Source organism: Lampetra planeri, chromosome 3 (genome assembly GCF_965212315.1).
Source record: "Lampetra planeri chromosome 3, kcLamPlan1.2.h2, whole genome shotgun sequence".
Lineage (NCBI taxonomy): Eukaryota > Metazoa > Chordata > Hyperoartia > Petromyzontiformes > Petromyzontidae > Lampetra > Lampetra planeri.
The window spans coordinates 9,672,389-9,725,276 of record NC_136109.1 but is presented as its reverse complement, the minus strand read 5'-3'; the positions used below and the strand labels follow the sequence as shown (position 1 = coordinate 9,725,276).

At 51.5% G+C, this 52,888-nt stretch overlaps 2 protein-coding genes and 1 long non-coding RNA gene across 6 annotated transcripts; 2 read left to right on the top strand and 1 right to left on the bottom strand.

Annotated features, from left to right (window-relative positions):
- The first annotated feature begins 6,793 nt into the window (after positions 1 to 6,793).
- On the top strand, positions 6,794 to 33,522 carry SPATA1 (spermatogenesis associated 1). Of its 2 annotated transcripts, XM_078592690.1 has the most exons (11): positions 6,794 to 6,878; positions 9,114 to 9,220; positions 10,712 to 10,826; positions 11,587 to 11,640; positions 13,157 to 13,671; positions 14,358 to 14,481; positions 16,394 to 16,856; positions 19,366 to 19,524; positions 26,088 to 26,236; positions 30,550 to 30,648; positions 32,768 to 33,522. In XM_078592690.1, the coding sequence occupies exons 1-11, from the start codon at positions 6,843 to 6,845 to the stop codon at positions 32,873 to 32,875; spliced, it is 1,929 nt and encodes a 642-aa protein (XP_078448816.1). In that variant the 5' UTR covers positions 6,794 to 6,842; the 3' UTR covers positions 32,876 to 33,522. The 2 variants fall into 2 exon arrangements, with proteins under 2 accessions (XP_078448816.1, XP_078448815.1); XM_078592689.1 differs by lacking the exons at positions 30,550 to 30,648; positions 32,768 to 33,522 and having other exon boundaries at positions 26,088 to 26,964.
- Positions 33,523 to 36,875: 3,353 nt separating this feature from the next.
- Positions 36,876 to 50,122, top strand: LOC144717312 (uncharacterized). Of its 2 annotated transcripts, none has more exons than XM_078592790.1 (5): positions 36,876 to 37,066; positions 40,086 to 40,123; positions 45,796 to 46,095; positions 48,051 to 48,233; positions 49,360 to 50,122. In XM_078592790.1, the coding sequence occupies exons 1-5, from the start codon at positions 37,056 to 37,058 to the stop codon at positions 50,118 to 50,120; spliced, it is 1,293 nt and encodes a 430-aa protein (XP_078448916.1). In that variant the 5' UTR covers positions 36,876 to 37,055; the 3' UTR covers positions 50,121 to 50,122. The 2 variants fall into 2 exon arrangements, with proteins under 2 accessions (XP_078448916.1, XP_078448915.1); XM_078592789.1 differs by having other exon boundaries at positions 49,357 to 50,122.
- Positions 42,310 to 46,502, bottom strand: LOC144717345 (uncharacterized). Of its 2 annotated transcripts, XR_013585081.1 has the most exons (3): positions 45,425 to 46,502; positions 42,981 to 43,077; positions 42,310 to 42,538 (listed from the first exon to the last, which is right to left on the bottom strand). It is a non-coding gene; the product is annotated as an uncharacterized LOC144717345 (long non-coding RNA). The 2 variants fall into 2 exon arrangements; XR_013585080.1 differs by lacking the exon at positions 45,425 to 46,502 and having other exon boundaries at positions 42,981 to 44,608.
- Positions 50,123 to 52,888: the final 2,766 nt, after the last annotated feature.

Below are 52,888 nucleotides of genomic sequence, written 5' to 3'. Positions count from 1 at the left end.
CGATGAGCTGTTATGAAGCTCTTTTTCACAGATGTCCAATAGGGGGCACGGGGTCAGAACGTTATAACAACAAACGATACAAGAACACGGTCGGAGTGCAAAGATACAAATGCGCGGGTTGAGGAGACGCAAATCGGGGTAGCGGTATCGATAAAGCAGCGACGTATTTGCGAAATTACTTAAATGGGCGGAGAAACGTAAATCGGGGTATGACTAAATGCAATCGGCTGTCTTTCAACACTGATCTATGAGCTTGTTTTTCAGAAGCGACTTTGCTACCACAAACGAGAGCGCAACGAAGTGGTTTATCTTCTTGCTGCTTTCTGGAAAAGTCACTTAGAAGGGAATTAATGAAAGAATAAAAATAAAACATAATAAAATAATTCTCACGACGTTTCGGCCACAACGCACGCAGGGTTAGGGTTAGGGTTTTTGTTTGTTTGTTATCAGTCAGGTGCCTGCGTTGTGGCCAAAACGTCGTGATAATTATTTTATTATGTTTTATTTTTATTATTTTATTACTTCCCTTCTACGTGACTTTACCGAAAGAACCAAGAAGATGAATCCCTGCAGTCACGAAAGCTTTAAATCGAAATGGTTTATCATCACGTGGGAAGAAATGGCTGTCAATTATTTTAAAACTCGTTGACATGCGTAGAGACCCATAGAGACACATCGAGACCCATAGACGAAACTAATCCATTTCACTCATTGGTTTTTAAAAATCCTTTTTATTAAGTTCACTTGCTTGCTTGCTTGCGCGCTTACGACCGTGCAAATCTTTCGGTCGTTTTTTAACCCACTTCCCGTGATCCAATCGAGCTGACATTTTCCACACAGACTCGTTGTGCGTGACAATTAATGTTCGTGAAATTTTGTTTCCAAAATTTTACACTTTTTTGGACAAAAATGTTATATTTAATTACCAATTGTTTAATGGTGCAATGCAATCATCTGACCCATAGGTGGCAGCCATCTCAAGCCAGAGGACGAGAGGACTCTAGCCGCCCCGCATATAAAGGATTTAGAGTGAAAAACTTTGTTTTTACGGGTTATACTTGTTTTTCGGTCAAGTCACGCATGTAGAAATATGATAAAATTTAAATATATTAAATAAAAATAAATTACGACGTTTCGAACACAACACAAGCGCTCATCATCAGGTGGAAATGGGGTGAAACACAGCAAGGAAACGGGGACATCGCGTACTTCGCACATAGAGAACGGCAAACTGCACGTAAGGAAATGCGACAGGAAGATGGGAGATTAGAAACTCGACAGAACCTTAGAAACGTCACGTGATGCAAACCAGTCGGCCAACAACAGGTTAGACACGAACCTGGTTGACCACGTATTTCAAAAGACTGCTAAATCTCTCGTGTTCATCGTCTGGGCTGAACATGCCGACGTAAAACGGTGGACAAGGAACAGACACGAGGCACATATTTAGCTTCAATCCCAGATTCATCCATTTCATTTACCAGGTCGGGTCCACTGAGCTGTAGAGCTCTTAAATTTGGATTTAAAGCTTTCGTGACTGCAGGGATTCATCTTCTTGGTTCTTTCGGTAAAGTCAAGTAGAAGGGAAAATAATAAAAATAAAACAAGATAAAATTCTCACGACGTTTAGACGACAACGCGAGCAGCCGTCCTCAGGTGAAGAACAGGTCTGTCGGAAAGAGCGTCCTAATGACGCTGTCTTTCCGACAGCCCTGTCGATGGATCGGCTGAATCGACCCCCCTGTGATGCTCGCGTGTGACAAGGCGCGTTGATGAGGTCACGTGACACCCAGGTGTCGTGACGGAGAGGTCACGTGACACCCAGGTGTTGTGACGGTTAGGTCACGTGACACCCAGGTGTTGTGATGAAGAGGTCACGTGACACCCAGGTGTTGTGACGTAGAGGTCACGTGACACGCAGGTGTTGTGATGTAGAGGTCACGTGACACCCAGGTGTTGTGACGGAGAGGTCACGTGACACCCAGGTGTTGTGACGGAGAGGTCACGTGACACCCAGGTGTTGTGACTGAGAGGTCATGTGACACCCAGGTGTTGTGACGGAGAGGTCACGTGACACGCAGATGTCGTGACGTAGAGGTCACGTGACACGCAGGTGTTGTGACTGAGAGGTCACGTGACACCCAGGTGTTGTGACGGAGAGGTCACGTGACACGCAGATGTCGTGACGTAGAGGTCACGTGACACGCAGGTGTTGTGATGTAGAGGTCACGTGACACGCAGGTGTGACGGAGAGGTCACGTGACACGCAGGTGTTGTGACATAGAGGTCACGTGACACGCAGGTGTTGTGACGGAGAGGTCACGTGACACCCAGGTGTTGTGACGTAGAGGTCACGTGACACCCAGGTGTTGTGGCGGAGAGGTCACGTGACACCCAGGTGTTGTGACGGAGAGGTCACGTGACACGCAGGTGTCGTGACGTAGAGGTCACGTGACACCCAGGTGTTGTGACGGAGAGGTCATGTGACACAGGTGTTGTGGTGGAGAGGTCACGTGACACGCAGGTGTTGTGACGGAGAGGTCATGTGACACCCAGGTGTTGTGACGGAGGGGTCACGTGACACGCAGGTGTCGTGGCGGAGAGGTCACGTGACACCCAGGTGTTGTGACGGAGGTCACGTGACACAGGTGTTGTGGTGGAGAGGTCACGTGACACGCAGGTGTTGTGACGGAGAGGTCATGTGACACCCAGGTGTTGTGACGGAGGGGTCACGTGACACGCAGGTGTTGTGACGTAGAGGTCACGTGACACCCAGGTGTTGTGACGGAGGGGTCACGTGACACGCAGGTGTTGTGACGTAGAGGTCACGTGACACGCAGGTGTCGTGGCGGAGGGGTCACGTGACACGCAGGTGTTGTGACGGAGAGGTCACGTGACACCCATGTGTTGTGGCGGAGAGGTCACGTGACACCCATGTGTTGTGACGGAGAGGTCACGTGACACGCAGGTGTCGTGGAGGAGAGGTCACGTGACACGCAGGTGTGACGGAGAGATCACGTGACACGCAGGTGTTGTGGAGGAGAGGTCACGTGACACGCAGGTGTCGTGACGTAGAGGTCACGTGACACGCAGGTGTTGTGGCGGAGAGGTCACGTGACACCCATGTGTTGTGACGGAGAGGTCACGTGACACGCAGGTGTCGTGGAGGAGAGGTCACGTGACACGCAGGTGTCGTGGAGGAGAGGTCACGTGACACGCAGGTGTTGTGGCGGAGAGGTCACGTGACACCCAGGTGTTGTGGAGGAGAGGTCACGTGACACCCAGGTGTTGTGGCAGAGAGGTCACGTGACACCCAGGTGTCGTGACGTAGAGGTCACGTGACACCCAGGTGTTGTGACGGAGAGGTCACGTGACACCCAGGTGTCGTGGCGGAGAGGTCACGTGACACACAGGTGTCGTGGCGGAGAGGTCACGTGACACGCAGGTGTCGTGACGTAGAGGTCACGTGACACGCAGGTGTTGTGATGAAGAGGTCACGTGACACCCAGGTGTAATGATATACAGTATTTCGACATGTCCTAACATGCACATCTATACAACAACAGCCGCCATTCGGCACTTAAGTGGCGGTGACGTCACCACGACGCCTGTGCCAGGCCAGGTGCACTTTGAGGCCACGTGAAGTGTCGAAGGCTCGCTGACAGGAGGTCACGGGGCAGACCCAGCAAGTGCCACGGGTCGACTGATTGAGACGTCTGGCCGATGCACCACCTGTGCCCCCTACTGTGCCAACTTGCTGTGCTTTAGCCACCCGGCGCTCCGCTCGTTGTTGTGAGCGTCGCTCCTCCGCCCTCCGTTGTTGCTGGAGGGTGACTGCCTCCAACTGCCCAGTAGCGTCCTTCACGAGCCTCCTCCTTCACAGAGGCCGATCTTGACACCGCTGGTACCAGTCATTGGCAAGTCCACTCAGCTCCACGTTCTCATGTACCACATCACTCCATCTCTTCTATAGCCCGTGCCGCGAGTGCAACAGACTGTTCCGGCAAGTGCTGTTAGCGAACAGCACCACGCCCGACCGCCTTTGTCTCCCCCAGTGGCGATGTTTACTACACAACGCACCAGGTACTCCTACGAGGCCGAGTCGACCTAGAGGAGGCCCAGGACCGGTTCAGATAATCGTCACCGGTGTTGGCCGTGAGTGGGAATCGAACTCGGGTCGCCGGGTTCGTAGTGCAGCGTATCGCTAACTGCTACACTATGCACCTGTACACACACAGGTAGTCTAACACACATACAGACACACACACCTGTACACACGCACAGACGCACACACACACACCTGTACACACACACAGACGCACACACACACACATGTACATACACAGAGATAGTCTAACACATACATACAGACGCACACACACCTGTACACACAGACAGAGGGAGTCTAACACACATACAGACGCATACACACACACCTGTACACACACAGAGGTAGTCTAACACACACAGACGCACACACACAAACAGGTAGTCTAACACACACAGACGCACACACACCTGTACACACACACACCTGTACACACACAGGTAGTCTAACACACATACAGACACACACACCTGTACACACAAAGATAAAGATCTTTGTCTGTGTGTACAGGTGTGTGTGTGCGTCTGTATGTGTGTTAGACTACACACAGACACACCTGTACACACACACAGGTAGTCTAACACACACACACCTGTACACACACACACACCTGTACACACACACAGGTAGTCTAACACACACACCTGTACACACAGACGCACACACACACACAAACAGGTAGTCTAACACACACACAGACGCACACACACCTGTACACATACAGGTAGTCTAACACACACACAGACGCACACACACCTGTACACATACAGGTAGTCTAACACACATACAGACGCACACACACCTGTACACACACACAGGTAGTCTAACACACACACACCTGTACACACACCACAACCACCCCCACTCACCACTCACCACCCTCACCACTCACTACACTCACCACTCATTCACCCTCACTCACCACTCACTCACCACACACTCACCACTCACCACTCACTCACCACACTCACCACACACTCACCACACTCACCACTCACTCACCACACACCACTCACTCACTACTCACTCACCACACACTCACCACTCACTACTCACTCACCACTCACTCACCACTCACTCACCCCCACTCACCACTCACTCACCACACACTCACCACACAACACACTCACCCCCACTCACCACTCACTCACCCCCACTCACCACTCACTCACCAAACCACTCACCACACACTCACCACTCAACACTCACTCACCCCCACTCACCACTCACTCACCACTCACTCACCCCACACTCACCCCCACTCACCACACACTCACCCACCACTCACCACACACTCACCCACCACTCACTCACCACTCACCCCACACTCACCCCCACTCACCACTCACTCACCCCCACTCACCACACCCCCCACTCACAACACCCCCCACTCACCACCCAACTCACACCCCCCCCCACTCACCACCCCCCACTCACCCCCCACTCACCACCCAACTCACCCCCCCCCACTCACCACACTCACCCCCCACTCACCACACACTCACCACTCACCACACCCCCCACTCACCACCCCCCACTCACCACACACTCACCCCCACTCATCACAACCACCCCCCACTCTCCACACTCTCACCCCCACTCACCACACCCCCCACTCACCACACCCCCCACTCACCCCACTCACCCCACGCCCCCTTCCGACGCCGGCCCCAGAGTCAACACTCTGCGATCCGATGCGCTCCCGGTTCCTCTAGAAACAAAGTCGTCAACAAACACATCGCCTCCTCCTACTCCACCACCATCAGCCTCTCTCTCACTCTCTGTGGCTCTCACTCACTCTCTCTGGCTCTCACTCACTCTCTCTGGCTCTCACTCACTCTCTCTGGCTCTCACTCACTCTCTGGCTCTCACTCTCTCTCTACTCACCACTCAGCCTCTCACTCTCTGGCTCTCAATCTCTCTCTCTACTCACCAGGGGATCTAATACAGCCGTCTTACAGCTACTACACTCGTCTCACTGCTCATCTGTGTCTGTCTCTGCATCTGTGTCTGTTTGTCTGTCTCTCTGCATCTGTGTCAATCTCTCTGCATCTGTCTGTCTCTGTGAATCTGTCTGTCTCTAACTCTCTGCATCTGTGTTTGCGTCTGTCTGTCTCTGTGTCAATCTCTCTGCATCTGTCTCTGTGTCTGTCTGTACATCTCTGCATCTGTATCAATATATCTGCATCTGTATCTGTCTCTGCCTCTCTGCATCTGTATTTGTGTCAATCTCTTTGCATCTGTATCTGTGTCTGTCTGTCTCTCTGCATCTGTATCTGTGTCTGTCTCTGTGTCAATCTCTCTGCATCTGTGTCTGTCTGTACATCTCTGTATCTGTGTCTGTCTCTGTGCATCTGTCTCTGTGTCAATCTCTCTGCATCTGTATCTGTGTCTGTCTGTCTCTCTGCATCTGTGTCTGTGAATCTGTGTCAATCTCTCTGTCTCTGTGTCAATATCTCTGCATCTGTGTCTGTCTCTGCCTCTCTGTGTCTGTGTCTGTCTCTCTGCATCTGCATCTGTGTGTCTCTCTCTCTGCATCTGTATCTGTCTCCGCGCACATGCATCTGCGTTTAAACATCCCCGCGTCTCTCCACGTCCGAGCGTCCCTCCACCGTGGCCTCTCGCCTCTCTGTCCGTTGCGTCGAGGGTCCGGCCTAGAGATCCGTGGAGCCGACAGCGATTGAGGAGACCCCCGAAGCCTCTCGCCTCCAGCCCAAGGGTCACGAGCCAGGGGATGGAGTCCACCAGGTCGCGTCCACCTTCCAGCCAGGTGAGAGGCGCGCCTCGGCTGGAGGTCTCCGCTTGAGCTCCATCGTGTAATCGAGGGCCCCCCCCCCCCCACACCCCGGGGCGCTGAGCGGGTACCGGTACCGGTCCGTGGCCTGCTAGGTTACCGGGCCAGGCAGCAGCAGAAGCAAGAGGGGGAGCTCCGCATGCTGATTTGAGCTACCCGTCGGAGGCCGTCGGACTGCGAGAAGGGCTGCGTGCAGAACGAGAGAGAGCGAGAGAGACAGCGAGAGAGTGAGCGAGAAAGTGAGCGGGAGAGTGAGCGAGAGAGAGAGTGACTGAGAGGGTGAGCGAGAGAGTGAACGAGTGTGTGAGCGAGAGAGTAACCGAGAGAGTGAGCGAGAGAGTGACCGAGAGATTGAGCGGGAAAGTGAGCGAGAGAGTGAGCGAGAGAGTAACCGAGAGAGTGAGCGAGAGAGTGAGTGAGCGAGAGAGTGACCGAGAGAGTGAGCGGGAGAGTGAGCGAGAGAGTGAGTGAGCGAGAGAGTGAGCGAGAGAGTAACCGAGAGAGTGAGCGAGAGAGTGAGTGAGCGAGAGAGTGACCGAGAGAGTGAGCGGGAGAGTGAGCGAGAGAGTGAGTGAGCGAGAGAGTGACCGAGAGAGTGAGCGGGAGAGTGAGCGAGAGGGTGAGCGAGAGGGTGAGCGAGAGAGCGAGCGAGTTGTAGAGTTATTTCATTATATATTACAATGTAATTACAATGTATTAATAATAGAATTTAAAGTGCGCGGTGAATGTAATGCGCATGAATCGTCCCGAAACCATCCACCACCCCCCCCCCACCCCGGGTCCGTGAGAAAATTGTCTTCCACGAAATCGGTCCCTGGTGCCAAAAAGGTTGGGGACCGCTGTTGTGTAAGGGATTGACACAAACCTTAACTCTACACCCGTGTCCAGAGTCTAACCCTAACGCGGCCAGGTGAGTGGCACGGGTTGATTGAAGGTTTCTAGATGAGCGCTGTAGTGTAAGGCATGACGCAGACCTTAACTCTACACCCGTGTTCAGAGTCTAACCCTAACGAGGCCAGGTGAGTGGCACGGGTTGATTGAAGGTTTGTGCACGAACTCCGTCGTGTAAGGGCATGACACAGACCTTGACTCTACACCCGTGTCCAGAGTCTAACCCTAACGAGGCCAGGTGAGTGGCACGGGTTGATTGAAGGTTTGTGCACGAACTCCGTCGTGTAAGGGCATGACACAGACCTTGACTCTACACCCGTGTCCAGAGTCTAACCCTAACGAGGCCAGGTGAGTGGCACGGGTTGATTGAAGGTTTGTGCACGAACTCCGTCGTGTAAGGGCATGACACAGACCTTGACTCTACACCCGTGTCCAGAGTCTAACCCTAACACGGCTGGGTGAGTGGCACGGGTTGATTGACGGTTTCTAGATGAGCGCTGTAGTGTAAGGCATGACACAGACCTTAACTCTACACCCCGTGTTCAGAGTCTAACCCTAATGCAGCATAAATGACGTCACGCACCTAGGGGGGGGGGGGGGTCAGACATTTGTGACGATGTGTGACGAGGGGGGGGGGAGTTTGAGAAATGTGACGTCACATCAAAATGCTGCAACTTTAAATAAATATAGACAACACGTTCTACTTAATTAAATAGACGTTTTAATAAATGTTTTCTCCTACAACATCAGAGTGCAGCGCCACATTAAATACGCACTACAATGACAATAGTTTAAAGCGATTTGAAGCATGTTTTATTTTTTTTTGGGGGGGGGCAGAGTTTTGTGACGTCATATTTGAGAGGGGGGGGGGTCTGACATTTTTGTGACGCCGTGTGACGAGGGGCAGGGGGGGGTCAAAAATCGTCCAAAATCGTCCAAAATTGCGTGACGTCATTTATGGACGGCCCCTTTACTTGGAGGCAGTCGCCCGCCTCCGGCCACGGCAACAACAGGTGAAGGGCGGGGAGGAATCAACGCCGGGCAGATAAAAACACAGCGAGTAGGGGGGGGGGGGGGTACAGGCTGGGGCTGCATCGGGGGGCACAGGTGGTGCATCAGCCAGTCATCTCGGTCATCTCAGTCGGTCGACCCGTGGCACCACCTGGGTCTGCCCCGTGACCATCCAGCCAGCGGGCGTTCGACGCTTCACGTGGCCTTAACGTGCACCTAGCACGTTAAGGAGTCAAAAATCGTCAAAAATCGTCCCAAATCGCGTGACGTCATTTATGGACGGCCCCTTTGTGCGTGCGCGCGTGCAAGTTGGTGTACGTGCACGTGTGGCTCCTGCCGCAGCCGCTGTGGAAGGAGGAGACTAACACGGCGCTGGCACAAGACACGACGCGGGCCGTGTCCGTGGGATTTGTGCGGTAACGGAGGAGCAGGAGGAGGAGGCTGGGGTTCAATCGCACGCACACACTCGACTCCGCACACACACACACCCACACACACCCCACCCCCGGATTCTAAAAGAAAACCCATAACCTCAATGATAAACAAAACAGCATTAACCACGATCGTGAACAAAACTTTATTAACCCCAATCAGAAACAAAACTCCATTAACCCCAATCAGACACAAAACTCCATTAACCCCAATCAGACACAAAACACCATAAACCCCAATCAGAAACAAAACTCCATTAACCTCAATCAGAAACTAAACTCCATTAACCCTAATCATTCACAAAACACCATTAACCCCAATCATAAACAAAACACCATTAACCCCAATCATAGACAAAACTCCATTAACCCCAATCAGACACAAAACCCCATTAACCCAATCATAAACAAAACCCCATTAATCCCAATCATAGACAAAACTCCATTAACCCCAATCAGACACAAAACCCCATTAACCCAATCACAAACAAAACACCATTAACCCCAATCATAGACAAAACTCCATTAACCCCAATCAGACACAAAACCCCATTAACCCAATCATAAACAAAACCCCATTAATCCCAATCATAGACAAAACTCCATTAACCCCAATCAGACACAAAACCCCATTAACCCAATCACAAACAAAACACCATTAACCCCAATCATAGACAAAACTCCATTAACCCCAATCAGACACAAAACCCCATTAACCCAATCATAAACAAAACACCATTAACCTCAATCAGACACAAAGCTCCATTAACCAGAATCAGACACAAAACCCCATTAACCCCAATCAGACACAAAACCCCATTAACCCAATCATAAACAAAACACCATTAACCTCAATCAGACACAAAACTCCATTAACCCCAATCAGACACAAAACCCCATTAACCCAATCAGACACAAAACACCATTAACCTCAATCAGACACAAAACCCCATTAACCCAATCAGACACAAAACTCCATTAACCCCAATCATAGACAAAACTCCATTAACCCCAATCAGACACAAAACCCCATTAACCCAATCATAAACAAAACACCATTAACCTCAATCAGACACAAAACTCCATTAACCAGAATCAGACACAAAACCCCATTAACCCAATCATAAACAAAACACCATTAACCTCAATCAGACACAAAACTCCATTAACCCCAATCAGACACAAAACCCCATTAACCCAATCAGACACAAAACACCATTAACCTCAATCAGACACAAAACTCCATTAACCCCAATCATAGACAAAACTCCATTAACCCCAATCAGACACAAAACCCCATTAACCCAATCATAAACAAAACCCCATTAACCCCAATCAAACACAAAAAAACCATCACGCGTATCGTCCAAACAAAAACCCTAAACACGCAGCCTTCATAGCGGGCTGCTCGCTGACAGCACTTGCCCCTACAGCCCGTGGAAGGCTACACGGGGGATCTTTGCCTTTGTGTCGCAGGACTTTGCCGGACTGGCCTCTGCTGGTGGTCCGCAGGCAGGTGGAGCGCGAACTGGACCGGGACGTGACTCAACAATTCATCTTTCTCAAGGGCATGGGACCGCATCTCGTTCACGTGCGTGCGTGCAAGCTCCCTTTGGGGCCGTCCATAAATGACGTCACGCACCTAGGGGGGAGGGAGGGGGGGGGTCAGACATTTGTGACGATGTGTGACGAGGCGGGAGGGAGGGGGGGTTTGAGAAATGTGACCTCACATCAAAATGCGCAAGTTTAAATAAATATAGACAACACGTTCTACTTAATGAAATAGACTTTTTTAAAGATATTTCTGCGGAGGGAGCTGGTAGGAACGTTGGGTTGCTCGGTCAATGGCCAGGGTCAACGGCCAGGGCGTGGTGTATTCCGCAAATATGGCCGACTGTGAAGGCGGGCACAAGCCGGCGTGAGTAGGTTAAACGTTGAGTTTTATAAGGGCACCACGGGGTGACCAGCCCCTCCCCACCCAGCCCCACCCTCCCTCCCCACCCAGCCCCTCCCCACCCTCCCCACCCAGCCCCTCCCCACCCAGCCCCTCCCTGCACGACGGACGGACACAATAATCCCCTGTGGGCTGGTAGAACCAGTGGGTTCCTATTTAATTAAGTAGAACGTGTTGTCTATATTTATTTAAAGTTGCGAATTTTGATGTGACATCACTTTTCTCAACCCCTCCCCCCTCGTCACAAATGTCTGACCCCCCCCCCCCCCAGGTGCGTGACGTCATTTATGGACGGCCCCTTACGTTGGGCCAACGTTCGTCTTGTTTACTGGGGAAGGTGTTCCTTGGAACTGGCGCGTGTTCCCGATTAATGTCGAGCTTGATTCCTCTGCCGCAGGTGAATGTGAAACAGGAGCAACACGTGAAGGTGAAATCCATCTTTTATTCCCTGGTGAGTGTGGAGGCATCCCCCCCACCCGTCCACTCCCATGTTCAAAGTGACACGCTACACGACCATGGGGAGAGAGAGAGAGAGACACCGCTAACTCCAAATATACAGCAGGCGTCATCAGGGTCGGGATCCAACCCACGACCTCCTGTACACCAGGCTAGGTAGTTAACATCTCCTAGCCACCGTGATGATGAGAGAGAGAGATACGCAAACTCCAAATATACAGGAAAGACAGTGTCAGACGCTGTCTTTCCGACAGACCTGTTCTTCACCTGAGGACGGCTGCTTGCGTTGTGGCCGAAACGTCGTGAGAATTGTATTTTATTATGTTTTATTTTTATTATTTTATTATTTCCCTTCTACGTGACTTTACCGAAAGAACCAAGAAGATGGATCCCTGCAGTCACGAAAGCTTTAAATCAAAATCTATAATCTAGTTTTTTTTTTAATTAGGTAACCTACATTACAGATGATATTGGTCGCGAAAGCCTGCGTGTTGAACCGTACGCGCACCGTGCCATTAGCCCCACCGCCCCGGCAGCGTCCCAAAGCTCCCGTAAACAACAATGACAACAACAACAACGGATCTACGTTGCTGTTCACTATGAGACCTCCTTTACCAGTGGCAAAATATAGTAATAGGTTTTTACGCCTTTTGGCGTCATCTGGTCCAACACCAATGGAGACTAGGCTCTAAGAAAAGCTGTCTCGGGTGTGGATCAATCAACTTCAAGGACAGTGCATATCATTATCATCATCAGAGTTGTTTCTTTTTGTTTGCATTTTGACTGCTTGTGTTGTGCTTATTGAAAACATGATGCCTTGTATAAAGGTGTCAGTTTTTGTACCAGTTGAAAGGGTAAAAACCTATTACTATATTTTGCCACTAGTAAAGGAGATGTCTCATAGTGTAAATGCTTACTCCGAGCTCTCAATACTCTGATAGTGCATTGTCTTTGAGTTGTACGCCTTTTGGCGTCATCTGGTCCAACACCATGCGAGACTGGGCTCTAAGAAAAGCTGTCTCGGGTGTGGACCAATCAACTTCAAGGACAGTGCATATCATTATCATCATCAGAGTTGTTTCTTCTTGTTTGCATTTTGACTGCTTGTGTTGTGCTTATTGCAAACGTGACGCCTTGTATAAAGGTGTCAGTTTTTGTACTAGTTGAAAGGGTAAAAACCTACTACTATACGTTGCTGTTTCAATTTAAAGCTTTCGTGACTGCAGGGATTCATCTTCTTGGTTCGTTCGGTAAAGTCACGTAGAAGGGAAATAATAATATAATAAAAATAAAACATAATAAAATATATTTTATAAAAATAAAACATAATAATATATTTTATAAAATATTTTTTATTATGTTTAGTTTTTATTATTTTATTACTTCCCTTCCACGTGACTTTACCGAAAGAACCAAGAAGATACGTTGCTGTTGTTTATATTTTTCCCCGAAGGTAAGATTCGCATTGCCGCTAATGGAGAGTTCCGCATGTGCGTAAATTCTTTCGGAAGGTCCCGGACGAGCCCCCGCCGCGCCCAGAGGTCATCTTCATCCTCCCCGGCTCTGCCCTGCGCTCGCCGAGCCGCCCGCTCTCTCTCCCGTGGGGCAGCCGCCAGACGGGGCGGTGGGACGTGTCCACGCCCCCGAGCCGGGAGCCAGACAACCTCGTCAGCGGCGTCGGCGGTGGCGGTGCTGGAGCTGCCGTCCCGAACAATCGTACGCCTCCTCCTCCTCCCCTAACGCCACCATCGCCAGCAATGCCGCCGCCGCTTCTGACCCCGAGGTTGGAGCTCCCAGCGCCGTCCCGCCACCAGGAGGCTGCCCGAGGGGGCGGGAAGACGGCCCCCGGGAACGGGGCCGACGGGAGAACGGCCGCCGGACGGCGGGGGGGCGGCGGCAACTTGGCCCCCGCCGCGGTGGGGGTTCCCACGACGCCGGCAACGAGCGCGACGCTGGACTCCGGGATCGGCGGCGGCAGTGGCGGCCTGGCGTTGTCGGTGTCGTCGCGGTCGGGTGACGCCCAGACGTACGTAAGCTCGCGGGGCGATCCGCGTTTCCGAAGTCCTGTCCTGCCCTTCTGTGGCTAGGAGATGTTAACTACCTCGCCTGGTATGCAGGAGGTCGTGGGTTCGATTCCGACCCTGACGCCTGCTGCTGTATATTTGTAGTTAGCGGTGTCTCCCTCAAGCGTTTTAGAGTATTTGTCTACCGCTATAAATTTCCACGGGACGATGATAAGCCACCGAGATGAGCGATCGTTTGTGAAAGCCAGGTCGCTTGTGATAAAGAGCTACATAGCTCAGTGGGGGCCTTACCTGATGTAAAAAAAATAGTTTAGTTCTATCTTCTTGGTTCTTTCGGTAAAGTCACGTAGAAGGGAAATAATAAAATAATAAGAATAAAACATCATAAAATAATTCTCACGACGTTTCGGCCACAACGCAAGCAGCCATCCTCAGGTGAAGAACAGGTCTGTCGGAACGGCAGAGAATTGTATTTTATTATGTTTTATTTTTATTATTTTATTACTGTATTTCCCTTCTACGTGACTTTACCGAAAGAACCAAGAAGATGAATCCCTGCGGTCACGAAAGCTTTAAATCGAAGTTTAGTTCTAGAAATGGCGTTGCCTCCGGCTCACCGTGTGTCCTCGTAGAGCTTCCCGGAAAACCCGGTGGCTTTAGCTGAGCCGCTACGTCGGGCCGTGAACAGGTCTGGCAAGCGGGCGGTGGAAGACGCCGTGACCTTTGCCCCAACCGCCCCCACTGCCGCCACCACCGCTGCCGCCACCGCCGCCACCAGCCATCGCGTTCGGGGAAGGACGAGCGGCGACGAGGTGAGGCTGCCTTTATCATCGCGGCAACGGTGAAGCTTTCCGCACGCACTTTGCGTGAGCATCCGTCCGTGTCAGGCGGGGTGGAGGTACGGGCACTCCCCTCTACTTACGAACGAGTTAGGTTCCAGAGGTGTTTGTTTGTAAGTCGATTTGTTCGTAAGTACAACTTTACTCCTGTCGATTTCAAACACGTTGTACGCATTGTACACGAAACACGGAGAATGGCTTTAAAAGTTGTATAATCTCCTGCAGATGCCACTGGTTCTTGACGTTCTTCAGATGTAGGTGCCACTGGTTCTTCACGTTTTGCAGATGTAGATGCCACTGGTTCTTCACGTTCTGCAGATGTAGATGTCACTGGTTCTTCACGTTCTGCAGATGTAGATGCCACTGGTTCTTCACGTTCTGCAGATGTAGATGCCACTGGTTCTTCACGTTCTGTAGATGTAGATGCCACTGGTTCTTCATGTTCTGTAGATGTAGATGCCACTGGTTCTTCATGTTCTGTAGATGTAGATGCCACTAGTTCTTCATGTTCTGTAGATGCCACTGGTTCTGCACGTTCTGCAGATGTAGGTGCCACTGGTTCTTCACGTTCTGTAGATGTAGATGCCACTGGTTCTTCACGTTCTGCAGATGTAGATGCCACCGCTGCCATCTATTGCGTGGTGGTTGAACTTACGACTCTCGGTCCGAACGGGCAACTGGACATACGGACCAGGTTTGTTCGTATCTCTGAAAGTTCGAAAGTCGAATGTTTATAAGTAAAGGAGTCCCATGCGTATATCTACGTTGCGTGGTCTGTTCCGACCGTGCAGCGTATAACGACGCCAATGCCCATCCACGAATACGAAGAAGACATCGCAGCGGTGCGGTTGTCTGGCTTGACCGCCCGAATGTGATATTGTAAACTCCCCAGAGGTCGCAAACGGGTTTTGATTCCTTACCCGTACCCGTACCCTGCCGCACCAGGGTCGCAAACGGGTACCCGTACCCGGCCGTACCCGTACCCTACCCGTACCCGGCCGGGTACGGGTAGGGTACGGGTATCGGGTACTCGATTTCGACCTCTGGGATTAAGCCATGTTGCAGGCACGGGTGGGTTGATTCTAGGAACTTGAATTGTGAGAAGAGACAAGACGTCGGGAAATGAGTGACAAACGGTGACTCACCAGTGACTCACGGTCTACCCGTACCCGGCCGCACCAGGGTCGCAAACGGGTACCCGTACCCGTACCCGGCCGGGTACGGGTAGCCGGGTATTGGATACCTGGTTGCGACCTCTGAAACTCCCCGACTCCACACGGCGGCCCCCCCCTGCATCCGGGAAGGATGTTATTAAGAAGATTCCGATATTAGGAAGCCACCGGAGCCAGGCCACTTTTAAATCGTCGACGTTGAAAAAAACTATTTCTTTAGAGCCGCTTGTTGTTTTCTTAGGTGTTTTCAGTAAAGTCACGTAGGTAAAAAATTTAAATTAATAAAAGTAAAATTTAAATAAAATAAAATATGTATTTCATTTTTATTTTACTTTTATTAATTTCAATTTTTTACCTACGTGACTTTACGTAGGTAATTTAACTTTCATTAATTTAAATATTATTATTTTTACTTTACTTTTATTAATTTAATTTTTTTTACCTACGTGACTTTACCGAAAAAACCTAAGAATATGAATCCTTGCAGTCACGAAAGCTTCAAATCTAGAACTGCTTGTTGTTGTCGCGCTTAGTTTGTCGTCCTTCCCCCGCCGCACCTCCGATTAGCGCGGTTGGCCACGTGCGGCGCGAAAGAAGTTCGCTATTTGCGTATTGGTCGGGGTGGGACGCACCAAAATCCACGAGGGGCCGCCGGTGCCGGGCCGCACAGGGCAGCAATCGCCAAAATGCCTCGCGTTGTCCGTGTCGCGCAGGACTCTGACTCGGACGATGTCACCTCGTCCGACAGCATGGTGCTGCCACCTCCCCCCGCGCTGAGAATCACCATCGCAGCTCCCGCCGCCACCGCCGAACCGCCACCGTCCGTGACCCCGCGGCGACCCGAGGTCACCGCCCCGGCAGGGACGCGGGCGAAGGTCGCGACCCCTCCGTCACCGAGGAGAGCGAACGGCGGCGGTGGCGGCGGCGGCGGCGAGGAATCGGCTCCGGATGACGGTTTCCCCGTCGCGCCTCCTCCTCCTCCTGCATTTGTGGCGGGCGGCGGGCGAGACGCTGGGGAGAACGGAGGGAAGGACGCGGGGCGGTACAGCAACAAGGACGGCGGGAAGGACGGAGGGGCTCAGGGAGGGGGCGGCTGTCATGCGGATTTTACCCAAGGGGCCGAGCGGCGGGGCCTTGCCGGCGAGCACGGAGCCGCGGGAGAGGGGGCCGATGAGGGTGAGTTTCAGAATGTGGATTTGTGCAAATAAAATGAAAATAATCCTAGATTTGAAACTTTTGTGACTGCAAGGATTCATACTCTTAGTTCTTTCGGTAAAGTCACCATGTAGGTAAAAAAAATGAAATTAAAATTAATAAAACAATAAAATAATAAAAATCACGACGTTTCGGAGGCAAGTGATGCAGCAAATCTGGCTGTGACGGTCCCCACCCGATGACGGAGACTTGTGTTGCCTCCGAAACGTCGTGATTTTTATTATTTAATTATTTTATTAATTTTAATTTCATTTTTATCTACGTGGTGACTTTACCGAAAGAACTAAGAGTTTGAAAATAATCCCCCGCGCGAACGACGATGGCACGTGGAGGAGACGGGAGGTCGACAACTTGAATCCGGTGGCAACAACGACGACGCAGCTCTCAAGCATTTGTGCGCGTCAAAACAAATGCTCGCAGTTGAACCACGTGGCGGGACCCCCCCCCCCCACCCCCCGGGGTCCCACGTAAGTCCCCCGGCAATCGCACAAACTGCGTTGCGACATCAAAATCGTACGTCTGTTGAAGGCGAACGACGCGGCAATCTATTCCTCTCGACGAGCTCGACACGATGCGACGATCAAAGTTTAAAAGTTTTGTTTATAACTTTTGCGCATTCGTGCTCGCCACTGCTGCTGCTGCTTGGACACGACGTGACAACAGGATGATCCGTGCCAGGTGGGTCGCGGCGTTTATGTGCGCGGTGGGACGGAGTCGGCAAAAATATATTATTGAATTACGATTTTGATTTCCGTTTATTCGAGACCCCGGGGTCCGGTCATAGGGCTCAATTTGCCTGCGGCTTCGGGTGAATTAATAAACGGGTGAATTAATTAACGGGTGAATTCATGTACGTGTGAATCAATTAACTGGTGAATTAATGAAAGGGTGAATTCATGAACAGGTGAATTAATGAACGGATGAATTGATGAACTGGTGAATTAATGAACGGGTGAATTCATGAACGGGTGAATTGATGAACGGGTGAATTGATGAACGGGTGAATTGATGAACGGGTGAATTAATGAACGGGTGAATTAATGAATGGGTGAATTCATGAACGTGTGAATCAATTAACGGGTGAATTAATGAACGGGTGAATTAACGAACGTGTGAATTCATGAACGGGTGAATTAATGAACGGGTGAATTAACAAACGGGTGAATTCATGAACGGGTGAATTAATGAACGGGTGAATTCATGAACGGGTGAATTAATGAACGGGTGAATTCATGAACGGGTGAATTCATGAACGTGTGAATTAATGAACGGGTGAATTCATGAACGGGTGAATTAACGAACGTGTGAATTCATGAACGGGTGAATTCATGAACGGGTGAATTAATGAACGGGTGAATTCATGAACGGGTGAATTCATGAACGTGTGAATTAATGAACGGGTGAATTCATGAACGGGTGAATTAACGAACGTGTGAATTCATGAACGGGTAAATTCATGAACGGGTAAATTCATGAACGGGTGAATTAATGAACGGGTGAATTCATGAACGTGTGAATTAATGAACGGGTAAATTCATGAACGGGTGAATTAACGAACGGGTGACGATTTTCTGTACCGGTCTTGGTCGCGGTGCCGAGATGTTAACTACCTCGCCTGGTATACAGGAGGTGGTGGGTTCGATCCCAACCCCGACGCCTGCTGCTGCATATTTGCAGTTTGCGTGTCTCTCTCTTCTTGCAGTCGTGGGGATTTTTCTCAAGTCCTCCCGTTTTTCCCAAATACTGTAAACGTGCGTTTCGAGTATTTGGCCGCTACACATTTCCACATCGCGATAATAAGCCGCTTATCATTGGCGCTATCATTTGTCATAACCAGGTGGCTTCTGAAAAAGAACTATGGCAAAGTAACAAAGGATTTTAGTTTCATTTAGACTCGGTGCGGTGTGTAGACATCGCCGCCGGGGAGACAAACGCGGCCGGACGTGGTGTCCTCCCACGCCCACTCCCTCGTGTGCCGTGCCGGCCTTCGTGGGTGCTGCTCGCTAACGGCACTTTGACCCCGACGACCTGCTGGGCTCCACGCGGGGGGAAGGAAACCCTCCTGTCCATTCTAGATTTGAAGCTTTCGTGACTGCAATGATTCATATTCTTAGGTTTTTTCGGTAAAGTCACCACGTAGGTAAAAACATTAAAAAGTAAAATAAAATAAAAAATAAAAATCACGACGTTTCGGAGGCAACACAAGCTTCCGTCTTCAGGTGGTACCGTCACAGCCACGACAGCTGTATCAAGTAAATGAGAGATTTCAGGAGTTACCACTGCGTTTATATAATGGTTGGAGAAGGAGGTGGGACAAGGGCCGCATACTTATTATTAATATGGTAAGGTGAGGCTTGAGACTAAGAATAGACTGCAGAACAAAGGCTGAGCCTTTGTTATGGAGAGGTGCGGTTTGTGACTCAACCTGTAACAAGAAGACCACCACTAAACATGTCCATCTTCTCCGCAGGTCGCGTGCGCCAGCCGGCGACGGAGCCGGAGCCGGAGCTGGCGGCGAAGGAGCTGTCGGAGCTGCAGGGCGAGCGCAGGGAGATGGAGCGCCACCGCCGGGAGCTCGTGGCGCGGATCAAAGAGACGCGCGTCGCCATGCACGCGCGACGCGCCGAAGGTACGCCGCGGAATGACGCATGCGCCCAAAACACTCTCTTCTTGGTTCTTTCGGTAAAGTCATGTAGAAGGGAAATAATAAAATGATGAAAATAAAACATAATGAAATACAATTCTCACGACGTTTCGGCCACAACGCAAGCAGCCGTCCTCAGGGGAAGAACAGGGCTGTTGGAAAGACAGCGTCCGAATGAACACCACCAAGCTTGGCAGCGTATATTTGGAATGTGTAGGTGGTGGGGGGGGGGGGTCTCCACAAGTAGTGACTAATCCCATATCTGCATTTTTCATAAATATGCTAAATTCCTGTGTTGATATGTAAATTCCTTTGTCAAGGCGCGTGTGTGCATATCTGTGTGTGTGTATGTGTGTGTGTATCTGTATGTGTGTGTCTGTATCTGTATGTGTGTATCTGTATGTGTGTATCTGTGTGTGTATATGTTTGTGTATGTGTGTGTGTATGTGTATGTGTATCTGTATGTGTGTGTGTATATCTGTATGTGTATGTGTGTGTATGTGTGTGTATCTGTGTGTGTGTATGTGTGTGTGTGTATCTGTGTGTGTGTGTGTATCTGTATCTGTGTGTGTGTGTGTATCTGTATATGTGTATGTGTGTGTGTATATGTGTGTGTGTGTGTGTATCTGTATCCGGCAAAACAACCTCCTACCTCCTCGCGGTGCCGGACGGGCAACACTGTCGTGGGCAGTGCTGTGGGGGGAGGGCCAATGCCCATTGGCCTCTCCCCTCATGGCGTCTGTGACCACCACAGTGGCTAAACGGGGGCTCTGGACGGGTGCGAGGGGCTGGTAACCCCTCCACCTTCAATTAACCACCACTAAACTACGAATTAAACATAAACCTGTAATTAATAAGCTTGTGCCGGAGGCCCCGGGGGGTCAGGCTTTTATGACGTCTCCTGGCCAAACCCCATTTGGCGGAGCCAGGAGATTTAATTTTAACCCTCGGGGCTTCTCCAGAAACAACGAAAAACCATTGCGGATGGCCACGTGGAATGTTCGAACGCTCACTGCGGAGGAGAGGCTGCCACTCCTCTGTCGGGAGCTGGACCGGTACCGCCTGGATCTCTGTGGCATTCAGGAGGTCCGGTGGACCGGTTCTGGCTCCTGCCACCATGAGGGGTGGACAGTCCTCTACTCGGGGCAGGAGACTGCCAAACAACAGGGTGTGGCTCTTCTTCTGAACAAAAGAATGAAGGGGGCGTGGGAGCGTGGCGGTGAGGTGTGGGAAGCTGTAAGCCCCAGGATACTTTGGGCTCGCCTTCCCATCAACCAGAGGCGAGGAGTGGTGGTCGTGGTTACTTATGCCCCCACCGAAGACGAACATCCGTGGAGGGATGCAGGCAAAGCCGATGAGTCGGACGCTTTCTATGACCTCCTGTCACAGGTGCTGGCTAAAGTGGCCACTCGGGACAGAGTCATCTTGTTGGGTGACTTCAATGCCCGAGTTGGTCATGATGCTGGCACCTGGTCTGGAGTGATTGGAAGGCATGGGCCAGATCAGCTCAATAATAACGGTAGGAGGCTGCTAGATTTTTGTGCAGCCCATGGGCTTGTAATTACCAACACGCTCTTCCGGCATCGGCGCATCCACACAACATCATGGATGCATGCCGGGTCCAAGCAAGAACATCTGCTGGACTACATAGTGACGGACCAGCGGATGCGAGCCCATGTCCTTGACACCAGGACCTACCGTGGAGCGGATCTGCCCTCTGACCATCGACTAGTCATCTGTAAGATGCGCCTGCCATTCTTCCACTCCGGTGGTGGGTGTACACCCAGGATCCCATTCCAACCAAAAGTGGCCTGGTCTAAGTTAGCTGATGAAAGTTGCAAGCGAGAATTTCATCATCGCTTGCAGCTGGGGTTGGCATCGTCCCCCACTCCACCTGATGTCGAGGGTAAATGGGCGAGGTTTAAGACTGTGACTCATGCAGCTGCAATGGCTGCTTTGGGTACGCGGTCCAGACCTCCCCGGGAACCCTGGCTGACGGAGGAGGTGTTCAGGTTAATTGAGAAAAAGCGACAGGCCCACTCTCATCGCCTACAGCATCCCACGTCAGAGAATGAGGAGGTTTACCGCAGCCTTCGCTCGGAGGTTCGGAGAGCCGTAAGGCGCTGTAAGGATGGGTGGTGGTCGCGGGTTGCTGAGGAGATGGAGTCTGCCTCAGTGGCCCGCGATCACAAATCACTATTTAACTCCATCAAAAAAGTAACCTGCAGCGCCACACCTATTACCATCATTAGAGGAAAAAACGGTGATCCAATCTCCGACCCCCAGGAACTGGTTTGCAGATTTGCTGAGCATTTCTGTGAGGTCCTGGGGGAGGGAAAATCTCTCAGCCAGGAAAACATCATGGCACAAAGTGGGGATAACCCTGCTGAGGCTGCGGTGCCTCAAATATTGGAAGAGGTCACCCCCTGTGAGTGGCTGGCTGAGGTACCAGCTGTTGAGGAAGTACTGAGGGCGATCCGGAGTCTGAGACCAGGGAAGGCACCGGGCAGAGATGATCTCCCAAGCGAAATGCTGAGGGAGGGTGGCGTTTGTGCACAGACTGCCCTATATGACATCATAACAACAGTCTGGACCACTGGACGGGTTCCGCAGGACTGGAAGGATGCCCTGGTGGTCCCCCTCTTTAAGAAGGGGGACCGTACCGACTGTAACAACTACAGGGGCATCTCACTCCTCAGTGTGCCGGGTAAGGTCCTGGCAAGGATTATTCAACATCGCCTTGCTAGGCACGCTGAGGAGAGGCTTGCGGAGCCCCAATGCGGTTTCAGGAAAGGGCGGTCCTGCACAGATGCCATATTTTCTGTCCGTCTGCTACAGCAGAGGTGTAGGGAATTCCAAAAAGACCTACATCTCTGCTTTATTGACCTGGTCAAGGCCTATGATACCATCAGTCGGACTGGGCTCTGGGTTGTTCTTCGTGCTTTCGGAGTCCCTGACCCTCTGCTCACGATCATTAAGGACCTTCATGATGGTGAGCGGGCCCGGGTAAAACTACGTGGCCGGGAGTCGGAGCCTTTCCCTGTACACCTTGGGGTGCGACAGGGATGTCCTCTGGCTCCCACATTATTTAACATCTATTTCGACTGCGTAGTTCGTGAAGCCTTCAATAGCTGTACCGGGGGAATTACCATTTGGTACAGATATAATGGGAGGCTGATCGACGCCCGGGTGCGATCAAGGGATGGCTCCCTATTGGTCAACCACGTTATGTATGCCGATGATTTGGTAATAGCTGCTCATTCAGAAGAGGAGTTGGAGACGCTGCTGCTGAGACTGGAGCGTGCCACTAAGAGGTGGGGCCTTACCATCAGCCCCACCAAAACTAAGCACCTGCCTGGGTATTTTGTACCATCTGGCACTCCACCCCCACAACTCCCAATCGGTGATGGGGCAGTTGTGGAGAGAGTGGAGAGTTTCCCATACCTGGGCAGTGTGCTTATGACCGGCTCCAGTTTATCAGCAGAGGTCTCACTCCGAATCAGTCGAGCGGCAATATCTTTTCATCGGTTGCGTAACGCTGTGTGGAAGCTACCTGGTCTGTCGCTCCGCACGAAGCTTCAGGTCTTCTCGGCCACGGTCATTCCCTCCCTTCTCTACGCTTGCGAAACGTGGACCCCCCTAGTGGAGCATCTTCGCCGGTTGGAAACATTTAGGCTGGCCTGCCTACGATCCATCCTGGGTTTAACCAGGCTGGATTGTGTGAGGAGCTCACAAGTCCTTGAAAGATCTGGGCAAAGTCCTATCAGTGAGCTCCTCCGGCAGGCAAGGCTGCGTTGGCTGGGTCATGTAGCCCGCATGCCCAGCCACCGCATGCCTAAACAGCTTTTGTTCGGCCGGATCGAGGGGGCTAAACGGGCGCGGCACGGGCTAGAGAAGAGATGGAGTGATGTGGTACAGGAGGACGTGGAGCTGAGTGGACTTGCCGATGACTGGTACCAGCGGTGTCAAGATCGGCCTCAGTGGAGGAGGCTCGTGAAGGACGCTACTGGGCAGTTGGAGGCAGTCGCCCTCCAACAACAACGGAGGGCGGAGGAGCGACGCTCACAACAACGAGCGGAGCGCTGGGTGGCTAAAGCACAGCAAGTTGGCACAGTAGGGGGCACAGGTGGTGCATCAGCCACTCGTCTCGGTCATCTCGGTCAGTCGACCCGTGGCACCTGGGTCTGCCCCGTGACCTCCTGCCAGCGGGCGTTCGACACTTCACGTGGCCTCAGGGTGCACATGGCCTGGCACAAGCGTCGTGGTGACGTCACCGCCACTTAGTGGCGAATGGCGGTTGTTGTTGTATCTGTATCCTCTTCTGAATGAGCAGCTATTACCAAATCATCGGCATACATAACGTGGTTGACCAATAGGGAGCCATCCCTTGATCGCACCCGGGCGTCGATCAGCCTCCCATTATATCTGTACCAAATGGAAATTCCCCCGGTACAGCTATTGAAGGCTTCACGAACTACGCAGTCGAAATAGATGTTAAATAATGTGGGAGCCAGAGGACATCCCTGTCGCACCCCAAGGTGTACAGGGAAAGGCTCCGACTCCCGGCCACGTAGTTTTACCCGGGCCCGCTCACCATCATGAAGGTCCTTAATGATCGTGAGCAGAGGGTCAGGGACTCCGAAAGCACAAAGAACAACCCAGAGCCCAGTCCTACTGATGGTATCATAGGCCTTGACCAGGTCAATAAAGCAGAGATGTAGGTCTTTTTGGAATTCCCTACACCTCTGCTGTAGCAGACGGACAGAAAATATGGCATCTGTGCAGGACCGCCCTTTCCTGAAACGGCATTGGGGCTCCGCAAGCCTCTCCTCAGCGTGCCTAGCAAGGCGATGTTGAATAATCCTTGCCAGGACCTTACCCGGCACACTGAGGAGTGAGATGCCCCTGTAGTTGTTACAGTCGGTACGGTCCCCCTTCTTAAAGAGGGGGACCACCAGGGCATCCTTCCAGTCCTGCGGAACCCGTCCAGTGGTCCAGACTGTTGTTATGATGTCATATAGGGCAGTCTGTGCACAAACGCCACCCTCCCTCAGCATTTCGCTTGGGAGATCATCTCTGCCCGGTGCCTTCCCTGGTCTCAGACTCCGGATCACCCTCAGTACTTCCTCAACAGCTGGCACCTCAGCCAGCCACTCACAGGGGGTGACCTCTTCCAATATTTGAGGCACCGCAGCCTCAGCAGGGTTATCCCCACTTTGTGCCATGATGTTTTGCTGGCTGAGAGATTTTCCCTCCCCCAGGACCTCACAGAAATGCTCAGCAAATCTGCAAACCTGTTCCTGGGGGTCGGAGATTGGATCACCGTTTTTTCCTCTAATGATGGTAATAGGTGTGGCGCTGCAGGTTACTTTTTTGATGGAGTTAAATAGTGATTTGTGATCGCGGGCCACTGAGGCAGACTCCATCTCCTCAGCAACCCGCGACCACCATCAGCCCCACCAAAACTAAGCACCTGCCTGGGTATTTTGTACCATCGGACACTCCACCCCCACAACTCCCAATTGGTGATGGGGCAGTTGTGGAGAGAGTGGAGAGTTTCCCATACCTGGGCAGTGTGCTTATGACCGGCTCCAGTTTATCAGCAGAGGTCTCACTCCGAATCAGTCGAGCGGCAATATCTTTTCATCAGTTGCGTAACGCTGTGTGGAAGCTACCTGGTCTGTCGCTCCGAACGAAGCTTCAGGTCTTTTCGGCCACGGTCATTCCCTCCCTTCTCTACACTTGCGAAACGTGGACCCCCCTAGTGGAGCATCTTCGCCGGTTGGAAACATTTAGGCTGGCCTGCCTACGATCCATCCTGGGTTTAACCAGGCTGGATTGTGTGAGGAGCTCACAAGTCCTTGAAAGATCTGGGCAAAGTCCCATCAGTGAGCTCCTCCGGCAGGCAAGGCTGCGTTGGCTGGGTCATGTAGCCCGCATGCCCAGCCACCGCATGCCTAAACAGCTTTTGTTCGGCCGGATCGAGGGGGCTAAACGGGCGCAGCACGGGCTAGAGAAGAGATGGAGTGATGTGGCACAGGAGGATGTGGAGCTGAGTGGACTTGCCGATGACTGGTACCAGCGGTGTCAAGATCGGCCTCAGTGGAGGAGGCTCGTGAAGGACGCTACTGGGCAGTTGGAGGCAGTCGCCCTCCAACAGGGCGGAGGAGCGACGCTCACAACAACGAGCGGAGCGCCGGGTGGCTAAAGCACAGCAAGTTGGTACAGTAGGGGGCACAGATGGTGCATCAGCCAGTCATCTCGGTCATCTCGGTCAGTCGACCCGTGGCACCTGGGTCTGCCCCGTGACCTCCTGCCAGCAGGCGTTCGACACTTCACGTGGCCTCAAGGTGCACATGGCCTGGTACAAGCGTCGTGGTGACGTCACCGCCACTTAGTGGCGAATGGCGGTTGTTGTTGTTGTATCTGTATCTGTGTGTGTGTGTATCTGTGTGTGTATCTGTATGTGTGTGTATCTGTGTGTATGTGTGTGTGTATCTGTGTGTGTGTGTATCTGTGTATGTACGTGTATCTGTGTGTGTGTGCAGCGCGCGAGGCGTGGAAGCGCCGCTACCTGCATGAGAAGAGAGCCACCCCGGCGCTGGAGGAGGAGCTGCGTCCCGTGCGGGAGGAGCTGGACGCACTGCTGTCCCGCAACGCGCACCTCACCGCCACCGCCACCACCACCACACTCAAGGTCACTCAACATCTCATCACTACCACCACCACCACACTCAAGGTCACTCATCATCTCATCACTGCCACCACCATCACACTCAAGGTCACTCAACAAACATCTCATCACTACCACCACCACCACCACCACACTCAAGATCACTCAACAAACATCGCATCACCACCACCACCACCACACTCAAGGTCACTCAACAAACATCTCATCACTACCACCACCACCATCACACTCAAAGTCACTCAACAAACATCGCATCACCACCACCATCACACTCAAAGTCACTCAACAAACATCGCATCACCACCACCATCACACTCAAAGTCACTCAACAAACATCGCATCACCACCACCATCACACTCAAGGTCACTCAACAAACATCTCATCACTACCACCACCACCACCACACTCAAGATCACTCAACAAACATCTCATCACTACCGCCACCACTACCACCACCACCACACTGAAGGTCACTCAACAAACATCTCATCACTACCACCACCACCACCACCACCACCACACTGAAGGTCACTCAACAAACATCTCATCACTACCACCACCACCACCACCACCACACTGAAGGTCACTCAACAAACATCTCATCACTACCACCACCACCACCACCATCACCACACTCAAGATCACTCAACAAACATCTCATCACTACCGCCACCACCACCACCACCACACTGAAGGTCACTCAACAAACATCTCATCACTACCACCACCACCACCACCACCACCACACTGAAGGTCATTCAACAAACATCTCATCACCACCACCACCACCACCACCACGCTCAAGGTCACTCAACAAACATCTCATCACTACCGCCACCACCACATTCAAGGTCACTCAACAAACATCTCATCACCACCACCACCACCACCACATTCAAGGTCACTCAACAAACATCTCATCACCACCACCACACTCAAGGTCACTCAACAAACATCTCATCACTACCGCCACCACCACCACCACCACCACCACCACACCACCACACTCAAGGTCACTCAACAAACATCTCATCACTACCGCCACCACCACCACCACCACCATCACACTCAAGGTCACTCAACAAACATCTCATCACTACCACCACCACCACCACACCACACTCAAGGTCACTGAACAAACATCTCATCACCACCTCCACCACCACCACCACCACCACACTCAAGGTCACTCAACAAACATCTCATCACTACCGCCACCACCACCACACTCAAGATCACTCAACAAACATCTCATCACTACCACCACCACCACCACCACCACACTCAAGGTTACTCAACAAACATCTCATCACTACCACCACCACCACCACACTCGAGGTCACTCAACAAACATCTCATCACTACCACCACCACCACCACCACCACACTCAAGGTTACTCAACAAACATCTCATCACTACCACCACCACCACCACCACCACACTCAAGGTCACTCAACAAACATCTCATCACTACCACCACCACCACCACCACCACCAAACACTCAAGGTCACTCAACAAACATCTCATCACTACCACCACCACCACCACCACCACCACACTCAAGGTCACTCAACAAACATCTCACCACCACCGCCACCACCACCACACTCAAGGTCACTCAACAAAAATCTCATCACTACCACCACCACCACCGCCACCACCACCACACTCAAGGTCACTCAACAAACATCTCATCACTACCACCACCACCACCACCACCACCACCACACTCAAAGTCACTCAACAAACATCTCATCACTACCACCACCGCCACCACACTGAAGGTAACTCAACAAACATCTCATCACTACTACCACCGCCACCACACTGAAGGTCACTCAACAAACATCTCATCACTACCACCACCACCACCACACTCAAGGTCACTCAACAAACATCTCATCACTACCACCACCGCCACCACACTGAAGGTCACTCAACAAACATCTCATCACTACCACCACCGCCACCACCACACTCAAGGTCACTAAACGCGCGTCTCTCCACCACTACCACCGCCACCACCACCACTATATTGTTCCGTGCATCGGGATCCGTGGCAGGTAGTCTATGTCACGATGGCAAGATATTAACTATATCGTCTGGTATACAGGAGGTTGTGGGTTCGATCCCGATCCAGACCCTGATGCCTGCTGCTGTATATTTGGAGTTTGCGTGTCTCTCTCTCATCATCACGGTGGCTAGGAGATGTTAACTACCTCGCCTGGCATACAGGAGGTCGTGGGTTCGATCCCGAACCTGACGCCTGCTGCTGTATATTTGGAGTTTGCGTGTCTCTCTCTCATCATCACGGTGGCTAGGAGATGTTAACTACCTCGCTTGGTGTACAGGAGGTCGTGGGTTCGATCCCGATCCCGACCCCGACGCCTGCTGTTGTATATTTGGAGTTTGCGTGTCTCTCTCTCATCATCACGGTGGCTAGGAGATGTTAACTACCTCGCTTGGTGTACAGGAGGTCGTGGGTTCGATCCCGACCCTGACGCCTGCTGCTGTACATTTGGAGTTTGCGGTGTCTCTCTCCCCGTGGCCGCGTGCATTATTTTCACCGGGCCCTCCGGTTTTCCCCTCCTAATTTAGAATCAAGGCGCGAAAGAAGTTCAACGTACACGCATACGTTGAAGGAGGGCAGACTGCAGTGGTTTAACTCTATGATCCATTGTTTGAGATGCATGGCCACGATCACACGGTGGCAAGATGTTAACTACTTCGCCTGGTATACAGGAGATCTCGGGTTCCATCCCGATCCTAGCGCTTGCTGTGTACATTTGGAGTTTGCGGTGCGTCTCTCGCCGTGGAGTTTTCTCCGGGTCCTCCGTTTTTTCCCTCCACATTTAGAATCGACATCACGCCTTCAGAGTATTTGGCTTCTGCTTTAAATGTCCACGTGGCGATAAGCCACTTCGTTGAGCTCTCATTTGTGATGGCCAGATCGCTTCTGAATAAGTATAGCCCGTAAAAACAAAGTTTTTCACTATAAATCCTTTATATGCGTGGCAGCGAACTTAATATAAAGGATTTGAAAATATATTCGCCTGTGGAGGACGCGGGGATCGATCCCGCGACCTTTGGCATGGGAAGCGAGGGCGCTACCAACTGCGCTACTCCGCCACGGCCTGTGGAGGGGTTACGCTCTGGGCTCTTACACTGTGACGTTCAGCCAAAGCCATGAATGAGTTCTATTTGAATATATGTAAAATATTTTTTTTTTGCATAAAAAGTGTAAAATTTTGGGAATTTTTCACGAACATTAATTGTCTCGCACAACGAGTCTGTGTGGAAAATGTCAGCTCGATTGGATCACGGGAAGTGGGTTAAAAAACGACCGAAAGATTTGCACGGTCGTAAGCACGCAAGCAAGCACGCAAGCAAGCAAGCAAGCGAACTTAATATAAAGGATTTAAAAAGAGATACATAGCTTAGCAGGGCTTTACCAGTGTAAATAGTCTAAACAGCACTTGCCCCAACATAACTATAGGTAGTCCCCGACTTACGATGGAGATGCGTTACGACAACCCCATCGTAAGTCGAAAATATCGTAAATCGAAGATGGCCCAGCCTACATAAGAGTTTTAAAGAATGGTGATAATTTAGCGAAACAGAGCAATTTACTGTACCGTACTGTATAAACTATATGCGTACAGTACATTCCGGCAGCGTCACAACGTACAGTATCGTACCTCGTACGCTGCTGCGTTTGCCTGCCGCGCGAAATGTAAAATATTTTACAATTTTGTCGTATCGCTATCGCCATCGTAAGATCGAATTATCGTAGCTCGGGGACTACCTGTATTTAAGACCAAAACAGGAGGAGGATTTCTCGCCAACTCTGGCTGTCGCCTGATGAAGCCGGTTGCAATTACCGGCGGAACGTCACAGCTACACGAATTGTAAATGTTGTGGGCACACTCTCGCAACACATAACCGGTGTGTGATGAACTAAGTAACGAATTGGGCACGTTTTTGTTTACGCGACAAACCTCCTTGCTAAATTGGCTGCGTCGTGTGGTGGCGGGTTTCACGACACATTTACATTTACGCGAGCTAACCCAACAAACAAAAAAAACCCCGTCCTCTTTTGTGAAGAACTGTTGAAGGCTTATCGCGACCAGGGCCGGTACACAGACAATCGTCACTGGCCACACACACACACGCTGAAGACGATGATGCATTCGCTCATCGTTATTTCCGCCGTTCGTTTGTCCGTTGTCACATTCAGCCGTGCCTTCATTCATTAAGGTGAGCCGTTTAGCGTGGTTCACTCACCCGGGCGATGAAATCAATCGCCCCCGCAGGACACGCTCCTCGCGCGACTGCAGGGCGCCCAGCGGCGCGTGGAGAAGCTCGTCGGAGACATCGAGAGCGGCGCGGCGAAACTCCGCTCCGAGCAAAAGGTGACGACGACGACGAAGGACGTCGACGAAAGACGGGAAAAGAACACGTCGCCAAGTAAAGCGAAACATCTCAGGACTTGATAATTGGTTTTTTACCCTTCTATCTGGCAACAAAACTGACACCTTTTTTTTTACAAGGAGTCATGTTTGCATAGACCACAATACCTGCGGTCATAATGCAAACAAAAAACATAACTCTGATAATGTATGCACTGTCCTTGAAGTTGATTGGTCCACACCCGAGACAGCTTTCCTTAGAGCCTAGTCTCACATGGGTTGGACCAGATGACGCCAAAAGGCGGAAAGCTGTCTCGGGTGTGGACCAATCAACTTCAAGGACAGTGCACATTATCAGAGTTATGTCTTTTGTTTGTATTAGGACTGCAGGTATTGCGGTCTATGCAAACATGACTCCTTGTAAAAAGGTGTCAGTTTTGTTGCCAGATAGAAGGGTAAAAAAACAATTATCATATTTTTACTGGCAAATGAGGTTCCCATGGTGTCTCAGGACTTGACGAGCGTTGCCGCCGTGAAGATGCTCGCGGCGGCGGCGGTGACGGATATCGCTTTGTGGGCCACGTCAGCTCGACCAGGGGGGGGGGGGACGGTGGGGGGGGGGGGGGGGCACAGGGGGGCACGGGGACGGTAGTGGCTACGGTGCAACGTTGTGAAGGACGTGTGTACGCGTGTGTAATGGACTTACGTGACGCAGGAGAAGTTGATGGGGGCAACACGTATTTATTACAAATTAATACAGTAACAACAGGGTAACGAGCCTAACACTTGAAGAGGAAGCGGCCTCTTCACCCGGTCTTTATCAGGAGAAGTGCTCCCCAGTTAATGCCCACGTTAACTGCCTACTGCCCCGCTATTCCAGACCTTCCTCCTAGGAGGCTAACTAACCTGGCCCAGCTTCGGCGCAGGTTCCGACCCTCAGCCACACGAGTCCGGCCCTTATGAGGACATCAGACCTCGCTGCTGCTTGAGGTCGCACCACTGGCTTGCCCTGCTCGGCCCGCACAAGGACAGCGAGTCAGGGGAGTTCCAGGTCTAGCTGGCTGTGGCCTTCAGTCTTCACTGGCTCTAGATTTGAAGCTTCGTGACTGCAAGGATTCATAATCTTGGGATTTTTGGGTAAAGTCACGTAGGTAAAAATTTAAAATTAATAAAAGTAAAATAAAAAATAAAATACAAATCACGACGTTTCGGAGGCAACACAAGCTTCCGTCTTTAGGTGGAACCGTCACAGCACGATAGCTGTATCAAGTAAATGAGGATACTTGATACAGCTATCGTGCTGTGACGGTTCCACCTGAAGACGGAAGCTTGTGTTGCCTCCGAAACGTCGTGATTTTTATTTTATTTTTTATTTAACTTTTATTAATTTTTTACCTACGTGACTTTACCGAAAAAACCCAAGATTATCTTCACTGGCTCTTCATCTTGACGTGTACCCAACGACTGCCTCGAGCTCTCCGCCTTATATACCAACTTGCCACCGAGGGGCGGTAACCGTTTGCGGACGTGGATGTAGACACCCCAGTGTAACTGCCCGTTTCCCCCCCACGTAACACCCCTACACGTGTACGTTGAACTTCTTTCGCACCGCGCGTAAGCCAACCACGCCAATCGGAGGTGCGGGGGAAGGAGACCCCTTTCCCACGTCATCGTCGCGCCAGCCGCAGAGGTCGCAAACGGGTTTTGATTCCTTACCCGTAACCGTACCCGGCCGCACCAGGGTCGCAAACGGGTACCCGTACCCTACCCGATACCCGGCTACCTGTACCCGGCCGGGTACGGTACGGGTATCGGGTACCCGATTGCGACCTCTGGGATGAAGCCATGTTGCAGGCGCGGGTGGGTTGATTCTAGGAACTTGAATTGTGAGAAGAGACAAGACGTTGGGATATGAGTGACAAACGATGACTCACCAGTGACTCACGGCCTACCCGTACTCGGCCGCACCAGGGTCGCAAGCCGGGTATCGGGTAGGGTACGGGTATCGGGTACCCGGTTGCGACCTCTGGCCAGCCGGCGGCCGTCGCCGCTGTGCCGCTTTAACCGTCGTGCTGCCGCTTGTCTGCCTCCTCTACCACCCCCCCCCCATCTCACGGCGCAGCTGCGTAAGGATGCCCAGCAGGAGCTCAAGGCGGCACGGGCGCAGCTGGCGCAGAGGAGGGCGCTGGCGTCCGTCGCGAGGAAACCCGGAGTCGCGTACGGGCTCTAGCGCGCTCGCCGCACGAACGTGGAATGTCCGTCGAGACCGCCCGCTGTCGACGAAGATTTGTGACCCCCCCCCCCTGCCGCCCCACGTGCTCGTTGGAGTGCGGAGGACACCCTTGAGAGTTAATTCTAGATTTGAAGCTTTCGTGACTGCAAGGATTCATATTCTTAGGTTTTTTCGGTAAAGTCACGTAGGTAAAGAATTTAAATTAATAAAATTAAAAGTAAAATTAAAAAAATATTTTATTTTATTTAGGTAGGTAATTTTTTTTTTCAATTAATAAAAGTTAAATTAAAATAAAATCGTGCTGTTACGGTTCCACCTGAAGACGGAGGCTTGTTTTTCCTCCGAAACGTCGTGATTTTTTATTTTATTTTTATTAATTTTAATTTTTTTTGCCTACGTGACTTTACCGAAAAAACCTAAGAATATGAACCCTTGGAAGTTCCTTTGCTTGTGTTTGCGTTTTCTCCTCCGAAAGCACGACGCGCACGGCAACGGTAATTACCGGCGTTTGATGTTTTGATCCGCCTATCCACGCCGCGTGTTTCAATATAGTGGTGGTGCTATTTGTGCGCCATTTAATAAAAACCCGCTCGGGTCTGACCTGCCAAGGGGATGTTGTATCTCAGTGGCACGGGGGGGGGGGGGGGGGGTATGGGATACCGATCTGCGGCCTGTGGGCCAGACGCGCCTCGTGACTTCATTTTATACAGGCCGTGTGGATTGCTTTTCTCCGGTTTTCCCCCTTCACATTTAGAATCGGCGTGCGTTTCGACGATTTTGCTGCTATACATTTTCACGTGACGATAAGCCACTTCGTCCAGGTATAAATTGTCGCCAAGCCCACCGAGCTATTAGTAGCCAATAGCTCGGTGGGCTTGACCTGGTAAGATTTAAAAAAAAAAAAGAAAAAATTTCTGGAATATATATTTTGGAAAGTGATTTGTTGACCTTGTGAAAAAGATCTTCATAGCTCATTGGATTGCCGCTCCAGCTATAAATTAATATTTTTGATTCTGAATTTACACTTCTCCGTTCAGCACCTTGGTTGATGGTTAAGACGATGTCGTCGTACGATGGTGTAATGTTGGCAATAAATTATACAAGCTATAAACTATTTAATATTTTACTAGGCAAGGCCCCCACTGAACTGTATGGTTCTTTTTCGGAAGCAGCCTGGCCATCACAAGTGATAGTTCGTAGAATTCCTCCTGCAGTATCAACAAATATTCTGATTGTGTAACTTAGAAAAAATATCTTCTTGGTTCTTTTGGTAAAGTCACGTAGAAAGGAAATAATAAAAGAATACAACTAAAACATAATAAGATACATTATTATTTTATTATGTTTTATTTTTATTATTTTAATAAAAAGAAAACATAAAATCTATTATTATATTATAGTTGTATGTTTTATTATTTTATTATTTCCTTTCTACGTGACTTTCGGTAAAGTCAAGTGATAGTTCGTAGAATTCCTCCTGCAGTATCAACAAATATTCTGATTGTGTAACTTAGAAAAAATACATTATTATTTTTCGGTAAAGTCACGTAGCAAGGAAATAATAAAATAATAAAAATAACAATAATAAAATATATTATAATTTTATTATGTTTTATTTATTTTATTTTATTATTTCCTTTCTACGTGACTTTACCGAAAGAACCAAGAAGATGAATCCCTGCAGTCACGAAAGCTTTAAATCGAAAATTAGAAAAAATAGTTTAGTTTCATTTGTATATATATTTTTTCTAAATTGATTTATTTTCCTGTCCTATACTTTGCACTGCTGCTATCGTGTTGTTGTATTGCTTGTTGTTGTAACGTTCCTTACTGGACACCTGTGAAAGAAGAACTTCATAGCTCGTCGGATTCCTCCAGTACAAATAAATATTCTGATTCTGACACATCACTCGCCACCGATTGTTCTGACCGTGACCTTTACCTGAACCCGTGTTGGTTGTCCGGTGTGGACTGCCGCGTCGCTGTTCCACCCATAATTTACTTCGGGGGCCACGGTGGCGAGGAGATGTTGACTACCTAAAGGTCGTGCATTTGATCCCGACCCTGACGCCTGCTGTATATTTGGAGTTTGTATGTTCACACAGAGACCCATAGACTCACACAGAGACCCATAGACTCACACAGAGACCCATAGACTCACACAGAGACCCATAACCTCACACAGAGACCCATAGACTTACAGAGACCCATAGACTCACACAGAAACCCATAGACTCACACAGAGACCCATAGACTCACACAGAGACCCATAGACTCACACAGAGACCCATAGACTCACACAGAGACCCATAGACTCACACAGAGACCCATAACCTCACACAGAGACCCATAGACACACAGAGACCCATAGACTCACACAGAGACCCATAGACTCACACAGAGACCTATAGACTCACACAAAGACCCATAGACTCACACAGAGACCCATAACCTCACACAGAGACCCATAGACTCACAGAGACCCATAGACTCACACAGAAACCCATAGACTCACACAGAGACCCATAGACTCACACAGAGACCCATAGACTCACACAGAGATCCATAGACTCACACAGAGACCCATAGACTCACCCAGAGACCCATAGACTCACACAGAGACCCATAGACTCACACAGAAACCCATAGACTCACACAGAAACCCATAGACTCACACAGAGACCCATAGACTCACACAGAGACCCATAGACTCACACAGAGATCCATAGACTCACACAGAGACCCATAGACTCACCCAGAGACCCATAGACTCACACAGAGACCCATAGACTCACACAGAAACCCATAGACTCACACAGAGACCCATAGACTCACACAGAGACCCATAGACTCACACAGAAACCCATAGACTCACATAGAGACCCATATACTCACACAGAGACCCATAGACTTACACAGAGACCCATAGACTCACACAGAGACCCATAGACTCACATAGAGACCCATAGACTCACACAGAGACCCATAGACTCACACAGAGACCCATTACATAGAGACCCATTACATAGAGACCCATATACTCACACAGAGACCCATAGACTCACACAGAGACCCGTAGACTCAAACAGAGACCCATAGACTCACACAGAGACCCATAGACTCACACAGAGACCCATAGACTCACACAGATGTTTGGGGTTGTTACGGCCACAATGGCACCAACTTGTGGCGTTCGAGTGAGCAGTTTGCTTCGTCTTCCTCAACTGCTTGCATCTAGCCGCTCGCTAGCGCGGCCCTCCCATCACCGCAATGCGCGTTCCGGGGTCCATCACCGCAATGCGCGTTCCGGGGCCCACCTCATCAATGCTCGTTCCGGCCCCCCCTCCTCAATGCGCGTTCCGGGGGGGCTCTTTAATGCACGTTCCGGGGTTCTCACCACAATGCGCGTTCCGGCCCCCCCCCCCCCACAATGCTCGTTCCGGGGCCCCGCTCCTCCATTGCGCGTTCCGGCCCCCCCCCCCACAATGCACGTTCTGGGGCCCCGCTCCTCCAATGCGCGTTCCGGCCCCCCCCCCCCCCACAATGCACGTTCTGGGGCCCCGCTCCTCCAATGCGCGTTCCGGGCCCCTTCTCAATGCGCGTTCCGGGGCCCCTCCACCTCCGCAATGCGCGTTCCGGGGCTCCTTTCCCTCCTCAATGCGCGTTCCGGGGCCTCTCCTCAATGCGCGTTCTCGGGCCCCCCCTCCCCCTCCTCATAGCGCGTTCTGGGGCCTCTCCCCCCTCTTCAATGCGCGTTCCGGGGCCTCTCCCCCTCCTCAATGCGTGTTCCGGGGCCCCTCCCACTCCTCAATGCGCGTTCCGTGGCCCCTCCCCCTCCTCAATGCGCGTTCCGGGGCCCCTCAATGCGCGTTCCGGGGCCTCTCGCCAATGCGCGTTCCGGCCCCCCCCCCCTCCTCAATGCGCGTTCCGGGGCCCCTCCCTCCCCTCAATGCGCGTTCCGGGGCCCCTCCCTCCCCTCAATGCGCGTTCCGGGGCCCCTCTCCCTCTTGGCCATTGTGTTCCCAGCGCGCGTACTGTCTCGCGGTACAGTGCGCGCTCTCCATTAACAACAACAACAATCAACAACAACAATCAACAACACCAACAATTCAACAACAACAACAATCAGCAAGCAGCAGCAGAGACTCGCGCGCCTCGGAGGAGCAGCCCTCGTCGGATGTGCAAAGCGTGAGTCGATCTCTGATATTTTCCCACGCACGCAGACGCCTCTCACTCCACTGCTGGATGATGATGAGGGGGGGAGGGGAGGGGCTAGCCCCCCCCCCCCTCTGCCCCCACCCCCCCTCTGCCCCCCCCCTCTGCCCCCCCCCCCTCCACGCCATTGCGGGTGCGTTTGGCCATACTTCACCCACACGGTACAGCGCGCTTTGATGGTGCATCAACATCATCATCAACAACATCATCAACATCAATCATCAACAACAACATCATCATCATCAACAACATTATCATTATCATCAACAACATCATTATCATTAACAACATCATCATTATCATCAACAACATCATCATTATCAACAACATCATCATTATCAACATCATCATCAACAACATCATCATTATCAACAACATCATCATTATCAACAACATCATTATCAACAACAACATCATCATTATCAACATCAACATCATTATCAACATCATTATCAACATCAACAACATCATCATCAACAACATCATCATCAACTCATCATCACAACGTCATCATCATCAACAACATCATCATCATCATCAACAACATCATCATGATTATCATCAACAACATCATCATGATTATCATCAACAACATCATCATGATTATCATCAACAACATCATGATTATCATCAACAACATCATCATGATTATCATCAACAACATCATCATGATTATCATCAACATCATCATCGTCGTCATCCCTCGCCAGTCAAACCGTGATCGCTCCACTGCTGGATGAGCGAACAACCCCCTCACCACCCCCCCATCCATTGCCTCTCCTCGCCGTGCGGTTTGTCGCGGGGGTTTTGTGGTCCACGATTGTGGATCCCGCGCGTAGCTCAGCGCAGACTCGGTGAGTGGAGATCTCGGTTGGAGCTGGTGGTGGTGGTTGGTGGTTGGTGGTGGTGGTGGTGCGGTGGTGTTGGTGGTTGGTGGTTGGTGGTGGTGGTGGTGCGGTGGTGTTGGTGGTGGTGCGGTGGTGGTGGTGCGGTGGTGGTGGTGGTGCGTTGTTGGTGGTGATGGTGGTAATAATTCTAGATTTGAAGCGTTCGTGACTGCAAGGATTCATACTCTTAAGAGTAGGTGATGGTGGTGATGGTGGTGATGGTGGTTGGTGGTGGTGCGTGTTGTTGGTGGTGTTGGTGGTGGTAGTGTTGGTGGTGGTTGGTGGTGGTGGTGCGTTGTTGTTAGTGCTGATGGTGCTGGTTGGTGGTGGTGCGTTGTTGGTGATGGTGGTGGTTGGTGGTGGTGGGTTGTTGGTGGTGGTGCGTTGTTGATGGTGGTGCGTTGTTGTTATTGGTGGTGGTGGTTGTTGTTGTTGGTGATGGTGGTGGGTTGCTGTGGTTTAGGTTTAATCGGGGCCGTTGCTGCTGTTGCCACAGATGGTGGTGATGGTGGTGGTTGTTGTTGTTGGTGGTGGGTTGCTGCTGCTGCCACAGATGGTGATGGTGGTGGTGGTTGTTGGTGGTGGTGGGTTGCTGCTGCTGCCACAGATGGTGGTGATGGTGGTGGTTGTTGTTGTTGGTGGTGGTGGGTTTCTGCTGCTGCTGTCACAGATGGTGATGGTGGTTGTTGTTGGTGGTGGTGGGTTGCTGCTGCCGCTACAGATGGTGGTGATGGTGGTGGTGGTTGTTGGTGGTGGTGATGGTGGTGGTGGGTTGCTGCTGCTGTCACAGATGGTGGTGATGGTGGTGGTGGTTGTTGGTGATGGTGGGTTTCTGCTGCTGCCACAGATGGTGGTGATGGTGGTGGTGGTTGGTGGTGGTGATGGTGGGTTTCTGCTGCTGCCACAGATGGTGGTGATGGTGGTGGTGGTTGTTGGTGGTGATGGTGGTGGTGGGTTGCTGCTGCTGCCACAGATGGTGGTGATGGTGGTGGTTGTTGTTGGTGGTAATGGTGGTGGTGGGTTTCTGCTGCTGCTGCCACAGATGGTGATGGTGGTGGTGGTTGGTGGTGGTGATGGTGGTGGTGGGTTGCTGCTGCTGCCGCTACAGATGGTGGTGGTGGTTGTTGGTGGTGGTGATGGTGGTGGGTTGCTGCTGCTGCCACAGATGGTGGTGATGGTGTGGGGGGGGAGCGGTGGTGCAGCGAGATGATCTTTGGTGCAACAATAACAACAACAACAACAATAATTTCCGTCATTAATCGCTGCTGTTATTATAATCATCATCATCATTATTTGCAGCGGTTAGCGCTACGAACCTGGCGACCCGGGTTCGATTCCCGCTCACGGCCACCGACACCAGGTGACGATTATCTGAACCGGTCATGGGCCTCCCCCCTAGGTCGACTCAGCCATAAAATGAGCACCTGGTGCGGTGTGTAGTCAACATCGCCACTTGGGGAGACAAAGGAGGCCGGGCGTGGTGGTGCTGGCCACCCACCCCCTGGTGGTGTTGGTGGTGCGGTGGTGATGGTGGTGGTGCGTTGTTGTGGTTGGTGGTGGTGGTGATGATGGTGGTGGTTGGTGGTGGTGCGTGGTGGTGGTGGTGGTGTTGTTGGTGTTGGTGGTGGTTAGTGGTGGTGGTAGTGTTGGTGGTGGTTGGTGGTGGTGGTGGTTGGTTGGTGGTGGTGCGTGTTGTTGTTGGTAGTGATGTTGTGTAGTAAACATCGCCAATGGGGGAGACAAAGGCGGCCGGGCGTGGTGGTGCTGGCCACCCACCCCCCTCGTGTGCCACAGTGCCGGCAGCCTTCATAGGTGCTGCTACTCGCTAACAGCACTTGCCCCAACAGTCTTTAACAGGCTACACGGGGGATCTTTGTCTTTGGTGAACTCAGTGGCAATTCGCGTTGAGTCGGTCTGTGTCGTGGTGGTCGGCGAGGTGATCTTTGGTGCAATAGCAACAACAACAATAATTCCCGTCATTAAGTCGTTGCCGCTATTATAATTATCGCCGTGTATTAACAACAATGACACGAGGTGAGAAATTATTAATAAGATGATTTCGTCTCTCTCTCTTTCTCTTTCTCACATAATCGACCCCACCACAGTCTCAACAAACGCCTGTGGATGAAGAGCGGCTTTCAAGGTCAGCGATCAGTTTTATTTTCGTGTGTTTCCTCCCTCCCCCACCCACCCACCTACATCCACACCAAAAGCCGCGGCGCGATCGGAGGAATTTACCTTGCGCATGGGCGCAAACCGCGTGGCCTGGCTGGTTTCCACCTTCGCAGGGACTCATCGGTGAGCCGCTGCTGCCGCCGCCGCAGCCACCCTTCTCTTGGTTTGTCGAGAGAAATGGATTTTGTATTTGCCCGGCACAGTTAGTTCCAGGTGCCGGTGCGTCGAAAAGTACACGGCGGCGAATCACGCAGAGGCATGCGTTCGTTCGTTTCAAAAGCGTCGTCATTGTGCAGATGCCCACCGTGTTTCTGCCTCGAGTTTAGTGCCCTTTCTGTCGTCGTGAAAGCGCGGCTTAACAAACTAATCCAAAAAAAAATACGCATTTGGGTGCCCAAAAAAGATTTATTGAGGGAATTGCGTGAGAAATAAAATGGAACCGAAGTCCTCTCTCTCCTCTCTGCCGTGTTAAAGAATCAGCAACCCTCACAGCATGCGGAACGAACGGCCTTGCCGTGGGGTTTGTGATCATCGAGCCAGGCTTTCCGCGAGTTGTTAAACAGAGACTCAGAGCAACAGTGTTGGTGTGTTGGTGGTGGTGTTGTTGGCACAGTAGGGGGGGCACAGGTGGTGCATCGGCCAGTCATCTCAGTCGACCCACGGCACCTGGGTCTGCCCCGTGACCTCCTGCCTGTGGGCGTTCGACACTTCACGTGGCCTCAACGTGCACATAGCCTGGCACAAGCGCCGTGGTGACGTCACCGCCACTTAGTGGCGAATGGCGGTTGTTGTTGTGTCTGTGCTCATCAGTGAGCCAGCCGTAGCCCACGCGCACAATTGCTGCGTCATCTCAAGATACTCAAATCTTTTTTATATTTTACCGGAGGAGGCCCACTGAGGTTGCGTAGTTCTTTTTAAATCCTTTATATTAATTTCACTTGCTTGCTTGCTTGCGCGCTTACGACCGTGCAAATCTTTCGGTCGTTTTTTAACCCACTTCCCGTGATCCAATCGAGCTGACATTTTGCACACAGACTCGTTGTGCGTGACAATTTATTTTCGTGAAAATTTTTGTTCCAAAATTTTCCAATTTTTAGGACATTTTTTTTTTCATATTTAATTTAAAATACCAATGTGATAAAAATGAAACCCTTACTCAAGAAAAACAGAAATGAATAATAAAATAAAACCGATGCCACGCACGTAAAGGATTTATAGTGAAAAACTTTGTTTTTACGGGTTAATTTTTTCAGACGCGACCTTGGCTGCCACAAATTAAGGCCCAACGAAGTGACTTGTCGTCACGGTAGACATTTATAACAGCAGTCGAATACTCTCTTAACACGCTTGACGTTGATTCTGAATGTGGAGGGGAAAACCGGAGGACCCGGAGAGAAAAAAAAAATCCACACGACCACCACGGGGAGAGAGACACCGCAAACTGCAAAGAAAAAGCAGGCATCGTCAGGGTCGGGATCGAACCCACGACCTCCTGCATACCAGGCGAGGTAGTTAACATCTCCTAGCCACCGTGTGATGACGATGAGAGAGAGACACCACAAACTCCAAATATACAGCAGCAGGCATCGTCAGGGTCGGGATCGAACCCACGACCCCAGGCTTGGACTCTGTCTTCTCGACAGACCTGTTCTCCACCTGAGGACGGCTGCTTGCGTTGTGGCCGAAACGTCGTGAGAATTATTTTGTAATGTTTTATTTTTATTATTTTATTATTTCCATTCAATGTGACTTTACCGAAAGAACCAAGAAGAATACAAAACAAGTATAACCCGTAAAAACAAAGTTTTTCACTATAAATCCTTTATATGCGTGGCGGCTAGAGTTCTCTCGTCCTCTGGCTTGAGATGGCTGCCACCTATGGGTCAGATGATTGCATTTCACCATTAAGCAATTGGTAATTAAATATATTTTTGTCCTAAAAAGTGTAAAATTTTCACGAACATTTATTGTCACGCACAACGAGTTTGTGTGCAAAATGTCAGCTCGATTGGATCACGGGAAGTGGGTTAAAAAACGACCGAAAGATTTGCACGGTCCTAAGCAAGCAAGCAAGCGAACTTAATATAAAGGATTTAAAAACACGATGGCAGTGCAAAGTTTCGGCAAGGAAAGGAAATCACACAGCAAAAAAAATACGTTAAATCAAGTTCAAAATTGCACAAGTACACTAATTCCCAATCTTGGGCAAGGCAGCAAAACAACAGCAGCGACAGTCCCAGACCACACCAAGACAACGCAGCCCCTCAGGAGGATTGCACAGTCAAATTTAACTTTTGCTACACGAGCTGTCGAGGATGAAAGTTGCAAGTCGGATTCGCAAATGCGGTTGCATCCAGCGGCAGTCGTCTGCTTCAGGGTGTTTCTGTAAGGAAGATTTATGATGTTATTATTCCAATGCGTTGGTGCTGCAACGGGCAAAGGCATTGTCACCTCGTAATTTTGGAGCTTTCGTGACTGCAGGAATTATTCTTTGGTTCTTTCGGTAAAGTCACGTATGAAGATAAAATAATAAATTAAATAATAGCATACGACGACGTTTCGATTGCAACACAAGCAATCGTCATCAGGTATAAATGAAATAGCGACATAGAATCTAACCAGAAAACTATAGACAGACATATAAGCTGACAGATATCACCAAGATACACAGAGAGAGAGTAACACAGGTACAGAGAGGGAGATCGTCTCTGTGGGGTGGCCTTAAATAGACAGGGGGGGGCGGAGGCGGAGACAGGGAGGGGTTAGAGAAAACATTTACATGTCAATGAGTACGAAGAGATGCTTAGTAAAGTACGCATTGTCACCTGTTCCCATCCTTGTTCTTCAACTTCTGCCGATGACGGGACACGTACGTCGTCCGCGCTGACCAGCGTGGTGAGGTATGGTCAAATATTCTTGGTTCTATCGGTAAAGTCACGTAGAAGGGAAATAATAAAATGATCTGAATATGAAACAATAAAAATTCTCACGACGTTTCGACTGCAACACAAGCAGTCGTCATCAGGTGTGAAATCCACGGCAAGTGTGGATAAGTATGGTCAAGCCAAAGGCTCCGTTATTGATGGAGCGCGGGGAGGCATTCATGCAGCGGTGGGATTGACACAGAGCTCCGTTTATGAATTAACTTAATTTCTTAAAATGTGCTAGGTGTAGTTAAATTGGTGTGGGTTTACCGTGCGCAACCGCGTGTTATTTGTGTAAACGTAGCTTTTCTTAGAGCCTAGTCTCACATGGTGTTGGACCAATCAATTTCAAGGACAGTGCATACATCATCAGAGTTGTGTTTTTTTTGTTTGCATTCCGACCGCAGGTATTGTGGTCAATGCAAACATGACTCCTTGCTAAAAAGGTTTCAGTTTTGTTGCCAGATAAAAGGGTAAAAAAACAATTATCATATTTTGCTACTGGCAAATGAGGTTCCAATGGTGTAAATGCTTACCCCGAGCTCTCATACTCTGATGGTGCATTGTCCTAGAGTTGTGCGCGTTTTGGCGTCATCTGGTCCAACACCATGTGAGACTAGGCTCTAAGGAAAGCTGTCTCGGGTGTGGACCAATCAACTTCAAGGACAGTGCATACATCATCAGAGTTGTGTTTTTTTTGTTTGCATTCCGACCGCAGGTATTGTGGTCAATGCAAACATGACTCCTTGTAAAAAAAGGTGTCAGTTTTGTTGCCAGATAAAAGTGTAAAAAAACTATTATCATATTTTACTACTGGCAAAGGAGGTTCCAATGGTGGTATTTGAACTTAACTATTTTTTCGTATTTTACCAGGTAAGGCCCACTAGCTCTTTTTGCAGCAATGACCCGGACATCACAAGTGACAGCCCAACGAAAAGTGGCTTATCACGTTGACATTTATAGCAGCCAAATACTCCAAGCGCATCTCTCTCAATGGACCCGGAGGAAAAACCCACGCGGCCACGGGGAGAACAGGCGAACTCCGAACGTACGGCAGACGTCGTCAGAGTCGGGCTCAAACCCACAACCTCCTGTATACCAGACGATGTAGTTAACATCTTTGCCACGGTGACGTAGACTATCTGCCACGGATCCAGATGCACGGAACAATATAGTGGTGGTGGCGGTGGTGGTGGCGGTGGTAGTGGTGGCGAGAAGCGCGTTTAGTCACCTTGAGTTTGATCGTAGTGGTGGTGGTGGTGGTGGTAGTGATGAGATGTTTGTTTAGTGATTTTGAGTGTGGTGGTGGTGGTGGCGGTAGTGATGAGATGTTTGTTGAGTGACCTTGAGTGAGGTGGTGGCGGTGGTAGTGATGACATGTTTGTTGAGTGACCTTGAATGTTATGGTGGTGGTGGTAGTCATGAGATGTTTGTTTAGTGACCTTGCCACGGTGGCGCCCACGTACGGTGCGAAAGAAGTTCAAAGTAACAATCCACGGCCTGTCGAAGGCCCCTCCCCCCCCCCCCCCCCGTGGCGTGTCGGTCAGCGAAGTTGTTCCAACGTAATTCACCCCCCACAGATGTACGTATGTTGAACTTGTTTGAATGCAAGCGAGTGATCGGGGGCGGGGGGGGGGGTTGGTAGCTCACGATCATATTCTTAGGTTTTTTCGGTAAAGTCACGTAGGTAAAAAATTTAAATTAATAAAAGTAAAATAAAAATCAAATAAAAATCACGACGTTTCGGAAGCAACACAAGCTTCCGTCTTCAGGTGGAACAGTCACAGCACGATAGCTGTATCAAGTGAGAGTGAGTAGTTTACACAACAAAGGCTCATTCCTAACAGCGTGTTTCAGCCGCACCGAACCTCACATAAATAATATTCAGGGCCTACCTTGGCTCCTCCCACCCTTAACCAGTATATATAAAAACACGGTTTTTTCTGTAAATTCTCTCACTTGATACAGCTATCGTGCTGTGACTGTTCCACCTGAAGACGGAAGCTTGTGTTGCCTCTGAAACGTCGTGATTTTTATTTTATTTTAATTTCACTTTTATGAATTTTAATTTTTTACCTACGTGACTTTACCGAAAAAACCTAAGAATATGAATCCTTGCAGTCACGAAAGCTTCAAATCTAGTTCACGATCGGTTCGGATATCACTCTGCATTCTTGCGAGCGATTGGCTCGGATTGACCGCTGAGCCCAGCGCTCACAACTTCCTGAGAGACTGCTCTGCCAGGCTGCACCTCGGATTAGCGCGGTTGGCACGGCGTACGGTGCGAAAGAAGTTAAATCCCCATGATGGTGGTGATGGTGGTGATGGTGATGTTGAGGAGGTACCTGCATGATGAGAACGTGAGGGACGTTGTTGACGTTGATGATGGTGATGTTGTCGTCGATGATGGTGATGTTGTCGTCGATGATGGTGCGGCCGTCTGGAACGCTCTTCCGATATTAGGAAGCGAACCGAAGCTTACGCAACTTTTGACTCGTCTAGATTCAAAACTAATTTCTTTAGAACTGCGTTTTGTGTTTAGTTTGTTGTCCTTCCCACCCGCACCTCCGATTAGCGTGGTTGGCTGCGTACGGTGCGAAAGAAGTTCAAGTACGTACACACTCAAGTACGTACAACGGGGTCTACCGGCTCGTCGACCTCGCCGACCTTGCAATTTCATTTCTTCCTCCGCCCTCCCCGCCCCGATGTCTCCCAGCCCCTCAACCGGTTCCCAACGACGGGACTCCTCCTCGCTGGGACAACGCCGCCACCCGCCACCACCACGACCACCGACTCATCCTCATCGTCCTCCGCTGGCGGCTTGACACTGGGAAGCCCGTCGGTCTGAACCGTCGGCCGCCGCCACCACCGTCGCGGTCCGCCATGGATGGCGTGGGGTTGTGCGACGCTGGCGCCGCGTCGACCATCGCCGCCGGAGAAGAAGAGGAGGAGGAGGAAGAGGAGGAGGAGGAAGAGGACGAGGAGGATGATCACATGCACAGTTTGGGCTTCCTCAGTGAGTGGCGCATGGCGTGAGGTTTATCTAATTCGTGCGTCCGTTGTTACTCGGATCGAATTTTCAAATCGAATTGATGTAAGAATCGTACGTTCACAAATCCCGTCGTGGTCTCGCCCCCCCCACCGCACCTTGCGAACTCTCTCGCATATTTCTCTCCGTGTCGCCTTCTCGCCCCCTTACTACGTTCTCACTCTTTGCTGTCTCTCTGTCTCTCTCTGTTCCTCCTTCTCCGCCTCGTGCTCAAGCCACACTTCCGCTCTCTCTCTCTCTTCTCGCCCTCCGCCCTTCACTGGAACAAACTTCCCCCCTCCGTGTTAAGCGGTCACCCTTCGCTCACTAAGTTTCCGCTCCTCGCTCAAAACTCACTTCTTGTTGACCCAAGCTCACCCCACGACCCCCCCCCCCCCCCCTCCATTAATCTCACCCTCATAACCACCACCGTTACTGTTCCATCTTCATGTTCTCGTTTGAAGTATGTCACTCATTCCCAATTCATTCAATCCATTAATCATAATTTACTGGCATCATCTTCTTGGTTCTTTCGGTAAAGTCACGTAGAAGGGAAATAATAAAATAATAAAATAAAACATTAAAATAATTCTCACGACGTTTCGGCCACAACGCAAGCAGCCGTCCTCAGGTGAAGAACAGGTCTGTCGGAAAGACAGCGTCTTTCACATAGACCTGTTTGTCACCTTGTTGTGGCTGAAACATCGTGAGAAATATTGTATTACGTGTTATTTTTATTATTTTATGATTTCCCTTCTACGTGACTTTACCGAAAGAACCAAGAAGATGATATACGAGTGCTTTGGATTACAAACACGTTTCCAGAACGAATTATGCTCGCAATCCAAGGTTTTACTGTAGATTGAACCGTTATAAGCGGTGAATGTGGATCGTCGTCGTATTATCTGCGAAACCGTCGTACAGAGCCCCGTTCACGTAAAAAAACGGGCCCCAGGTGGCGGTGGTCGCAACGATGAGCGCCTCGCACCTTGAAACTCCTCGGCCTGAGTTTGACGATTATCGTTATTAATATGAATTTCTCTCCCGAGTGAAGCACGTAGATTTAAGACGCTCTTTATTAAGGGCGACTCGGCCGGCAGGCAGTGAGTGAGTGGGCAGGTGATTAGCAGAGTGGGTGGGTGAAATGATCTCGCGATTGAGTGGGTGATTGGGTGTGTTCGTGGGTGAGTGAATGGGTGGCGAGTGAGTGAATCGGTAGTTGGAGAGAAGACCCCCCCATGGCAGCGTTAACAATTGTAACGACGCATCGGTATTTTCGCGATCCATTCCTCAAAGAACTTGACGCTCCGTTATGGGCAACGTCGGTCGCGAAAGCCTAACGCGGCTTGCCTCCCGTCAGTGAAAATAACACATTTCTGCGGAGGGAGCTGGTAGGAACGTTGGGTTGCTCGGTCAATGGCCAGGGTCAACGGCGGCGTGGTGTATTCCGCAAATATGGCCGACTGTGAGGGCGGGCACAAGCCGGCGTGAGTAGGTTAAACGTTGAGTTTTATAAGGGCACCACGGGGTGACCGGCCCCTCCCCACCCAGCCCCACCCCTCCCACCCTCCCCACCCAGCCCCACCCTCTCCACCCAGTCCCTCCCCACACTCCCCTCCCCACCTAGCCCCTCCCCACCCTCCCCACCCAGCCCCTCCCCTCCCAGCCCCTCCCCACCCAGCCCCACCCTCTCCACCCAGCCCCTCCCCACCCTCCCCTCCCCACCCTCCCCTCCCCACCCAGCCCCTCCCCACCCAGCCCCACCCTCCCCACCCAGACCCTCCCCACCCCTCCCCACCCAGCCCCTGCCTGCACGACGGACTGGCGGACGGACACAATAATCCCCTGTGGGCTGGTGCAACCAGTGGGTTCCAACCAGTATTAACGGAGATTTGCCGCTGTGCTCGTTGGGATTGTTTTTCCTCCCTCCCCTCCCCTCCCAGACGAGGCCGGGGAGTTCCTCCCTCCGTCTCCCACGGCTCTCGACGACGAGGAGCACTGGATCCTGCCCCTGGCCGAGGAGCCCCCCAGCCAAGGTATCGACTCCGGCGGGGACGTGCCGGGAGCAGCGATGGGTGACCTTGAGGGGGCGCTGGGTGGTTTACACGAAGCGCAGGGCGGTCTCGGTACGTGATTTTTTGGTTTTTGTTATCGTAATTTTTATTTGTAAAAAAAAATGTTTTATCGGAAAATTTTTTTTTACATTTTTTTTTATCGTGAACCCAGTGCCAGACGGACGGTTACAGACAAGAAAACTTTCGGGCGGGGGTGCAAGCGGCGATTGAACGTTCGTGCGGTCGCAGTCGTATTACAACTTTTTTTTTTATTTCGTCACGTAAGGGCCCCATGAGCTACGGGGGAAAGAGCCCTCTTTTTAATCCTTTATATTAAGTTTGCTTGCTTGCGTGCTTGCTTGCTTGCTTAGGACCGTGCAAATCTTTCGCTCGTTTTTTAACCCACTTCCCGTGATCCAATCGAGCTGACATTTTCCACACAGACTCCCAAAATTTTTAAGAAATTCCCAAAATTTTACACTTTTTAGGCAAAAAAAAAATTATTTTACATATATTCAAATAGAACTCATTCATGGATTTGGCTGAACGTCACAGTGTAAGAGCCCAGAGCGTAACCCCTCCACAGGCCGTGGTGGAGTAACGCAGTTGGTAGCGCCCTCGCTTCCCATGCCAAAGGTCGCGGGATCGATCCCCGCGTCCTCCACAGGCGAATATATTTTTTTAAATCCTTTATGTTTAGTTCGCTACCACGCATATAAAGGATTTATAGTGAAAAACTTTGTTTTTACGGGTTATACTTATTCATAATCGACCCTGGCTGTCGCAAATGATGGATCAAAGAAATTGGCTCATCATCGTCACGTGGAAATTCATAACAGCGCCCATATATTCTGATTGTGTAACTTAAATAAAATACTTCAAGCGGTTGGCAGCAAGCGCTGCCCCCCCCCTCTGCTCCCCCAACAAGTTCAAGTTCATGTATTAGGTGTAGCCCTGTGAGCCATTCGGCTCTTGAATTGGGTGCAACCGCAACAAACAAATAACAAAAACATGAACAAGAAAACCTTTTATAGTGACTATGTGACTAAGTGCAAACAGAAAATCCAAGAAAAGACAGAAAAATATTGCAGAAAAAGCACCGCACACCAACACTATGTACAAAAAATCCCAGTGGGATGCGAGTCAAACAACAACAACCACAACTGCACCTCCCCCCCCACCTCCCGTCTCTCAGCAGACATCGTCGAGGGCGGCTGCCCGAAACGTCGTCCCGGCCGCCCGATCCTGCACGGCGGCCGCGTGCGAAAGTCGCGCGCGCGGGCCCCCCCCGCCGACGGCCAGCCCGCCCCCCCCGCCAAGCCTCCGTCAAAGCGCAGCGAGCGCAACGGCGCCGCCACCACCGCCGCCACCACCGCCGCCACCGACGAAACATCGAAGCGCCCGTACGCTTGCTCCCGCTGCGACTTCCGCTGCGCGTGGTCGGGCCAGCTGACGGTGCACGTGCGCTCGCACACGGGCGAGCGGCCCTACTTCTGCCACATCTGCGGCAAGGCGTTCACGCAGAGCGGAGACCTGCGCGCCCACCAGCGTTCGCACACGGGCGAGACGCCCTACCGCTGCGAGGCGTGCGGCAAAGCGTTCGCCCGCCGCGGCTCCTACCGCATCCACCGTCGCACGCACACGGGCGAGACGCCGTACAGCTGCGACGAGTGCGGAAAGGCGTTCACTCAGAGCGGCCACCTCGTCACGCACCGGCGGCTGCACACGGGCGCCAAGCCGTACAGCTGCGACGTGTGCGGCAAGGAGTTCGCGCGCAACTACAGCCTCAAGAGCCACCAGCGCACGCACACGGGCGAGACGCCCTACAGCTGCGGCGAGTGCGGCAAAGCCTTCTCGTTCAGCTCCAACCTCAAGCACCACATGCGGTCGCACGCGCGCGCCGAGCTCGCGTGGGCAGCCGCGGTGGAGGCGGCGGAAGGGGACGAGAGTAAAGGGTGACCCCCCCCTCTTGCCCCCCCCCCCTTGCCCCCCCCCCCTTGCCCCCCCCCCCCTTGCCCCCCCCCCCTCACTGGCCGTCCGTCAGAGGGAGGAGAACGGCGGTGTCGATGCCTCGCCCGATTTTTTTTTCCTTCCCACTCCGCTCACCAACGGGGAGTGGGGGAACGGCCGCTCCCACGGCGGAGATGCCGGCGGGAGGGGCGGTCAACGGCGCGCGCCGGTCGGCGCGGGGGGGAGGGGGAAGGTTCCGTGGGGGGTGGGAGGTGCGGGGGGACCGAGGGGAGGAGAAGAGAACCGTCGTTTGCTAGGGAAGCGAGGGGAATGGTTGGACCGTGACCCCGTCCCCGTCCCCGTCCCCCATCACCACCGCCCCCCCCCCACCGCCCGCCGTGTTCTTAAGTTTTGATTTCTCTGCGGCAGCCGTGATGGTCGAGCGAGTTTTGTCGTCGTCGTCGTCGCTGTAGCCATGGTCCTGTAGCCACCGTCGTCGTCGGCGTCATCGTCGTCATTTAAGTGGCAGACGGGAGACGGAGGTTTTTGTGCGTTTTGGGGGTTTTTTTTTTTCTGCCGCCGCCGCCGCCGAAAATCATCAGCCTCGCGAACTGGACCGCCCCCCCCCCACCCCTCCCACGGCTCTTTCTCGGTCACTTGATAGGTGGTCACGTGACTAGCCGGTGTTAAACAAGGTGACGACGGCTGTTGACTTTGAACATTTTGTCGCCAGTCACCGTTCACGTGTCCGCAAAGCGGTTTGGTCGTTAAGCGAGTCGGGGAAATGCGCGCTACAAAGGCTCAATTCGTTCCGATGGCATCGAAGGTGAACCCCGTTTTCACAGCCAGAAAACGTGGCTTTTATAAGTATTTAAACAACGGATATTAACACGTAAAGATACTAAACAGCATTATGAACACCGTAATATTGAAATAAACGTGGCCGATCGATGCATTAATTAATCTTCACCGGACCTGCAAACGGCCCGTCGTTAAAAACAGGGGAATGGTCGGTAAGCGAACACGTTGGCCTCCACGGAGGCCCCCGCTGTTAAGCGATCAGTCGTTAATGGGGGTGGTCGTTCAGAGGGGGGTTCTGCCGTGCATATCTCGAGGTGTTTTTTTGCACCCAACTGTCCAGTGTTCATACCCGGAGAAAGCCCCCACGCGTGTGAGGGTGTGGGGGGGGAACGCTCGATCCCCATGTTTCAATGAGACTTCGCTGTGCTGCACCTTCCCGACGGCCGCGGGAGTTCTTTTTTCTCGCAACATTCGGGCCGTGACCCACCAGCCATCATGGGTGGCGGGACGTTAACTACCTCGCCTGGTATACGGGAGCTCATGGGTTCTATCGCGACCCTGACGATGCCTGCTGCTGTATATTTGGAGTTTGCATGGTCTCTCTCCTCGGGGTCATGTGGATTTTTTTTCTCCGGGTCCTCCAGGTTTTCCCGCTCCACACGCAGAATCAGTGTGAGTTTCAAAAGTATTTGGCTGCTATAAATGTCCACGTGACGAAAAGCCACTTCGTTAAGCTATCATTCACATCTCAGTATGGGCTTCACCTGGCAAAACACAAATAGTTAACAGTTCATCAGAATGTTTATTTATACTGGAGGAATCCGACGAGCTATGAAGCTCTTCTTTTGACAGATGCCCAGTAGGGACACGGGTAAGAACGTCACAACAACAAACGGTACAAAAACACGATCAAGAAAGGTAAACAAATCACTCGGACACATACAAATACAACTTAAACCATCCCCATCCTACCAGGCAAAGCCCACCGAGGTGATAAACTTCAGAAGCGACCTGGCCACAAGCGATATTTCGGCAAAGTGGCCCACCGTTTGGTCATTCATGGCACATTCATGCCTACGCAGCGATCGACCGCGGGCCACGTTGCACCGTAGCCATCACGGTCCCTGCGCGAGCCACCCCATCGAGTTGACGTGATCCCACGAGCAACGTCCTTCGCTCGGAGGGGCAATCGATTCGCTTCGGCAAGTCCCGGCGTTTCTCGTATTAGCGCGCTCCATCACCTCTGCCGGGGCGAGGGACCTCTTGCGGTGACGGGCGACAGCGCCGTGTGTGTGTCTTTTGTTTGGCCGGAGAGAGGGGCGCTAACCGGGCGCGGCACGGGCTAGAGAAGAGATGGACTTGATGTGGTAGAGGAGGATGTGGAGCCGAGTGGACTTGCCGATGACCGGTACCGGCGGTGTCAAGATCGGCGTCTGTGGAGGAGGAGGAGGCTCGTGAAGGGCAGTTGGAGGCCTCGCAACAACAGCGGCAGGGCGGAGGAGCGACGCTCACAACAACGAGCGGAGCGTCGGGCGGCTAAAACACAGCAAGTTGGCATCTGCCAGTCATCTCGGTTAGTCAACCCGCGGCACCCTGGGTCTGTCCCGTGACCTCCTGCCAGTAGCGAGCCTTCGACACTCTGCGTGGCCTCCAAGTGCACCTAGCCCGGCGCAGCTGCCATGGCGACGTCACCGCGACCGAACGGCGAACGACGGTTGTTGCTGTTGATGCGTTGCCCGTCAAAAGTATTCGTGAGACCCGTTCGGCTCTTGAGTCAGGAAATGGGCCTGTGAACGGCGGGGTGGCGCCGCGTGGTTCCGGTAAAAGCGGAGCGCGACGGCAGCCGCCGCAGATCTTGCCGACGGGCGCGCGGCCACTCGACGCAGGTGTTGTTCGATCGCCTCGCGAATCGACTGCCAATGAAGCGACGCTTTCAAGACGCGCGTCGAAACGGAGTCGGAGGAGAAACGGACGAC

Coding starts and splice junctions, on each gene's coding strand:
- SPATA1 (XM_078592689.1), top strand. CDS start 6,843: ATGGAGTCCACCAGGTCGCGTCCACCTTCCAGCCAG. Junction 13,672..14,357: donor CGGTCGGGTGACGCCCAGAC/GTACGTAAGCTC, acceptor GGCCGTGAACAG/GTCTGGCAAGCGGGCGGTGG. Junction 14,482..16,393: donor GAAGGACGAGCGGCGACGAG/GTGAGGCTGCCT, acceptor CGTGTCGCGCAG/GACTCTGACTCGGACGATGT.
- LOC144717312 (XM_078592789.1), top strand. Junction 46,096..48,050: donor GCACAGTTTGGGCTTCCTCA/GTGAGTGGCGCA, acceptor CTCCCCTCCCAG/ACGAGGCCGGGGAGTTCCTC. Junction 48,234..49,356: donor CGAAGCGCAGGGCGGTCTCG/GTACGTGATTTT, acceptor CCCGTCTCTCAG/CAGACATCGTCGAGGGCGGC.